Source organism: Calonectris borealis, chromosome 17, assembly GCF_964195595.1.
Source record: "Calonectris borealis chromosome 17, bCalBor7.hap1.2, whole genome shotgun sequence".
NCBI classification, from domain to species: Eukaryota; Metazoa; Chordata; class Aves; order Procellariiformes; family Procellariidae; genus Calonectris; species Calonectris borealis.
In genome coordinates this window covers 7718743-7788615 of record NC_134328.1, presented here as the reverse complement: position 1 = coordinate 7788615, position 69873 = coordinate 7718743, and the positions used below count along the sequence as shown (strand labels likewise).

Below are 69873 nucleotides of genomic sequence, written 5' to 3'. Positions count from 1 at the left end.
TGATGCACAATGCAACTGCATCTGTGACTCCAAAACAGGGGTGGGCGAGCTGCCGGTGTGGTGGCACTGTGCATGGGAGCGGAGAAGGCACAAACCCTGCGTAGATGTTCTGAGGGGGAACTTGGGGTTCATCTGCTTCCTCAAACCCATTCCAGGAATTGGCTTTGTGGGATCAGGAAATAAAAATTTAAAAAATCTCACAGAGACCGGAGAAAGTTTTTGGTTTGGTTCAAACCTGGAACATTGTGTAGGATCGTTGCAGATAATTATTTCCCTCGACGCTTTGCTTTGTGGCACTGACAATTCAGCAGTTATTAGCACAGCGATAACAGCGGCATTAAATCACCCGGCTGAAGCAGCTCCTCCTGCCCAGGTCCCTGAGCTAATCTGTGTATCCATCGCAAGGCTGGGGCTGAGAGGGGCTGGCTATGCCCAACGCACGCCATAGGTGAGATCTCCTACACATCGTCAAAATCGTCAGGTTTGCTGTGAAGACTGATTAACATTTCCCATTATAGACTCCTTCAATAGCTATAACGTTCAGGACGTGACTGAGGCGTGTATTTAAGATGAGGCCAACCAGCTGAGAGTATAAACATTTCTCAAGCTAATTTTTTTGGCACTTATATAAAATATTTTCTGAAATCCAAATATTCTGGTCTCCAAAGACATTGATTCTTTTAACTAACATTTCATGTTAGGTTCTTTTAACATACTTCTGTGTTTCCTTCTACACTAGCATTGCCTTGTGAATACCTGCCATCACCCACTGCCTGAAGCGTCAGGAAGGAGAGGTCTTAATTTTTCTGGGAGTTCCCAAACGGGAATGGCCGTGTCCTCGGGCGCTGGCTGCCGTGGGGCTGTTTCTGGGAAGGGGTGGCTGTGTGGCTGGGTTAGCAGCGCTGCGCCTGGGCTGGGTGCTCGGGAAGTTCAGCACCAGCTTCAGTATCTCCCCACGCTCCTCCTGCAGCTCATCCCTCTCACTCAGCCTGGCTGGGCAGCTCATTTAGTCCTATGAACAGAAAAGACCTCTGAGGCTCAGCATGTTTAATAAACAACGCTGGGAGAAAGTGATCCTCTTACCCAAATCTGTGATAAACACCTCTCTGTTCTCTGGTGCTTCATAACCTACAAATATTAAACCCATAAAACTTCTGTTGTTAAAGGCTGCATCCGCACGGTGCCGTGAACATGGAGAAGCTGAATCACAGAAGCCACAAGTGGTTTTGGGGGGCTGGGTTACAGGATTTGGGGCCCTGGGGAACTGCCAAATTTTGAATTGTGAGCGATCGTGGGGAAGTGATTCCCACCTCTGCACCCTGCAGCTCGGCAGGGAGCGGGCAGGAAGGTGCTCAGCGGCTCAGCAGAGCAGCCTGAGGGCTGACAAGTGCTATTAGAGATGGGGTATGAGTCAGTCTGTTAAAAGCAGCATTATTGCTCGCTCAGAAAGACAGAGGAGGGAGAAGTTCTGTCAAAATTGCCTTCACCTGTTCCAGAGTTACAGCCTAGAAGCAAATCCCTTTGGGGTTTTATGGGTTAATGCCCTCAGAGATCAAACCCAAGCAAAAAGGCAACTGTCAAGGAATTGAAAAGATGTAAAATCAACCTGGGTGTGTGCTACATGCACATAAAAATGAACTAGCTGGTGGTTTTCTAATGATTCTTGCGAGCAGGGAACCATCGCTGGAGGGATGCAGCTCCTGGAGAGCCCCACAGGGACCAGCTCGTGGACCTGGGCTGCATCACATCTGCGTGGAAGGGAACAGCATATGGTCACTATGGAAAACTTTACGGAGGGAGAGAAGGCTGCGGAAATTAAAAGTGATGAAGAGAAAGGTGGTGATGCAGATTTCTGTGGGTGAAAACCAATTCAGGCTTGAAGACAAGGAAGAATACCTTGAGGTTCTTAGATCCAGGAATGGGGCAGGCAGCATCTCCCACGGGGGCAGTGGGTGCCTGATGGATGGATGGGAAAACCTGCCTGCTGGTGCCAGGCTTAAGGAGCTCTTTCCATTTATCATAGCACCAAGCTTCAGGCAACGCTGTCATGGGGAAATGACGTTTCCCCAGCCACAAATGAGGACAGGGATGGTTTGTTATTTCCCGGCTCAGTCAGCACAGGCAGCTCTGGGGTCATCTCAGGATCCTCTCTTCCCTGCCTGGCCAGCACAGAGTTGCCTCCTGGCTTTTGGGTGGTTTTCTTTCTGGTTTATATAATCTCTTCTAAAGATACGTTGTTAAATCTACAATGTACCAGGTCTTGGAAATGCCTTTGGGGCACAGAGGAACTTCGTGATTTTTCTTCAGCTAATAAATATAATTTGAGCTTTTAAAGAAAGCCAAGTGAGGCCACTTTCACAAACTGGGGAAAAAAAAAATCCCTTATCCCCTCCCCTGCTTCCCTGCTGTGTTCAGAGCCTGAATCCTCAAGGAAAAAGCAGCTCACTGCACAGAGATTAGCAAACAGATGAAAAAAGATATCGCAAGCTCTGGTGTAAAAACCTGAATTTTTGAAGCAGGGAGCTGCTGTCACGGTAACTTGTCCCACTGGTGGCACAGGCGATGGGGAGCAGGCTTCAGGAGGTGTCCTTCTGCCAACAGCACTAGGCTTTACCCCGCTGAAGAAAAAAAAGGCAAGAATTTTTAAGACAGTAATAGGTAATATTTGCTGATCTTTCCCCAGAAATATATCACCACATAGTCATTGCAAAACCAGATTCATCCCCTGGTGAAGGAGGGAGGTAGCCTGCTACCCCTCAGAGCAGCGACAGCATCGCCTTCTCTCGGCCAGCATTGTGCAGCTGGCTTTTAATCAAAATATTGCACAGATGGACCAATGCAGCAGTTGTTTGCTGATGCAGGAGAGCATGAGGAGGTCAGCTTTAGGTTGCAGGGGTAAATTTTGAATAACAAAGGAGGAATTAGGCTGCTCTTCTTTGGAGCTGTAAGTGTGATGGACGTTGCCTCTCTGTGCCGCAGGCTCAGTCTCCCACGTTCATCAGCTGCCTCGTATAGCCAGGAGTATCCCAAATTAAGTCATCGCTTCTGAGTAGACCTTATCTGTGAACTGTCCCTATTAACACTTTAATAGGTACATCCTTCAGACTCTCTTCCAAGTAGCTCCTGGAAGGGCTGAGCTCTTCGATATGCAGCCTGAATAGTAAAAAAAAAAAAAAATCACTCTGTGGTAATACGCACTGGACTGGTTTGCTAAGAGCAATGAACCAACTGCTGGGGCTTTATGCAGCTCTGCAGAGAATAACGTCCTGGGAAGGGAGGCTTTGTGCAGCCCTCGGGGCACCACTTTCCCCTCACTCTTAAACTCCCATTGCTGCAGGCGTTTGGCTTGAGCGAAGCCAAGCGAGCATGGCACAGCGTGTCTTTACAAAGCCTGTGAAAACAAACGTTGCCGTCCTGCGTGCCAAGGGCTTCCCTGCCCTGCCCCGCGTCACCAGCAGCGCGGGCTCCGGGCTGGCTGCGGGCGCCTGGAGGCGATTCAGCCGTGGGAGAAGGAGCCCAAAGTGCCCCTTCCCCTCCCGCCGAGCCCAGCACCCATGGCATCACCTGCACACCCTGTGGCCCCTCCAGGGCTTGAGGCATCGCCCACAGCGTCGAGACAGGGTTCACAACTCTTCCTGCTACCAGTAAGCTCTGCTGCCCGCTCCAGTGTGCCCAATCCACCAGGAATTCTGCCTGGAAGAGCAAAAAGCCAGGGGAACAGGCGGAGATGTTGGCTTTCAGGGTAGCACAACGAAGGGGAAGCCCCGAGAGTTCTGTTTTTTCCTGGATCTCCCACTCAGTGTGGAAACCGATGGCTGTAAGAGGAAACGGTGGTTTGGGTAACCAAAGCTGAGCTTTTGCTCACGGCTTGAAGCCGTGCTGAGCGTGAAAAATGGTATATCTTTTGGGCACTGGCTGTGTCACATCCAACCTGGATCATCCACCCCAGTGCTCATCCCGAGGACAACTCGTGGGGTGGGATACACCTGGGACAGGGACAGAAATAGGCAGTTCCCAGAAACCAGAATCAGGGGGGGTGAGGTGCTGGAGGGGTATTCTCGGGGGATAATAGCAGCAATAACACTGAGGGGAGACAAAAGCACTGCATGCAATATTATGAAAGAAGAAAACCCTGGCAGAATAATTAGGCTGTAATTACAGGTTATTTCATATTCTGTGACATCTAAATGCCAACCCCCTAACACTGTAACAACAAGCACTTGGTGCAGCACCCCGCTGCATGCCTGATGAGCGCAGCCCTGGGAGAGGCACAGCAGCCTTTATCTCCTCTCCTGCTCCGCTTCCACCCGCCGTGCAGAGCCATGACGTCCATCAGGAGACACGAGGCCGCCCTCGCTTGGCGTCCAGGTCCGGGGGCTCACACCGAGCAATGTGCCCTTCACCTTTCCCAGCAGAAATGCCTGGGCAATGACAGTACATCCACCTTGGGGGCTGCAAAATGCTCCAAGTCCTTAGTCAGCACCGATGCAAATATCCAGGAACCCACCTGAACTGGTGTTCATAAAGTTCTCCATCACTGAACTCCATCGCTGTTCTCCACCACTGAACTCCATCACTGCGCCCTGCCTAACTCTCTAGGGCACGGAAATGCAGAAAAATATCTGGCTGAAGGTCACCTCTCTGGTCCTGCTGCCGCAGATGCTCACCCCAAACAAGTGTCTCTAATCCACCCGCCTTCACGCCTCGGTGCTGCACAGGTCATGCCTTACCCACTAATTCTGCCAGTATGGTTAGTTCCAAAGCACAGCGGGTGAAATTACAGGAGCTCTTGCTGCTAGGCAGCCTCTTCCACCCAATTAGTGGTTTCAAAGAGTTTCAGCTGACTGTAGGGTTTGATAATTTTTCAATTTTTCCTGTGGGCACTGCTCATCGCAGTGTCCAGCCAAAGGAAAAGGCTCTCCCCACTCTGAGATGAATTTGTTTTAATGCCAGAGAAAGCTCCTTCTTCCCGTCAGCCCTGTCGGGAGCACCGTGCTCACTTCCCACGGAGCCCAGGACCTCATGTGCAACATCAGCTGCTCCTGAGAGAGCAAATCCCACGCTGGTTTTAGGCACCATTTGTTTTAGGATAGGGCTAGATGGGACCAAAGTTCTCCCCACCCTGCACACCCACCTAACTGGGGTTGTAAACTTGGCATTGCCGATGCCCTGGTAGCGCAGAGCACGAAGCGTCGGGCACATGAAGCAATTTTTTCTCTCCCTTGGTAAAAGGAAAAAGTGACTCAGTTCAGCCCAGCCGAGCCCTCGACTACGACCTACTCCTTCCTGTAACTCGCAGAGTTCCCGATTTATTGTCTGACCAGCTACGGCATATTTCCAACTAATGCAAGAGGAAACTTTCAGCCTTTGAACTTGGTCATTTCGGTTTCTCAACCTACTTCAAAGGAAAATTTCCTATCCAAGCCACGGATCGCCCCTGACTGGTCATATTGCTGTGATTTTTTTAAATCTCTTGGGAAATAAATTCACAGAATTGGCTTCTCTCCCTTCTCAGATATGAAAGCATCTCCCCAGCTATTTCCAGGTAGGATGAGGAATTACAGGTTTGACTGGAACAGCATATAAATAAGAAATGTGTGGAAACATGGTACTTTTTTCCACCTTATATTTGCATGTTGAAAACATCTCTTCCGGTGATTTCATTTCCTCAATTGCTCATCTGCAAAAAAACTCAGACCTCCTTCTGCCCCGGTCCTCGGGAAGTGATGGAGGCAAACCTCTGGCTAACTCGATTTCCTCAGCATCGCCTCAACGTGCCACGACATCTCATGTCCCCTGCGAACCACTGGAGTTGCTGGCTGAAATCACACTTCTCAGGGCTTCTCGGAGTGCCTGGAGTGAGCTGGTGGTCAAATCTCCTGTCACCTTTGGAAATCAGTGATGTGCACAGAGTCCTGGAAATCAGGGGGCTGAGAAAGGTGCCCGGAGGCTGGGCTTCTGGATCGACGTCCCGGGTTTTAGCAGTCTTCTGGGATAGCCAGTATTGCTTCTTCCTCATTTCCACTCCTTTTCTTGCAGGCTGAAGGCCTGCTACAACTGTTTTGGAAGTTTTCTGTTGCAAAATGTGAGGCATTAAGTTCAGAGTGAAACCCTGACACAATCTGGATTCGAAAGAGAAACTCTCCCTATGAATTGCAAATCTCCCCCCTTCTCTCTGCAGCTGTCTCACGTCTCCAACTCATTTTGACACATTTTGGTTCCTCCTTGGAAAAAATATTGGTCTCTAAGAGAATTTGCTCAAAAGAACAAGAACCTGGTTCGCATCACATCTCCTGGCAGTTGCTTCAAGATAATTATCTGGTATCATGTTCAGAGTGATGGAATGCCAGGTCATCAGCTACTGGTCCTGATAGTCCTGGATCGCATCTGCCAGCCCCATGCAGATGCCAGCCACCGCAGGCGTGCAGTGGTCCTGGTGGGTTTATGAATTTGTACTTTCGGCCCCAAGTCAGGAAACAGTCACTTTTCACCGGTACTGGGCATCGGTTCAGGATAATGCGGTGCTGGCATCTCTTTGCTGCCTCAAATCAGCCTCTGGCAACCTTTGCACTTAGATAGCAGTTTGTTTATCACCTCTTACCTCTGAAGATAATCTTGTCTCTTTTTCCTACCTCTTGTTTTGGCACCAGCATCTCACAGCCCAGCCAAGGCCCTGGAGTAGGCTGTCCTTGCAGGAAAGGCAGGGGAAAACCCCCATCCAAAAGAGGTTTTCCCTCTCACCAACTGTCTTTAAGGCTTCGAGGAATTTCCTCATCTCTCCCACCCTTGTCTAAAAGGTAAATGCCTTGAGCCAGAGCTGCCTTTGCTGGGTGGCCATGCAGTGCTCGGCGTGGTGGACCTGCCTTCAGATGGGGCTTCTCATGCACAAAGCGCTCCCTTAAATAAATGTTAACTCAGTTGTTCCCTGCCTGTGCAGGGCATAGCCTGATGAAATCTTGAGCTTCCCCATCTCAGAGATGCAGACTCGCGGAGAGCATCGTTACTGAACCACTGCCAGGAGGTTTTGCATATTTCTATGGAAGTTGCAGATGGGGTGAACCATTTGGGATCGTTTCCCACTGGGCACCAGTGCTGCTGGCAGCACCCTGCGGGTGCACAGTGCCAGCTGGCCCTGTGCCACCAGCCTTACTGCGATGAGCAGCTCTGGTGACACAGAGAGCAATTTTCTGTGGCCAGCCACAGCATCAGCTTCTGCAGAGCAAGAGATTTCAGCGGTCAAATCAAAGAGAAGATCTTACCTTCTAGAAGTCTTTGCATCAGCAATTTTTTTGCTTTCCTTCGCTGAAGTCGTGCTTCATTTGACACTTTTGACCATGGTACAGATCACCAGCACCTCACACCCTGGGAGGAGGCTTCCCAGAGAGAGAGGGGCTCCATGTGTTCGCTGATGCCTTCTCGGGTATGGTGCATGGCACCGTGAGCAAGGGCACGTGTCCAGGGCAGAGCTTGCACAATGCTATGAAATAGCTTTGATTTGCTTTTATTTATGTTCATTAATATTTCCTTTTCTAAAGTTTGGTGCATTGCAATTACAGTGCAAACGCTACAGATAAATGCAGTAAAAATGGAATTTGCTTAAAAATCAGGAAATACTTCTGGAAAGAGGTTTGTGTTTGCTTGGTTGTGTGCTCCGGTAGATGCAGATTTGTGACTATGGATGAGATCTTTCCTAGAGCACTGTCTTAGCTGAACAGTTTACACTTGCTCCTCAGTATATTAAGGCCATTCATTCTTGCCTGCCAGCCAGCCATAAGCAGGAACTTAGCATATATTTTATCTATGAAAAATCCACAAAAATACACCACAAAACCCCGGGGGAATCAGGGGCTCCAGCGTAGAATGTGTCCCATGTGTGAGGGTCTTTCTGTCCCCTGGGCTTATTGCACTGGTGGAGGAAAGAGTGATCCATGGGCCTTTCTCTCTTGTAATTAACACTTTTCTCTAGATAATCAAGAAATCTCAAGCCTCAACAAGGACAAGGAGGAAAACAGGCAAACAGCCCTGCCTGATCCACTGCTGTGTGCGCCCAGCAACGAGCCCCACTCCGACGGGAGCCCCAGGGAGAACTGCCAGTTGCAGTTGCAAGTCCCCTCTCTTGCCCAGCCCTCCAGAAACCCCTCTGGTTCCCGTGTCCTCGATGGGTTACTGCAGCATCCAGCTCTGTAACAGCAAGCAGCAGGGAAGGGCAACTGTGGATACAGCGGGCTGCTCTGGCTCCCCCAAAATCAATGGCAACATTTCCACTGGTGGCAGCTGAAGAAGATTTGAGTTACAATGACAAGCCATGGACAGCAGGGTCAAGGCTGGCATCAGCAAAGATGTGGGCTGGCATTGGCACTGATGAGCAACAGCAAGGAAGTTTGGTACCCATCACCAGATGCTCCCCAGCCCCCCCAGAGCACCCCAGCCCTGCCTGTGCCTCATTGCACACAAACGTCTGATCCTGAACTTTCAACTTCATGAATATCCAAACCTAGAAGCCAGATGTGATGAAATCCTTCCCTGCAGAAAGCAATTAGAGACAGTAAATAAGCAACTGTGCTAGTGTAGGAGCAGCATTGCCCAGTAGGGATTTCCCCCGTGGAGGAGGTGGACATGCAGGATCTGCTCCGTGGGCTCCAGCGCCGGGGGCTCGTGGGTGGAAGAAACACAGGGCAAAGCCTCGCTCCCCGCTCCCTTCTGCCTGTGAGACGGGAGGGTGGTGCTGAGCGAAAACCAAGGCAACGAGAGCCACGATGAGCAGAAGTGAGGGTGGGAGTATGGAGGGGCTCTGAGGGATGAAAATCCCTTAGCAAATAATGAGGCTTGTAAATTAGTCCTACTTAATAAAAATATGTGACTAAATTAACTTTGCCTGCTGGTTAAATCTGTTCAGTATTTCTCTGTTGCATCATTAAGCAAACTCTGGCAAGGCAGCTTACCTCTCAAGCATGTAATATGGCACTATCTATAATGGGTAACGTTTTCTATTTTGTCATGCCTTTATCTTGCTGAGGAACAACACTTCACAGGAGAGCAAAGCAATTTCCAGCAGCTCTGCCTCCTGCCAGCCCCCCCGGCCCCGGAAGAGCATCGCAGCCCAATTTGGCACCAGGGATGATGAGCCTGATGTGCTGCACAAGCTGTTCCTGCCGAAGCAGGGGCTGTCGGAGCATCCTCTGCTCCTCTCAGGGCCTCCCTTCCCATTTCTGTTCCTGGGGTCCTGCTGACACCCCCAGGGAGGTAAAAAACCAAGTTACTGCAGGGACTAAGCTCCTTCCAGCCATGCTGGCAGGTCCCCTCTGCTCACCCTGCGCAGGCTGCCCCGGGGTCTCGCCTCTGCCACACACTTCTTTAGGTTTAACTCCATACCTGTGGTCTCCCCGTGACTCTCCTTGCTGGTCCTGCAGGCTGGAAACCACCCAGAGCTCTTCTTCCCCGCGACTCCCACACAGGTGTCATGTTTGCCACGGTTTCCTGGGTTTAGTTTCTCAGGTGAAAATCTGGGCTTTATGTTAAGTGGCACAAGAGCCAGCTTTCAACATCCCTTTTCTCCTCAAAACAGATTCATCACTTAACTACGAATGATACATATCTATATTTGATGACATCAGCTCAAGCAATGGTACTCTTGTGTTAACACCTTTTCATGGGCATTGATTTCTCAGTGATATTCCAATCTATCAGCCTTCAGCATACACACGTTTTAACATCAGTACAACTTCACCTCTAAAATAACCGTAACGGGTATCAAAGTGACTTTGTCCTTCCCATATTTAAAAAAACCCTTCCGACACTAATGGGATGACACTTCACAGCACAGTGTGAACATTTATTTGTTCACAACATTTATTACCCTCCTTTCTAAGTAACAAACCTCAGCACCAGTATGATAAAAGCCAGTTTTTCAGCTACCGCCCAACCCTCACCTCCTCACTAGCGCTTCGCAAGGTGTTCTCCTTCCCAACACAAATTCTTCCCTTTCTGATTTCTACATGGCTATTAAAGCAAAAAAACATGTGCGAGGGTCACGAGGCTGAGGAGACGGATGGCACGTGGGGCACAATCCGTTGCCTCCTAGGGCAGATGTCCAAACGAGGGCAGGGGAGTTGACCCCTAGATGCAGGCAGGCAACAGGGGCTCTGCTGCCCGTGGTTCCTGGTCACTGAAACCGCTGCAACTGGTGTGATACCCACCAAAGAACTTTATAAAAATCTCATCCTTAGTCTCGTCTGCAAAATGGAAATGGGAGCACATCTCTGCTTTGTAAAGGGTTTATGAAGGCTGCGACTCTGGAGGCAGAGCGGCAGTACCTCACAGTGATTATTATCCTTTCAAGCAGATGTAATTACACTAATCAAGGATGTCTGATGCTGAATTTTACAATCTAGAAGTGCAAAGTTCCCTGAATTAGTCTTTAGTGGTTAAGATTTAGTGGGAGTTGAAGGAGGCTCTAGAGAAGACCAGAAGAACTGGTCTGGGGTCAGTTTTTCCTAATACATATGATTTTTGAGGCTGAAAAGGGGAGTTTCAGGAACTGCTTCACATGCTGCTCAGCTGCCCTGGCTGGGAGCTGGGCAGCGCCTGTCTGAAGGATGCAGTGGGACACTCAGGGTGGTACTTCATCCTCTTCGTCCATCTCTGTGGTCTCATCTGCTCAGAACCCCCATCTGAACCGGGGGGCCCATTTCTAAAGCAAAGCCAGTCCCATGCTGGTCCCCAGCCCTTCATCATTTCAGCCTCCTCTCCCCGTGCCCCAATCTCCTCTGAAGACCCCCCTCGGAAGACAAGGAGAGGAACTGGACATTGCTCGGGGGGGTTCATCCAATGCTGCTGGCCATAAAAAAAATTATTTCTTAAAGATTAATGCGCATCTGTTGCCAAAAAGATGAGTCTTCCCAAGGAAAAACTTTTTTTAAAGATCTGCTTGTTGGAAGGCAACATGCTGCTGGGATGGTTTGCTGGCTGAAGGGGCTCCTCTGTTCTCTTCCCAGCTATTTTAACCTCTGGCTCCAGATAATTTTGGCTACTTAATGGGCAAATTAATGGGTGAAAATCTTTTAGCTTTCCCCAACAGAACAACACAGAGCATTTTCTACGGAAACCTCATGACAAAGCCCCCTAGATGCTGTAGAGGCAGAAAGGTTCTTGGGTTAATCATCAGAACAGCAGGGAATTAAGAAATCTGGGGAGACGAATACACCAGGGTTTTGTTAGATAGATGCTTAAAAAGAAAATAATCCAGACGTACTTTGTTTCAAGTACCTCAGAAGCTGAGAGAATTCGGTGCATCTGGCTGCAGCTGCTACTTCACTTCTGTAATTTAATGTCATTGAGGTGCATTATGTCAAATAATTACCTTAATGAAGACTCTAATGGGAGAAAGGAGGAAAATAATAGAGATACTTTGAAGAAACGAAGCTGTGAAGTTGCTTTGGTTTTAAGCTGGCGCTGATTTATCTCCCTTCCTCTGGCTCTTGCCCTTACAGAGGTGTCCGAACTGCCTCTCTTTCAAAAATAATATGTTTCAGATGCTGCCCCAGTGATGGATTTTTGCATCTTGGATACAATACCATAGTTTCTAAGTTTGAAACAACCCAACACATAAAACCAGCTCTCAGTTCAGGCAAGTCCAGCCCCTCCAAGTTCTGCTACTTCCCTGCTCCCTGCAGAGCGCTGACTCAAATGTCAAGTTTCTGTCTACCACTTTTGAAGTCCTCCAGGATGTTGGCCTAAATTAGAATCATGGAATCATTTAGGTTGGAAAAGACCTTTAAGACCATCGAGTCCAACTGTAAAGCTAACACTGCCAAGTCCACCACTACACCATGTCCCTAAGCATCTCATCTACATGTCTTTTAAATGTAGGGGATGGGGACTCAGCCACTTCCCTGGGCAGCCTGTTCCAATGCTTGACAACCCTTTCGGTGAAGAAATTTTTCCTAATGTCCAACCTAAACCTCCCCTGGCACAACTTGAGGCCATTTCCTATCACTTGTTACTTGGGAAAAGAGACCAACTCTCAAATTGACCTTTATTGGCTGGTCTCAAACTCTTCTGAGGTCCTTCAGCTATTTTATTTATATTTTATTTTGAAAAAAGCCTTTGTGAAGTGATTTCATAAAGTCCTCATGTGTTGATTTCCACCATCACCCATGCCCAGGATGTGCATCTCATGGTCATATTGGTCCTGAATTTATTTCATTGGGCTGAAATGACACTTTCGTACATGAATAAACTATCTTCTAACGGCTAATATTTATCCAGGCTACCCAGGTTTCTGCGCATGAAACCTGAAAGAAAAAATCCCTGAAAATTAAATTAATCCATTCAAATAAGTTTCCTTTCTTGCTGCCTAAAGGGATAACTTGAGAAAGAAAGGAAGCGTGTACTTCTTCTAGCATGGACGTGGTGGCGGAGGTAAGTGAGCTCTTCCCCCACCCTGACTCCCACATATTTCCCGGTTAGCCTTGCCTAATGCTGTGGATAACCCCCAGTCATATGAGCTATCTCCCATCATTCCTGGAACAGCTGACTCCAGACCTTCTAGATTTAAAAAAAAAAAAAAGGAAGTAAATTTAGCCCATTTTTCTCAAATTAATGCAAAATGTGACATTTCATCTTTTTTTTTTTTTGGCAAATATTTTTCCTCAGACTCCAAACACTTCTCTGACTCTGGAAAATTAAATGTGTGATCCTATTGCAGAAGCCTGTGCCCAGCCGCTGCCACAGGTCTCTGGCATTCCCTGTATTTCCAAAAGTACCCTTAGCTTCTCACGTGGTTTTGCTCCTCCTTGTGCTTCCTGGACAGCTTCTTGTAGAGGTAAAGTGCTCGCTTCTCCTCCCAGCTCTCGAAGAAGGACCCTGCGATTTTTCTGCACAAGCGATGTGCATAGGTTTCCAGGAATACGGTGACGTAGAGGATGCAGAAGAGCAGCCCCACAACGAGCAGCACAGAGGGGTTGGGAGGCATCGGGGGGCTGATCCTGCAGTGGGCAGAGCTGAAGGTCAGATAATGGTGGTAGCTTCTTTCAAAGTCCTGAAGCGGTAATCCTTCATAAGGAAGCTGTAAAAGTTTCAACAGAAAGGGCAGGATCCTTATTTTAGCCTGAAATAAAGAGAGTTAAAAGTTAAACGGGGTGTGAACAAACCAAAATCAACTGGTTACTACAAAACCATCAACCTGGAGGTGTGTAATCACCGTTACAGCTTGTTCGGGTGCGTTGAGAGAAGCACGCTGAAGCGCACATACGCTTCAGGCTGAGCGAGAATAACAGCATGATGTGTAGGCGCCGAGTCCTTGGCACGGTGGGACCCTGTCCTATCTGTCATCTTTATCTGCTGCTACAGAGATCATAACAGGTATTCATGTGTGAGATTTACAATGCAAGACAATACAGGCGGCAGTATTAGTGGCTGCATATTTGAATATTAGAGGTTTTTTCTAAGCCCTGATTATTTTGCTGTAAATTCATCATAAGCAGGTATCTGCGCCAAGGAACCCCGGGGCTGGGGAGGGAGGCAGGCTGCATGGTGGAAGAGGAAAGCTAAAAAACTAAACCAGAACTAGTCCAGATAAAGGATATTAAAATAGATAGGAATTGGGGAGGCTTGTGAAAAAGATTGCACAGGGTGACAACAATGCCAGTGAGCAGGGCTTTGTCCTTAAAGAATGGCCAGCGCAATAAGATGGGAGACGTCCCCACAGCCGAGATGTGTATTCACCTGCTTCCCCCATCCTTTTGTTCTTGCACCCACTCTGCAGCGGGGGGACGGTGCCGCAGGGACGCCCATTCCTCCACCCTGCCTAGGGAAGAGACCTGGAGATACAGGGACGTCTGACTGCCACGTGCTAGCAGTGCCTTTGCAGCATGAGGCACTATTTATCCTCTCCTTGCTCCCAAGGGGCTGTAATTTGGAGCAGGTATATGCTGCCATTTGATGCACCAGAAGGAGCAACTGAGGTTGTGCCTCCACCTCCTCCCCCCAAGCCTGTTGTGTTGCTTGTCCAGCTGGCTGCTGGGGAGGGAAGTAAGGATCGCGTAAATAAGGCTGCGAAGTCTGCAGTCCCCACCGCCACCTCCTGTGATGTGGTACACAGCGGGGTCCCTGTGCCGGGAAGGAGAGGGGACACCACTTACGTTGTATTTGATGTTGAGAGTGACGGGGACCACGGAGAACTGAGCCGCCTTTCTCACCGCGGTGTCTGCCACGCTGAACGCGAAATGGTCCATCGCCACGACCACCAGCATCAGCATCAGGGCCACGGTGAGGAGCATGGCTTGCACGAGGCACAGCATCACTTCTTCCCTGGACAACTTCAAGCCTGTTGGTCGAATGAGGTTTTTGGATGAGCCCACCAGCAGATGAGCTGCTTTTCTGTCCACAGCTAAACGCTCCAGCTTCTTAGTGACGTAAAGATTGTCAAAGCGGAGGTTGGTGAGATAATTTTTCAAATACCAGGTGGACTCAAAACAGAGATAGAGCATGGAGAAGCCAGCAACCAGCTTGTTGGCTACTCGTACAGAGTCTTTGACCAGTACCTCAACAGCCAAAAAGTCCCTCCCAATTTTCTCACCAGCAAGGTGCATTTGCTGGTAAATCAAGGAGCTGTTCTTAAGCAGTGAAAACTGAAAATGTCCATTCATAGGTCTATAAATATTAATGGAATGAACATTTTCTTGGATCGCATCCCCAAACTCCCAGGAAGCTGTCTCTAGCAGAGCAGTTGAGTTCAGAAGACTCTCAGAGGAGTTCTTGCAGATGCACTTGATAACCTGCAGTATGGTTTTAATGTTGCTTATGATGTTGGGTGTTACGTTAACCACTACAATCATGATGCAGGTCGACAAGAGAAGCTTCCGGCCTTGTTTGGTACCTAACGTAGGCATGATCATACTGAAGACGCAACGGGCAGGATGCACCAAGAAAAGGGTGAGGAGAAGGAGCAGACTGAAGGAGACGGCCATTGCAATGGAGAGATGCCAGGAGTACTCCAGGGAAGCAACCAACCAGTTGTAAAAGAGGCCTCCTATCACCGCTGTAACGCAGGAACACTGCAGAAACAAGGTCCACAGCTCTCTGCCGTTCGCTGGGATAGGCTTGGAGTAAACTGACCATAGGTCTGCCGTGGTCCTGCACACCTTTGGGAACAGAAAGTCTTCACAGTAGACACGGGCTCTCATCCTGTACAAAGAACAAATACCCAGGTGTTAGCAGTACGGAAACGCACTAATTAGGGGGCTTTCTCGAGGTGATTGCTCATGGGTCTTTATAACGTCCTTTGCTGAGTGCCTCTGCTCTTCTCTACCTCTCTGCTAACCTGAGTAGCTGGGACTGAGATCTTCCCTGGAAGCATGCAGGACAGGGAAGTTCAAGGCATTTCTTGAAAGATCAAATACCAAATACAATGTGACTGCTCCTCCGATAACGCAAGCACAGGAAAACATTGTATTATTCTATAAAAATCATAAGAAAGTCATTCAGAGCGGTCAACCCCTTAGCAGTGGCTAAGAGTGGCTTTAGTGGTTATTTAGAGGATGCTGGAGGGAGAAAGAGGAGGCTCCTGGCTGCTGTGGAAATCGTTAGATCAGCTCCGTAATTACAAGGTGTTCAATGGATAAGAGGCAGCTGAGTGGGAGTTTCTGCCTCTTAAGAGGAGACCAAACAAAAATCTGCAGGTTTAAGACCGACAAATACAGAACTGATCAGAGAAAACCAGTTTCACACTGAAGCTCCAGTGTCAGAGGAAATCTCCAAGGATAAGAATTTGGCCACTGCAGACGAAATGAAATGTCCCATAAAGCTATTTAAATGTCTAATGAAAACAAACGTTTGGGAAGGAATATCATTTCTCAGGCCTGACATGTGGAGTGACCCTCCAGAGACCAGAAAACCTGGTGGGGAGAAGGACCCTTTTCCCAGGATTAAACCCAGCCAGGCGATCCCCCTCTGCCCCCACCCGACAGCAGCCTCAGTTACCCTTGGACGGAGAATTTTGACTAGCAAAGGAGGTTTTTTAGTGGAAAAAGGCCATTCAACAGCTATCAAGACAGAGGGAAGGAGAGGGATTAAAGCAGACACTACATACCCAGCGGCAGAGAGGTGCCCCAGTCTTGCTTGAAAACTCTCCATGCTCCAGTGCCTTATTGCTCTCAGAGAGGATCCTGGATGCAGCTGCTGGGAGACGCAGGATAGGAGACCAAGGCAGCTGGCACCAGAGAGCCAGGACTCAAAAAAACCCAAGACGTTTTAAGGCAATTCAGATCAGTAATGCTAGCAATTCCTGAAGTGAGTGGGCAAACCTGGTGTGTGAAGCCCGGGGAATAACCCCGCTCCAGGACAGAGCCCAGATGCTTGGGCTTTACACTTCTGATCTTACTGCTGTTGCAGAGAAGGCTTATTTTCATGACACATAGCTGAAAAAAATGAGTCAATGACATATGGACTGACGAAGATGGAACAAGCATCACATGGAACATGGGGTGTCACCATCCCTTGTGGGGAAATCAGCTGTCTCATCCCAGCTGACTTCTCCTCCCACTGCCCACAAGCCAGCAGCAAGGTTGAGATTTCTCTCACAGAGAAGGGGAACTTTTCCTCTTTCAGACATCAGTCATGGCACAAAGGGCATGGTAGGATCCAGCAAACCATAATTGTTCATCTTTTCTGGCAGGCTGCTGCTCCCTGCTGAAACCGTGAGCTCATGTGCGGGGTACACAAACTGCTTAAAGGTCCATTTCATAGTCCTAGCAGAGGAAGATGAAACTTCAAACTTGAACCCTGCCCAATTCCCCGTACCCCGCAAATCCGCTGCAAAGAAAGCCCTGCCACAGGCAGGATTCCCAAAGCACCGAGAAGCTCCCAGATGTGCAAGCCAGGACCTGTGGTCCCCACAGGGCTGGCTCGCCTGACCCCTGGGATGTGCAGGGCACAGAGCTCCAGCCACCAAACCCACTCGCCGGGAGACGAGGACCAGCCCGTGGTGTTTGCTCCCCAGTTATATTTCCAAAGAAGAGGATTCCCCCTCTTCTGATCAGCTGGCACACAAGAAACGCGTACCACCGCTGCCGACCCCCTTGCACTGAGCTCCTGGGTTACGGGAGCCTTCCCTGGCTCCCACCAAACGTGCCCCTTTGCCAGACGCTTTCACACTAAGCCACCGCTTGTGGGCAAAGGCGACACAGCTCACCCAGCCGCCGCTGAGCCCTCTCCTTTCAGGGACCTGCTGTCCCATGCCGAGCCGAGCCGAGCCCTTCCTGCTGGGTGGGAACCGCCGGGCCCCTGGGATGTTCTCATGCTCCCCTGGGCGGGAGAGGGCAAAGGGCTGGAGGTCAGCCCTGTCCCAGCCGCCCCAGGGACGGAGCACGTGGGGCTCTGCTCTCCGGCGAGCAGTGGGAGAGCAGCACCCTCCCCGGGGGACATGGCCGGACCCCACGGCAGCGGCAGTCATCGGAGGACGAGCAATTGCGAGCACAAGCGGGCAGAGGAAACCTCTGCCTGCTCCCTCAGCCCTTCCTGCCGGTACCAGGCAAGGTCCTTTCCGCCCTTGCTGCTCCACTCAACAACTCTGCTTTACTGCTAGAGTTTTTCCTTTTCCCACATGGCTGGTAGAGCAAAGATTTCCTCCTGGTGCCCTGGAGCACAGACACTGAATGAGAAACTCTGACTGGCTCCAGCCGGGAAGAGGCACCAGCCAGGCGGGCGTGAAAGAAAGTGCCATTTGTTTGGAGCATCCATAGCAATTGCTTGCACAGGCCATGAATTAGGTCTTGAATTCAATCGGCAGACTATAAAGGACCACCCCAGAAGGCCCATAGCTGTATTCTGCAAAACTCATCAGGTTCTCCTTAGTCTCACTGTATTTCTGAGCTAACTGATTTCATCAGCCCCTGGGACCTCATCCAGGCTAAGCAGGTAGCTTTCTGGGCTGCAAAATAAATGTTAGCAATAAAGAACAAAAACCCTCAAGTCTCCGCCACGTAGCGATGAGGGTTGTCTGAGCCTGCTGCATCGTCTGGCAAAGGGGAGCTGAAGTCTGTGGGGCAGCCCTGCTTGACCAGTAACTCCAGGCAGCACCAAGAAGTGTTTGTATACAAAGTCAAACTTAGATTTTCCTCTGGCTCAACTCAAAATTGATCTCTGCAGCCTGGACTATCCTAAACCTAGGATACCTTCTATTTTATACCCCAAACTGACAATCTCTAAATAAGCTAGAACCCTCAATGCCTAACTTTCCCCAGGACACAATGAACAAGCTTGCTTTGCCAAAAAAAAGAAGAATTAAAAGTGCGTGTTTGTTCATACAGACACACGAACCGTGGGCGAAGGCTGGGGAGCAGGACACGGGCAGGACCGCGCATCTCAGCGAAGCAACTGTGACATCTTGCGGTCGGATTCCGCTAAAGTACCTCAAGGTCTGTGTTCATTTCAGCTCAGAAACTAAAGTCTGTGAGTGGGAGAGTTTTGAGGAAAACTGAGGAAGTGAAGGAGAAATGGGAGGCTGGTGATGGGGGTGCGTACGCTGAGTCCCCTCGGGATGCTCCGAGGTGCCTTTTCCCACCCTGTGTCACTGGGGATCTTGTGGCCCAGCTCCCAGGGGGTATAAAGGGGCTTTGCTGTCTTGACAAGCTCCCATCTCTATAGAGCTCAAGCTCTAAAAGTTTCTTTCTCTAACATACCCGATCTAGACTTTTTAACACTACAGTAGGAGACAAAGAAGAAACCCACATCCCTGGAACTAGCTTGCTGCAACTATAGGAAGACAACAGAGGGTTTCATTTGTACCACAGCCAGAAAGCATCGCCTGGCTTTGCTCTGATTAGGGATGGTGACTGAGCTTGTACCCACCAGGATGGGGATTTTAAATCCTTTCCGGCTTTGCCGATTGCAGTGGTCACAGAGTGGGTCTCAGGGCAGCCCGAACAAGAGCCTCTTGCCAAGACACCTGCAAGTTCAGCCTGTAGTGACAGGGTAACCCCGCGGTGGTGACGCCGATGGGAGGGGGTGCAACGTAAAGGAGCGGCTGTATCACAGGTAGAGCGTGGGGTACATGAACTATACAGCTTAAGAAAATGACTGGGTAAAGAAGATGAACGGAGGGCTAAAAATAGGATGATTTAAGGCTGAAGATATTTCTCCATGGCAATATCATCAGCACCTGCTGATCACATTATTCTGCCAATTCAAGAAATTGAGGGTGTGGGAAAGATTAGCCCATTAGTGGTGATTCTTTGCTTGTTAAAATCACATGCAAATGAACAACTTACAGTGATAAAGAGCCAGGTCATGTCGTCTTAGGTTTTTACTATAGAAATATAGAAAAATCCCAGCAATATTCTTTCAGTGACCGACGAGGGATAAATGTGGTAAGGGAACCAAGGCTATCTAACCTGCAATAGCTGAATTTCCCCTATCATGCCGGGCTTTCTTTTGTTTCAGGAATCTTTCCCGTTCTCTCCTGAACTTCCAGCATCGCTGCCGGGTGCAAACAGGCTGTGCACAGCCCCGGAATCACTCACCGCTGTACAGACCCGTATAGCAGCTCCGCCGTGTGAACAGTTTGTAAAGCAACTTGAACGCTTCTGGGATAAAAGATACTACAAAATGCTTTCCTACTGTAAATAAACCAGAACGATTTTCCTCCAAGTGTCTCAGGAGAACATGTGGATATTGGTCCGGGATTGGATGGGGAACATCAAAGGAGTAAAGCAGAGATATTCTGGATGTTGAATTTCAATGCGTGAGTGGCATTTCCTGGTAATTAAAATTCACAAGCAGGCTGCTAATGTGAATGGCTTTTGTGATGGTTGTTGGAGTTTTACATTCCTAGAGAAACAGTGCATAGGCGGGCAAAGTTCCTTTAAAATAACACAGTCAAAGTTAGAGAAGGTTAGTACAGCACTCGAAATGCCCTTCCCTGGGAATTTTCATATCTCTGCTCACATCACAAACTCTTCAAGAATAACGGGGTTGACTTACCGTTAAAAGCTGCTTTTGGCAAATTTTAGTACTAGCAGCAGCAAATGGAATTAGAAATTATTCACGCAGGCCAGTTCACCCTTGAACCCCTACTAAATCTTAAAATCTCTGTTTAAAAAAAAAAAATTTAAAATCAAGCATGCCAGACTAGTCCTGCTCTCACAGATGCCTGGATATGAAAAAACAGAATTAGGTAATGCTGTCGTCCACACGCCTTCAACCAGATCCTCTGGGGAGCCCTGGGAAACGCAGAGGCTGCTGATAGAGCTGGCAGAAGCCAGGTCTTTGACTAAAGTAGAGGTTTAGGATCCAGGTGCTCCTCACACCTTTTCCAGGTCTGCCAAGGCCCCGTTGTGTGACCTTGGGTAAGTCACTGGTCCCCTCTCTGCCTCAGTTTCCCATGTCCACACAGAGATAATAAACCTTCCCTGGCTGCGTTGAGATGCCAGGACACTGGGAGTGATTTTTGGAAACTTCTACACAAACTTCATTGTCTTAGTTCTACTTTCCTGCCCAAGTAAAACCGTCCTCCTGGATTCAACTAGGATGCACCAAGCCAGAGCTGAGACCGTAAGTAAACCTGCGACCACTACATCTGCAACGGAGCTGGACTGGATGTTACCCTTTGAGCCTTGAAATTAGACAATCCAAAGGCCCCCGCTGTCCTCCAGGCTGCAGGGACAGGGGCAGCTCTGTGCCAGTGACCAGCTCTGCTCCCCTGCAGCAGCAGCTCTGGCCGCGGCAGGGCAGCGGGACAGCAGGGCTCCTTCCTTCCCTTCCACGCAGGGCGCACCCGTTCCCTGGCCCCAGGAAGCCATGCTGCACCGTTCACGGGAGAGCCGGCTGGGAAAGGGAACCGCAGGGAGCAATGTTCCCTTCGCCATTCAGCCATTCTGCGCGAAGGCATGAGGAGGAGCATCCATGCAGAATGACCCAAACCCAGCGGGCAGCCGGCGTGGAGCTGCCCCGGGGAAGCAGGGCAGTGATACGGGGTATCCCCAGCAAAGGCGGCTGCCGGGGCTGCACCTCTTTAGCACAGCAGCCCTGAGACGCTGGGCTAGGAGCCTTCCCAGTCTCGTTGCTCCTCTGCTTAACAGAGCTCTGTTTTGGCTTGGACTGGGAGGGAGACCTCGCTGCTCCTCCTGGGGAACCACGGCCCAAATCAGGGGGTGAAGCTGGGGAGGGGGAGGCTCGGGCTTTGCTTTTCTCCTCTCAATCTACAGAGCAAACAGGACGATGTGACGTGCTAACAAATGCGTTTTATTGTACGTTTTCCACAATCATTAAGGATTTTGTTAAACTTAAGGATTTTGTTCATATTAAGGACTTTTTTGAACTTGACTGATCAAAGTTCCACATTCAACTGGTTTTGGCGGTTCAACCCCCCCGAGTCCCCACCTACCATGCGACCCTAGGGTAATCCCCCGCAGCAGCAGCTGTGGCTGGTGAGCATTGCCCTGCCAGCCCTCCCACCGGCCCCCGGCTTTATCAGCAGCACAGGAGCAGGAGGAACGCGCTGGATCCCTACCCCGGGCCAGTCTGCCTTGCCAGCTCCACCACATACTCAGGGAAATCTGTCCCAGCACAGGGATCCAGCCACTCACCTTCCCTCAACCAAGAACCTTCATCTTTCAACCCATCTATTTCAATGACTGATCTTTTAAATTAAATATTTCAGATTCTTACAGAAAATTAAAAAAAAAAAAATCAGATAAAATGGTGATTAAAATCACAGTCAATTTGCAATGCTTTCATTGAAAGTACCCAAGCAATCTGATTTTAAAAGATGTTAAGAATCAAAGCCTATTTTTCAGAAATGCCAATAATATTCCAATGCAACTTGTCCACTGTGACTCAGCAGGCTGCTCATGAGTGAGTCAATCTCACAAACCTAAGACTGGCCACAGTCACTAATGGTGAAACACCACCGATGTCCAAAGTTACGTCAGAAATTAATTTGGTCCCAAACCCCCATCTGTGTACTCAGTGCAAAGAACCAGGCAGCAATTACTGTCCCAGGTTTTCAAAACAGTGAACATGTTTGGAAACAAACTGTTGCCTTCCTGTTTCCAAAGCTTGGAATAAAGCACCGAGTCCTACCGACACATCTCCTGAATCATCCCTTCACACACAAACCTAAGAAATAGTCTTCATCCTCCATGAGAGAATTACTCATGAGATGGTAATGAGACCCCATCCTTCCCATCCTGCTAGAAGCACCCGGCCACGCCGCCTTCCCCCCGGTCAGATTCTGATACGCTCACTCACATTGGGTTGCACATAAATAATCCAGTTGCCTCCACCCTGTTCCCAGGGCTACTCTCCAAAACGAGGTAGGGTATCAGAAGCTAGAGCAGCAAAGCTCGCTAGCTTTCATGGGGGAGAGGCATCTACCCAAAGATGCTCGACACTTACAGGGTTGTCCAGTTAACAACCACCTATGACAGATGGACTCTGGGAGCGTCTGATTGGTACCTGTGCAAGGTGGGGAAAGATCTTCAGAGAAAATAACAAATGGATGTTGTGACACTGACCGGTATTTCTAAAAATAAAATTAAACCAGAGGGTCCCATACAGTGTGAGCAGCCACGTGGATTTCCTCCTGTGCATACTCTGACGATTCCAGTGCCCAAGTCCTAAGTGAGTGAGTCCTTCCCCAGGGGTGGCTTTGTTCATATTTTATTTAATGCACTTAAAGTGACATTTTCTACAGCTGTCAGGAGTGAGGTGGCATTTTCTGCATGGATGTTGGCCCATGCAGGGAAAGTCCCCAGCTGGAAGATGCTCTTGGCCCATGTGTTCATAGCCAAGCTAAGAAGCAGAACTCCCATAAGATTCATGAGCAACCCAGTTCTTGCCTACAAAAGAAATACAAAGACAACTGTTGAGTTTAGACTGGACAGCTACAGCATGTGAAGCATGAAGCTATTTGAAGATAAACATTATAAAAATGGGAGGCTTAGTTGCCGTTAATATTAGCAACATCTTAAGTGGGCTTTCTTAAGCCACAAAGGCCATTCTGCAGATGCTTACCAAGCTTTGATCCATCAAAAACATTAACATCTGTTTAGCCTCAGGAATGTGAGCAGGAACTGGGACTGAGCCTAATTTTACTCATAAGCTTTATTTCTCTGCACTGGGGAACTTTTCCTGCACCCAGAATCCTATGAAAGTTGAGCTGCTGACACTGGCAGGAACAGGAGCACGGTCTGGGAGATGCTGAGCACGTTCAAGACCAGCTTTGTCACCATTTGGAGCCACAGTGGCTCTGAATTTCACAGGGCCAGACTTTATACAGGCTCCTTCTGTATACCTGTGCCTTCAAACACTGCTGAGAACAGTATTAGACTTCTGTCGTTTCACTTTAGTACATGTCAAACCAGTTACACTCCTGAAAATTCCTTTTTTAAACACTCCACTCAGACGGATTGCTTTCAGCATTTTATGTATCTAAAAGAACTTACCATATCCTTGACCATCAAGTGGCCAGAAGAAAACGCAATTGAGTTAGGAGGTGTTGAGACTGGCAGCATGAACGCGTAGGAGCATCCTATAGTTCCTGGTATCATTAAATAGAGGGGATTTACTTTCAGACGAATTGCCTTGAAAAACAGAAAGGAATAGAAATTTCACCTTGGGGATTTGGAGTCATAGGCAGATATATCACAGAATGCAAACAGCTAGTGCACTGTGCAGAGCCTATCCCACGCCCTGTGATAAACGATCACATATCTCACCAACAACATCTGAAGGATTATTATCCTTCCGTGTCCACATTACCCTACAGGCACTTGCTTTGTTGCTCCCAAGGATTTCACGGTGCCTGAAGCCCAGGAGCAGGAGAACCATACGGTGCCTGTCCCAGCACAGACACAACACAAACCTGCCCAACCAAGAGCAGGGGAGCAGAGGAGCAGCTGGTCCTGCCATGGGACTACCTTACCAGCTCTGCCAAGACAGGCAGAAAGATGATAATAGTGGCTGTGTTGCTGGCAAACTCCGTGAATAAGGCAATGACGATCGTGATGAGGATGACAGCCACGGGCGGTGGTACACCCTCCAAGGGATGCAGACGGCCTCCTATCCAGACAGACAAACCAGACTCCTGCAGAAGGGGAGAGCAAACAAGCTGGAGAGCAGAGCTCCTACATCCCTGCACGTGAACTGATCCTTTCCTAGAACAACCTTCACGGACCCACACAAGCACCTATGCGCAGTGTCCTCAGGGTATTTAACAGCAAGCAGTTTGAAAGGAGTTGCAAGATCTCTTGACCTCCTTAGTTATCTGCTGCGCATTGCTGTCTCTAGGAGTTGAGGAACATGTCCTGCAAGTATTGTGACCCGCAGATGCAAATTTACCGGAGACAAATGAGAACCCCAAGTGACACCCTGGTAAAATCCAACTCCGTTGGGCAGGATGACTGCAATGTGGCATCTGCGGCGGGCCTCACCTCACAGCCCTTCGCCATGGCAAAGCCTCCTCCAAGCAGCAAGATGATGTTCCAGGGCACCGTCTCTTGGGCCTTCCTCCAAGTCAGCAAGGGCTGTGTCTCAGTATTTGGTGCTAGATGAAGAGAAAACCCCCATGTCAAACACCTACCCAAAGAGGAGCACGTCAGTCATCATCTGACAGGATGATATCATGAGCCTGACATCAGTGCTGAAGCTCATTAACCATGAGTTGCTGATGGTTAAAATATACATATGGAATCTCTTAAGCTAGACTTAATTAAAAGATCATTTAACTTAACATCAAATCTTAAAAAAAAGGAAAAGAAATGAAATTCCAGCACTTCAAGTTTTCTTTGAGGCTTTCTTGAGGGAACATTTAATATCAGGTTAATTTTCTCTCTGTAACAGACATAAACATTGTCCTCAACAGATAGGAGTCCGTGGAAGGAGGAAATTTTCTACCATTTGAATTATGAAGATTATTAATTTTCCACTTGCCGTTCAACAGCCAGTGAGTTTTATAGCAAAGATCTCATCTCCCCTAAAGGCCATCTCTTAATACATGATGAAGTGAGCTCTGTCATATGGAAGGATGCACTAATGGAACTATAATTTTCTATTGAACAAGGGCATACATATTTTACCCAGAGGAGGCCTGATTAACATCTTCCTGCATATGGACAACACAACAAATGTGCATGACTCAGAGCAGCCAGTATTTTGTTCCCATAGAGCCGATGCGGTGCTGCACCATCCACGAAGGGCCTTCATCAGCCTTAAAATTTGTATCTCATTGCTACTCAAGAGGACAGACCCAAGATCTCAAAAGACTCCTGGTAGCAAAACCTGCTGGAGAGTTTGGGCTTTAGGAGTTTAAATTCTGAATCATTCTGGGAACTGAGGAAGAACCCTTATTTTTGAGTACGGACAACTCGCCCAGCTCTGCCCTCTCAGAGTTCATGCTCCTCCCTGAGGGACAGGAGCTGTTTGGGAGTCAGAAACCAAACCTCTGTTTCACAATCAGGTCTGCTACGGTAAATCAACACCAATTTCAGTTCACTTCAGCCCACCACGGCATCACCTCTGACAGCTACATGAGCAATGGAGTCATTCCTGCAATCAGCAGCAGGGCAGTGACTGCTAAACCTCTTCTGGCACTTCAGAAAAAGAGTCTCTGTATGATCAAATTGCACCTTCAAACCACGCTGCTCCAGGCTGCCAGCACAGCTGCTGTGGGCTGGTGCAGGTCCAAGGTGGGATAATCTTGGCTCTTGCTCCGTGCCTGCCCTGCCAGGCACAGGCAAGGGCAGAGTCCCCGCCCGGAGGGGTCTCCTGCTCACCTTTCAGGTCAAACCACCACTTGAAGGAAGGTTTTTGCGAGGGGAAGAAGAACAGTATAATCACAATGGTGATTCCTGTAACCGCATCTGAGATAAACCTGTCCAAAAGCAGCAGAAACACTAGTAAGAAGAAAAAGCTTGTAGAATTACAAAGTTTATGAGAACAAGGATTTACCAAAGAAGATTACAAGTTTCCATCAGGTTTGAACAATGTTAGTTGTTCAGAGTTCTTTTTAATTCCCTGTTGAGCTATATTGCTAAGATGGTCTTTGAATCCCCTAGAAAAACTGGCCTGCAAATGTAAAAACCAAGATCTAATCCCCACCACACTGACGCTCTGGCTGTTCTGATTGCGGAGTCGTGGTCAGTCCATGAGGGGTTGTGAGGACAAGTTTCCCCAGCTTGTTGCAGGGAGGAAGAGAGGCAGAGCCCAGACCACCTTATTTTTATGGGCTCTTTGCAAAATGCTCAGGTTCTAAGATAAAAGGCAGGGTCCATCCAATAAAGAGCTTAAGCACGTTTTTGATTGTAAGGAGCTATTAACTGATGAGGGAAAAGTCCATAACTACTTTGTTGTATTAAGGAATCATTTATTAAGCTAGGGCTTTATTAAAAAAAAACTATGAAGGTCTCTTCTGTTAAGAAATAAAAACATCCTCTCTGAGCTTTAGCATTCCCCAACTGCTATATCCGTTCGTCTTCCCAAGGTATGGATGTCACAGGGGAGACTAATTTGCCAAACAGACAGGATAGCACAAGGGGTCAGTTCCTGCCATCTCTCTTCAGTCTCCAGACCTCCAGTGAAATCAGTGGATGGCATAAAGAATTCAGTATTTCACTGTAAATGTACCTATAAACACCATTCCCAACATTAAAACCCTAGGGATGGACTCAGATAGACACATGCCAACTTCCCACCAGCTTTATGTACCTCCTCCGGGAGAGAAAAACAATAAAGCTGGCTCTGCTACTTGAGGCTCAGTTTAATTTATTCCAGGAAACCTGAGTAATAGTGTTAAGCAATGCAATCAGAAACCCAGGAATCTCAACGACTTGGAAATGCTATTGAAAAATGTGACAGTGGAATGAAAATAAAATCTTACCCTGGTGCAAACAAGCTTGCCCAACCTGGAATGAATTTGGGATCCCTGGAGAAAAGCATGATCGCAAACATGCAGAAGAAGAAGAAAATTGCCTGTTCTGCAAACCTAAAATGAAGACAAATGCAGTTAAAATGCTGATGTGCTAATGGGGCGGATCCAAGCTAGGACAAGTATTGAGCTCAGCTGCAGCATCTTGGGTGAGAAATTAGGCTGGTTTTCTTAAAACAACTACAGTGAAACATTGGAATAGATTGTAAAATCCATTTGCAAATATTGACACTTGCCAGCAATTATCTCATATTGGAAGACATTAAGGAGAGGCAAGACGGGCATCAGGAATGCCCAGACCAGATGTCACGACACGCGTACGCAAGCTTGACCCTCTGGGTATGGCGGAGAGGAAGGGCCAAGCAGCTTCTCACGGTCATTCCTCTTACCGCTGCCCTCTGGGATGTCCCTAAGGCACGGGCAGCTAGGGATGGTTTCACTCCAGTTCAAGCAATGTAAAAGGATGGCTGAGATTCAAATCATATATGAGACAGCAGGAACAAACTTCAAGGTCAAAACCTAAACGGTATCCCTTAGACATATGACAAACTAGCAGGGGAAATGGCAATATCTAATTGCCATTTATATTATAGATTGCAATATCTAATAGCAAATCAATTTGCTAAGTATCAGGCTTGACTCCAGTGGAGTCAAGATTTAACCAAGACAATGCCTCAAAACACTGTTTAAAATCTCTCCGAGCACAAGGAAGGGCATTTAAACCATTGGGAAGAGGCCACTTGCATTGATTTTAAGTTATGGGGTTGCTAATCAAATTGGTAGAGCATGGCTTAATGGACTTTCTCACTCCTAGACCTCAAAGTGGGACTTTGATTCTTTCAGAGACATTTTGCAGGCTGCTCGATAATGTACTGAATGGAACAAATAAACCAATTTCTTTCATTTACAGCACAGGCACAGACAATTGTCTTTGAAGAACCACTCCATTTTCCACACAACAGCAATAATTACAATGTCGATAGCATGACACAAACATCGCTGAATCTTCACAGCATCGTTGTGAGTATGAAAATACTATTTTACAGATGGAGAAACACAGAGCATTTAAGGTTAAGACCTACAGTTTCAGAAACCTTCGCTAGCCCTGGTTGCCCAGAATATCAGTGGCTGCTTGGATATACCTAGGGTTTGATTCCTGGAGACACTCAACTTTTCCTGCTTCCTTCTTTTTTTGGCATTTCTTATAGGTCTAAAACTCATGTTGCTTTCTGCTAGTTCCTTTCTCCAGCATATGATCCCCATCATTGCAATTTGCACTAAGCTTTTTCCAGAAGACAAAACCTTTGAGAAACTACAATAAGATAGTAGTTGTTCTTTCTCCACCTGACTAATACAGTTCAGAAAAAATAATGTATACCATGACACAGATCTGACTTCTTTCCATATACTTTCTTTGAGCAGCTATTAAGCTTTCTTAAAGTATATCCACAATCCATATGATTTGTATCTACCATATGATTCATCAGCCTTCTCAGCAAACGCTTCCTGCTTCACGCAACAGGTATGCACAACCCTTCAAAACTCAGCCTGTGTTGGTTAGTACATAACACACACAGGATTGTTTTTGTCCCTGGAGCAGAAAAATCACAAACAGTAATTAAACAACCCAGCATGAATTCGCTCTATAAAACTTTGTTCTTGAGAAGATTTGAGTACAAGCTGCTATTTGCAATTATTCCTGTTAGTGAAGGTGGGGAGCCTGGAGTGTGCAAAAAGCAAACTTCAGCAGGTTACAAACACTCTGAGTGGAAACATCTATTTCATTTTCTTCTAAAAAACTCCACTTCTCCCAGTTTTCCACTCTTAAGACAGAACATTTCCAACCCACTTGATTTCTTTTTCATTTCAGTCCCGACTTTGTGACTCACTTCGTTGGACCCAGTTTCTGATAGTCCTCCTTTATCACTTCTCTGGCTCGGGCTTCTGCATCCACTCTTATATGTGATTTTTTTGATCTCCAGCCCCTGCCAAGAAACACAGTTATATCTTTACATGCCTCTAACATAACTGACACAACAGTAAATGCTGCATTTTCTAATGCAGCATATGCATAGCTCGGTGTACTTGTGCAGTAAGTTTCAAAGAGCTGCACATCTCTGGTGGCTCCGTTTGCATTGTCTTCAAACCATGAAGACTGACGAAGGTCTCCGGTACAGATACAGGCAATAAGGCCCTATTTTATATATCCTTTCTCTCTGCATTCATACAAAGGAGACCCTGCAGATGTTAGGAAGTTTCCTCTCGTTCATATTCTGAACTGTTTCGTCCAGCATGGGCCGTGATTGCAAAAAGAAAGTCCCAACATTACAGGATTTCCCCATCTCTAGCAGATACCTACTTGAGCAGAACAACAAGGAAGAGGGTGACACGGAAAACCAATCTGTCCCTTCATCTCTCAAGTCACTTGCAATTTCCTGGGTGATGCCAGGATGCTGCTGGGGATCAACAAAAATGCGAGGAATTTCTAACTGGCCGGGAATGTTAATGTGCTCCTGGCTAAGCCTCTTAGCCCGGCCACGCTGACCGCACACACAGTTTGCTCCTTTGTAGTAAGTGCATACAAATTCATATCTCGCACTTCATCTCCCATCACATCATGCCGCTGAACATGGTTTCTAACCCTGACTGCGACCTCGATTAAACCTACAAACCCCAACTTTCTGTATCAGATGCATCCATCCAGCCCCGCGGTGCCTGCGCTTCCTTAACTCGTTCACTGTTTCAAAGGGATATCGTGCCTGGATCTTTTATGTGGATGAATGGTTGATCATTCAGAAGTTCCTGAACCTCAAACAGATATATCTGGCCCTTCAATTTCTTATTTTTTGGGGGGTGTTATTAATGGCAGCTGCATCTCAGCTCAGCCAGCCTATACCTAAGCCTTTTAATGTCTTTCGGATTCAAGCAAAGCTGACCTGCTATTGCAGCGATGTCCATCCGCCCGTACTGTGCTGCACACACCCAGGACTTGCACACATAGAAAGTCCAGCCACTATTCCCGAGTTGTTACAGTCAAAGCAGCCCAACAAACTCCTGCCTACACTCGGCTGTACTTGTCCAGCTTTGCAATGTCTCTTCCGAGGCACCTCGCCACTGGGGAATACTGGTATCTGCGCTGGCCCAGCTATCCCAATAAAGCCGGGCTTTGTGCTGACAGAGGTGAGCCAAACAAAACAAAAAGCATCACGTTCTCCGAGCACAAGAGCAATTCTGCATTTCGCATGGCGCTTTGGCCAGCACAGCTACCTCTTCCCTCACCTGATCGCCCGGGGCCGTGCCGGCAGGACGCCGGGGCCGTGCCCCAACCCTCACCGGAGGATGCGGGGATTCAGGCTCCGCATCACGCAAGCCCCGGGAACACGATGCAGAGCGGCGCAGGTCTAAGCGGCTGCGAGCCGGCCGAGCATCCCACAGCAACACGCAGAGCCTCCCGTGAAGCCCCACCAAGCAATTTAAGGACCGGCGTTCGGCATTTTCTGGATTTAAACTTTCCCATTGATTTTTTCCTGTCTCTGAGACAATGTAAATATTTGGACACCTGTTCTCTTCCCCTCTCCCCCCCTCCTATTTGCATTTTTAACTCAAAATAACAATTAAAGACTTCTCTAAATATTAGAAATTCTGTATGGTCCCTGGAGGAAGCAGGACTGCAAGTTTATTACTATCACATGTGAGAGCGTGCAGGGGGAAAAAGGGCTCCAAAGGAACGAGCATGGCAATGCTGCAACCATTTTAAGTAGTGTACACTAGGGGTTGCATGTATCCAGCAAAGATTTACTGGAAAAACATGGTATTCTCAGTTACAGATTAACGCGTTGTTGTAAAATTAAGCCCTGTTGTGAAGTAACCTGTTCCAAACCCAAGTTTCTGCCCCAGGAACAAATCCTGGCTCTTTTATGTTGTAGGAGATTTTTGCAATTAATTCCAAGGGAACCAAGATTTCATGCTGGTCTTCAAAGTTTGATCCTGCTTTCCCTTCTGTCAATGAAAATCTGCCACCGACCTCCACAGGCCCAGGTCAGGCAGTAAAACAACCTTTAAAAATTGTGTGTTTAACTGAATGAATATATAATACATACTCTGTACGCATACGTATTTCAGTTAGATAAAGTATATGTAACTATGAGATATGTTTTAAACCTTCCTGTTGCATATCAGCTTCTTAAAATAGATGACTTGTTATAGCATGAGCATCCTGAAGTTAGTTATGAAACCCCCACCATCCAGGAGATGATCCTGGGTGATATCATAGATTTAGTATGAGAATCGTGATGGACATTTGTTTCACAATGCTGGTATAACCAGACTACGCATACGTATAGTGAATATAAACATACCTCACGTTAATTCCTCCATACAGGATGGAGATCCATAGCCATCCCAGGAGAAGAAAAATCAGCATTAAAGGAAATGCAAACATAAACCAAGAACCAAAGTTCACCACATCACATTCTGGAAAATAACTAAGCAAATGGGAAAAATCAAGTTAATGCAAGAAGGGAAAACAACCCTTCAATTTAAGGGTGAACCCCCCAGGCCACCCTGCCACCCACAGCTCACCCAGCCTGTGCACGCCTGCAAGGGAAGATCTGAAAATCTCTCTCCAGATGGGCTGATACTTTCATACAATGAGACTCCTGAACACGCAGGATTAAACCCTGCTACAATAACTGGGGAGTCTGAACATGAACCTCGCAGGGATGCTGTACATGCCTAGGAGAGACTGAACATACTGCTTGTATGGCCAGGAACGTTCAGAAATACCTGCGGGCACTTAGGATGGCACAAATCTCTGTTCCTATGCACATAGGAGGCATTTTTATGACTAAGAAAACGGGCCAGAAGTAGTGGGTTCCTTATTTTTCTTTCTACCACACAGCAGCAGGTATAATTGCTCACAAAACACCACACGGCCTGTTTCATCAAAACAGTTACCAGGTTAATTGTAAGCGTGTAGTCAAGTCCCATTAAATTCAATGGGATTAAGAGCACCAGTAAGGTGAAGCACATATGCCCCGGTTTGGCTGACAGCCTGGCTGGGTACGCTGGAAACCAGCTAAGGCTGACGCAACCACTCTCTGCTTTCATCTGCTCACGAAGTTTCCCAAAATGTTCTGGAAGGGCATAAATTTTTCAAACTAGTTCTCGGCACAGAAGGGAATTTCCTACAGGGATGGAGAACATGTCTCTCTTTTCCAGGATTTACAGGGCTCTCCAGGATGGCCTCTCATACCTCTTCAGCTGTCCCAGAAGGATGAGGTTTGGTGCAGTTCCCGTCAGCGTTGCTGTACCTCCGATGCTGGCCGCGTATGGGATTGAGATGAGGAAACCTTTCCATATATTTGTTTTGTATTCCTCCTCCTTCTTTAAGTCTGAGAGAGCATCGCTGGCAACCTCCTTCTCCTCCGTCAGATCTTTGCTTTAAAATAGTCCAAAAGAGAATCCGGTGAAAGCCCTGGTTTAAATACAGTGCAACCACTTCAGAGCCTTGACAGAAGGAAAATTCCCAGTTTTTAGAAATCCAGGCTAACACTGTCCTCAGGGACACCTAAGCAGCTCAGTGCAGCAGAGGGGTCTGCTCGGTGAACTGCCACGCGGGACCAGCAGCCTTGCAGAGGGCAGAGCACCCTCAGCACCCGTCTGTAGGAGCTGAGGGTGCACGTGCCTTGCCCAGCCCCTCAGCGACTTCTAACACTTTAGCATAAAGTCCACAGGACTGCTAAAAGGGAAAAAAAAAAAAAATTGACAGCGCCAAGAGGAAAGAAACATCTGTCCTGAAAAGATGCTTCCTTCCCATCGTTGTTATCAAAGCAGGATCATCACCAGTGTGTAAATCCTGGTGGGTTTTACATCACCAGCTTCACATGTTTGATGTTCCTGAGAAAACCAAGGCACAATTCCCCAGCAGGAGACACCTCTGGCTACCATTTCAGAGCGGCTGGAAAATCTCTGCAATGATTTGGACATGCAGAAGGATGCTGGACACACAGAGGAGGGTTGCTATCATCAGGCTAGTGGTTGGGACATTTGGTATAATCAAAACATTTCAATGATTGAATTTCAAATTCCTAAAACTTGGTCTAGCTCAGGGGATAATTCTCTCTCTCAACTCTCTAATACAAACTTTATAGTTAACTTACTCCTCAGTACTTGCCAGAAACTGCATCTCAGTTGGTACAGTGTAAAGTTTATTCTGCTGTAAAGATGCTGAAAAAGAAAGATTAGGACTTTAAAACAGTTCAAAGCATCTAGAAAATTCTCCTTGAACCAAACAGAGGAACGGAGGAAACAACTGCCATTTACAGAGGAGGGGCTGTGCAAACGAAGGGTGAGCTCACGCCACGGGGACGGGGTCGGAAGCGCCGGGCACGGACCAACAAGCCCATCTCCTCCTGCCATCACTCCGGTCCCACCGCAGCACCCAGCTTCTCCTCCAATACCCAGAGCGCTTGGTCCTTTTACTGCGGCCACTGGTTGGGCTTTGGGATCCTCTAACATGACCAGGAGTTTCAGGTTGTCCCTTATCAAGTCATGGGTTTGGGGTGGGGTTTTTTGGGGGTAACCACAGTTCATTCTTATGAAGAAAAACTGTTGGGCCTGATGTATCTGTAAGGCACGTTCCCCAAGGTACAGCAGGAGCACTCCCTGCCACGGAGCTCCATTCCCAAGGGATGAGAATTTTACCCCCTGAAGACACCTAACGCAACGTCACCGTAAAGCTGTAATTCGCTCCTTAAAGACAAGAGTGGGGCACATTTGGGGATTAGGCTTCGTACCAGGTCCTCTGAAATCCACCCCAATAGCAAGGACCATTCCCAAGCCCATCATCCCCTCCATAAATGACAGACCCTGCAGGCTGAGAGACTGGTCCCCAACACAAGTTTAGGGCCACCCTGAGGGGGGGACTCTTGCATACCCAATTCCCAGGGACCCTCCTGCATATTTCACACGGGCTCTGCCTCACCGTCCTCCTCATCACCACACAGGGAACACAAGCAGGACTCAGGAGCACTTGGGGAAAGGGTGTATTTTGACCAGAACGACCAGTGTTGACTTTGGCAGTAAACTGGGAGGTGCACACCACTCTACCACACACATACATATGGGAGAATTCAGAAATCAAAAGACAGAAATGCAATACAATCACTCTTTTTTATCAGATCTCACACTAAGGCTTGTGGCATTTGTAGTTCTGGCTCATGGCTCGACCTCCTGAGGTTGGGAGTAGAGGTGTGCCATTAAACCCCCTTTTCCATAGTCCTCCTCAGGACTGGAGCACTTGTGAGTTTTATCCGCCTCCAGCCCGTCACCGCTGGCTCTGCTGCCTTTCCTAGAGCTCTTTGTACGTTTTTGGGTCCAGAAACCTGTGTCCCTGCACCTCCCCAGGCTCTGCAGACCACTGCGTGCAGAGCCCATTTCCTGCCACTGCCACCCCATCAGCCCCCAAATTTCCTCGCACCCCTCCTCAGTCCGAACCATGATCCTCTTCTACCCGCATATGCACTGGAGACCAAAAGCAGCGCGTGGAGAGGGGCCAGTGGTCAAAGTCTCTGGACTCACTCACGTGTGCGCTGAAGACACGGAGCTCGTTCCAGCTCAGTGAACCAAGGAGTTTTGCAAAGTCATGCTCTACACATCGCTAATTTACCGAATTGGAGTTAATTGACTTGGACACACACATGCTGAGCTTTCATCCCAATGATGACGCGATGGAGGGATGTAATTAGAAGGACGAACATTAACCCATGGCTGACCGTTGATCCCCAACACATTTAGCCCAAGGCCTCTTACCACTGCCGTCCCACTCAAGCCTATGCTGGCTCTGCAAAGAGACATATTTCATTCCACCTCTTAACATTTTTCAAATTTTTTCCCTGCTATGCCCAAACTCCCATCCCATCTTGCCAGGACCATCTATGAGTTACCTCTCAAGGAAGGTCTGCAAAAGGCAACTGTGCAAAGGAAAGCCAGAGTTGCTGCAAAGCAAACTTTTCCTATGAAACTTGTAAAAAGGAGTTGAAAATTGTTACAGGTCCGTAAGTCAGAAGAGGCCAAAGACCACTGAGGTAGGACCTGGCTGTACACACCTCTCACGAAGCGGTATGAGAAGGATTCAGTGGCCATTTCACCCAAATACCTCGTATACCTTAGAGGCAGAAAGGCTTGTCCTAGAAAAGTTTGGCTTTAATGACGTTTTTATTGTTTCTAAAAAGTTGAAAAGGCCGGAGAAGGAATATTTCCACCCACCGAGGGGTGCAGGCAGCTGACCATACCCTGCCAGCACGGTGTCCAAAAATGCACATTTCCCACCTGTCCCTTTAGAGACATCATTTCCAGGTCTGCAACCCAACGAAATACCTCAAGCACTGGCTGCAGTTTATCTTGAATTTGCGGAAGATATTCCCTATGCAGGAAAAAAAGGATGGAAATATTTTCTTGTGATTTTTACCTGGAGATACTGAAGCTGCTCAGAGAAATGAAATATCGTCAATGATGGGTTAGTGGGCAGAGAGCAGGAGAGATGGTCAGGCTCACTAGCACAGTGGTTTCCAGCTTGTCACACACCTATCGCTGGAGATGTCAGACAGAATTGTAGGGAATCTGTAACCCACTTCCAAAAGGAAAATTCTGGAAGTTGAAAAAAGTCTGTTGGCGTTTGGTTTATAAGCCTGCTTCGATCAGCCAGAACCAGCTGGGACTTCAGCTGCCAAAGCTCATCTAACTGCATTCTTGCATCAGCAGCCAATAGCATCAAAATGAACAAAACACTACACCAAATTTTAGCTATCAACGACACAAGCATGCAAATACTTTCTGAGCTATAACATGCTGCCCATATGGTTGAGCATGGACATAAATGATTGTAACCTTGAGGTTCTCTCATCAGCAAAAAAGTGTGACCAACTGATCAGGGACGTGACTAATTCTGGCACTGTCTGTGTAAGCAAAGCCCTTCACAAAGCTGTTTCACACACCTGTTGAGATTTCTTCAGAAAATCAAATGCTTTTACATGCTACATAGTCTTTAATATATTTTTATTTTTATTTTTTAGCCATCCAAGTATTTTTAGCCTCCTGGACACTACTACAATGTTATTAAAGCATATCCAAAGAGATCTGCAAACTGACCTTATCATATGCCATTGTAAAAGTTTGCTTCCACATACAGTCCCCTTCGTAAATAAATCTGCCTGTCTTTTTTGGAACACAGATCACAATTCAGTTAGATTACAAAAGTTAAGTAAACTATGAAATTAGTATACCTTTTTCTCAAATGCACATTCCCTGCATTCAGTCAGGTTTCATCGGGTTTGTGAAAAAACTAACTGCAGCAACCCCATTGGAGATGTGCGACCGGCCCCATCTGACTGCAGATGACACCCGACAGACAGGAACCCGCTGCAGAAAGCTCACCTTCACGTCTCCGCTCCTAGGTGTAACATCAGATTCGTCGCTTTTGAATGACTTCAGGGTTAGGGCTTCCTTCAAGGAACTCGGCTTTTCTCATCCATTCAGAAAGATTACAGAAAAGGATGAGTCTACTCTGGGACACTAAAGTTCAAATAAAAAGTCTACAAGAAAACCTGCATTTTGGTGTTGTACATTTTACAGATGACTCCTCCTTCACTTGTATTTATTACTTTTATAAGTCTCTATCTCAATAGAAAAATACATCATCACGCCATCACATGATATTTGCAAAGCATCACTTTATTCACTCTTCTACTTGCATGCCTCTCTCTTTATTCATTCTTCTACTTGCATGCCTCTCGCTTTGCCTTTTCTGGCTTCTCTCACCACTGTAAGCGTTGAGAGCCAAGGACGTTAATTCTGTGCTCGCCAACGTCTAGGGGGTCTTGATTTTGTGTGTTCCCAAACCCTACTGTATTTACAGTCACAACTACACAGTCAAATCATTTCAGAGGATGGGGTCAAGAAGGTTAAAAGCAGACTGACAAAACACAATGCTTCTACAGAATAAGAAATTATAGCAAAGAGGTCAGTGGGGTTGATTTTAATAGATGTGAACGGTCAAAGATTCTTAAAGCAAATGTGATAAAGCAACCTGGAGTGCAAATATCTCATGATTGCTAGACATTAATGATGAATGATTAATTATATCTTTATTAGAGAATGCACATGTTTGAGTCTTCTTCTGGGGACTCATTTTTCTGCCTTAGGACTCACTGGGATCCAAAAAGCCATTGCTTTTAAATCACAGGGGCAGAAGAATTACTAATCAGTGCAAGAAAGAGAAGCCGTGACTACTGCTTCAACTGTCAATAATAGCTGCAAAGGGGACTTCATTTCTGTTTTGCTGTTGCTCATCACTGTCTGCCAGAAGCCCAAACTCCTGGTAAATGACTTGTGAAGAGAGGGCTGGAGGAAGACCTTATCTGACTGCATACCCCTGACCCAGCCTGTCCACGACCTGCTCAGGAACAACACCAAGCAGTAGCATCAAGCTGGGAAATCACAAAGCACTTTATAAATAGGTATTTAACCTGCCAGCCTTCCCTTTTGTCCTCCCTTTCTCCTCCAGCTCAGGCTCCAGTTTTATGGGGGAACAAATAGGAAAACGAGAGGAGAACCCACGCGTCCAGGAGCACGCGGCAGCCCTGTGTGCTGCCATGGAGGGGCCGTTGTCCTCACCCTTGCCCTGCTCCCGCTGCCTGGCCAGTCCCTTGCCTGTCCCTGCAGCAACACACCATTACGTAGCACTCATCTGCCCGGGTTTACTATCTACAGCCCTCCCTGGCTCTGGCTATCCCTGCAGCGAGGCATCCTTACGAATCCCATCACCACCGTGCCCACAGGGCTGGACTTCAACTTGTGCCAGCAGCAGGTTTATGGAGCGGGTTGGCTGGGCATCACCGCTTCTCGGTTTTTCCAGACAACTCATAAGCATTGCCTCCTGCATGACATGAGGAAGGGGCAGGATAAGAGGGAGTTTTATGCCAATACTCTTCCATCGCGGTAATAAAGTGTGTAGTAAAATGGGACCAGCACTGAGATCAAGCTGCAGCTAAGAAACCTGGTTCTTGTGCCAGTGAAGTCAATAAAATGGGGCATATTTGACAGCAGCAGGACAGACCTCAGCTGGCTTATACTACTGCCCTGTCTCAATTACCTTGGTTTTCTTCATTTCCCCTGTTCATATCCTTAGATGTGTCTTTATCCCCAAAGAGGCTTTTTAAAATTGCATTTGCGATTGGAAGCATCATAGCAGTGGAGGCAGTATTACTTAACCACATGGACAGGAAAGACGTTGTCAACATCATCCCTAAAATTAGTCTGGAAGAGAGAAAAAAGGAAAAGCTGAATTTCTTCAGTTTGGCAAGTTCTCTGATATCTTACAGCTATAGGAAGAAAAGCTCACGTGCAGGGATAACAAAATTAATAGCAAAAAGGACTGCTGTGACTATCCTGTAACTGGATGGAGCACAAATACGGGGCTGAACCAAACGATTCTTGTGCTCCGCTGGCCTCTGAGCAAAGGCAAACAGCTGAATAAAATCAATAAGCTGGAGAAAAGGGGGTGCGTCCCCTGCTATGGGGACACTCGCATCACGGCCCACCACAGCAGAGCCGCTTCCCGAGTGCCTGTAGCTCACGTCCCCCAAGAAGATCCCCCTGCTCTCGTAGTCACCTGGCTGGCTGGACTCCCACCAACATGAGGACCCGGAGCGCGATCCTTCGGTGTAAATTCCACTCCTCAATGGCCGCGGCCATGATTAAACCACTGAGGAAGAGGAAATTGGTGTCTAAAAAATATTGTGGGCAAACTTTGTTAGATGGGAGGATCCCCAGGAAGGGAAAGAGGACGATGGGCAGCAGAGCCGTCACGGCCAAGGGCAGCGCCTCCGTGCACCAATACAGGGCCATCAGCAGGATCACATAGAGACATCTTCCTTCCTGCAAGAGGAGGAGAGAGGAGAAGTAAGACATGTGGCATTAGAGAGACATCTTTTCACTTGGAGACACTTAGACAAGCAAAATGCACCAATTACTCCTTCGAGGATACAGTATTTCTTCCAAATCATTTCCATCAAGTACAACATCTTCCCCCCTACATTGTGTAGGGATTCAGGACTTACACTGATCCTCTGAGACCACAGCAAAACCCAAATCCTCCTCGATTGCCTGAGCTTCCTACGTGCTGCAGGGTGGCAGTGCACTGGGGCATCAACCAAGGAAGCTCTGGAGAGCAGGAACTGTCCCAACATGTTGAATTAGGGTGCTAATCCTCAGCAGGTACTGCTGCTAACACCCTTAGGGGTCCCAATATCTGACCCTGCTACACTTAATGTTTGTGCTTTCTCTCCAACTTCCACAGACCGTGCTTTGCATGGCTTTGGTAGAACAGCTTTGAGAGACGGATGTATCGAGTCCCCACATTTGCAATAGGAGGCACATAGAAAGGTTTCTTTTCTTGGATCAGAGTCTCCCAAGAGAGCTGTGAGAAACCATTCCATGGCAACCCATCCCAGTCCCTACGGAAATCAGTAAATCAAGCGCCCTGGTGTCACGCTGCTTCCTGAGGGCAGGGAGCTCGCCCATGCCCGGCATCACCCCCGCCTGGGCCAAGGCTGGCAGAAACCCAGCGCCCCCGCGTCAATTCATTCATCCGCCCAGGAGGCACAAACTAGACCAAGGCCATTTGTCATGACAGCCACGGCCGAAATAACGAGCGACGGAAAGAAGTCAGGAGAACGGCTCCAGGCCCAGGAGGAGAGAGCCCCGGGGGGGGCCCAGCACGGAGCTGGGCTTGGTCACGGCAGGGCTGAACGGGGATATTGTCAGCGGCCACAGGGCAGAGTGCCCGCAGCGCTATAAATAACAGCCGAGAGTCATTTGGAAGCCACAGAGCTATTTATTTCACCACTCTTTTCCAGCTTGCTGAACAGGTTGAATTGTTACTCAAAGGCACCTCTGTCCCTCCCCTTGGACCTTCCTCCCCTGCACCCGGGGCGAGGATGACGACGGCTCTGCTCCCTGCTGTGGCTGGGTCGGGAACAGCGTGGGCTGGGAACTGTGTGGAGCTGCGTTTTGGGGATAACGTGGTCTCAGCTGCAGCGTTTATGGGTGCAGCAAGGCACCAGAGCAGGTACGGCGGAGCCACAACTTGCCTGGCCACCTGCAAAAAATTCGCCTTAGCTGCATGTGGTCATCCCCCAGCTCCTGGAGCAGGCTCCAGCCCAGTAACACACCCACAAACTGAGGATAAAAAAATAACCATGGCTATCGAGAAAGCCAAAGAGCAGAACCCACCCTGACACCCTGCTGGGTGCATAAAGCCGAGTGAATTGAAACCAATACGGATTTATCGTTCAATACATCTGCAGTGAGTGTTTGAAAAGTGGCAAGAATGACAGAATTTCTGATTTGCTTTTAGCACTCAAGCTTTGCATTTCACAAGGGGTTCTGGTAGTAAAGCTCCAGCGCACGTGGAAACGTGAATATTGCAGAACTGAGAGTAATATGCTTCGATTTTTTAAGACATTAATCACAGAGGAGCCACAGACACCTCTGTGTCATGTGAGGTCCCCAAGATCTGGATTTAAAGACCATGGTGCAGTCCTAATTTTAGATCCCAGTGAAATGACACACAAGACACTGTGCAGTAAACCCTTCACGTTCCCAGGGCTCGGCCCTGGCACCTGGCAGCTCCCATGGGCTCCCCATGGCTTCACTTCCTCCAAACCAGCAGGACCAGAGCAACAAACCTGGCAGTGCTAGATTTTGCAAAAATAAAGAATCATGTTTTAAACCTTCGCGCACTAGATTAGTGATTTCCTTCCCGTGGCAACTGATAATTTCTCTTTACTCTGGCTCTTTTTATACAGCAAAGAAATAGCTTTCCTCTCATTAAGCCCTTTCCCAATTGATCTCTAAAGGCTGTATAAGTCATTTTTTTTCTCCCACTGGCAAAATATTCTTCAGTTTTCTGCAAGGAAGGTTGCACCAAAATCAACTTCAAAATAAAGACACTTTGCCTCTTACGGGGGTAGAGCAACTGAAAATATTTAACAATGCCTTGGTATAAGAGCATATCAATGAAGGCTTTAATTGACTTGAAATAGATGAAGTACGATTTAGAAAACTAATTATAAGTAAGGGATATTTATTCTCTGGTGTATGGAAAATGTTCTAGAAAACATTGCAATGAAACACAGCATGAATCTAATAACTAATCTTCATTGCAAAATCAAAAGCCAAGAGATAAAACTGAAACAGGGCAGAGGACTACTGTATGGAGGGTTTTCCCAAAATTTTGAAACTTATATGGATCAACAGCAAACCACTTTAAAAAGAAAGCTACAGTATTCTTTATCCAACTTACTCTACCCCAAAAGAGGACAAATAGCACCTATATTAAACAAGTTTTTCACTTAAGATAGGATAATCATTGAACAAAAAAGGAACAAGACCACTTCAGAATAACTTAGATTTGGAGCAAGCACCCCCCAGAATAAAAAAAATTAAAACCATTAATAAAATTGAACTCAACTCTAAACAAAATTGAAAACTGAAAGGTTTTTGGTTTCAAGATATCTTGCAAATGTTAATTAATTAATGCTCCCAGTGCCCAGCAAGTTTGGTTAGTATGCAAACAATAAATGCTAACAAATGTCAGAAGAATGGACTTTTAGGGAGACGGCCATGGCTGCCCACGCCGTTGCGTGCAGCACTGTCACCCTGCCATGATCTTCATCCTTCGATCCCTCTGCTGTGTCACTGCAGGCTCCTTCTACTTCTCTCACCTTCCTGCTGCTTTGTTTTTATTTTTTTCAAAATAAGTCTATCAAAGTTCAGGGGGAAAAACGGTAGCACATTCAAACTTTAAAATGGGTCTTGTGATTGGGTTAATTTTATAACCATTTAATGATTTCCAGGGAAGTGCTCGGTGGCTCTGGACGACAGCAACTCTCCTTCCTGTTGCTCAAGAGCCTTGGGAACGACCTCTGCCCCTCCAGACACAGATCCTGTCTTCACTGCACTGAAAGCACCGGGGATTTTCCATGCTGGGGGACCTGCTGAGCTACGGCAGAGGAAGCCAAGCCACAGGGTAGTCTCCCGCGGGCAGGAGAGCTGGAGAGAGCAGGAGGTCTCCTGGAAGGGCAGATGAGATCCCCCAGAGAAAGGAGAGGCTGGCAGGCAATGTGGGTCAGATAAGGCAAACGGGCTCGCCCAGGCGTAGCACCGAGGCACAGGCATGCACGAGCCACCAGTCCCCACCACCAACCTGACAGGGGACATCAGGAGCTTCAGCTGGACCTTGTACTCCACCAGCCCCAGGCGGCTCCTGGGCAGCCCAGTGCCGCCTGCCCACAGCCTCCCCACCAGACAGACCCAGCGCTCGAAGAAGCCCTACCTTGGCACTGCCAAGCTTTGGTTTTTCTCCATCAACCTTTGCATGTTACACGGCCGTCACAGCCTCACCACCCCCACACAGGTTCTCCCCATCACCCTTCCGCCCTATGACCAGGCAAACGAGTGGCAGACAGGTGACAGGGACCCTCCAGGACCTCTATGCCAATACCAAGAGATATTTTGGCTGGAACTGGAGCTTTTCAAGCCCTTTTATCCCACTACCATCACAAAGGAACATCCCAACTGTGATACTCAGAACTACTCAGTACAAAAAAAGTACCGGTGGCTTTTAGCATCTCGCTCGCAAACTGCTCTCACTTTGCAGCTGTGACTCTGCTACTGGCCATCTCGGTCCCACTGCCTGTTCTCCAACGCGATGGATATGTGAATCTGATTTCTACTAACTCAGCTCCTGAAAACATTATGTAATCTGGACAGAAACCAAGCCCTGTTTACAGAGTTGTTTTGCTCCCACCGGGTATTTGCAGAGTGGCTAGAAAGAGGCCAGTAACACAGGGGCACAAGCTGTAAGAGCTGCAGGGAAGATATTTTGCTCTGGAGTTATGCTAAAAAGACATAAAGCTTATTAAACACTTTTATTTAAACTTCTTGAAGTATTTTGTAGTTGGCAGAAAAACAAAATCATTTTCTCTATTTTACAAACAGGACAGCTAAAGCTCAGAGAAAGTGGGCAAATTGACCAAGATCACTTAGGAAATTAATGACAAAAATGAAATGGGCATCTTAGAGAAAATCTTCCCTGGCTCAGAGGTCTGAGGCTCACATCCTCTCTTGGAGGCAGCAATAGATCCTACATCTTCAAACATTCATGGACTGTGAAGCTAAAACAGCACAGTGTGATGATTTGACACCCTGGGAGAGGTTAACAGGGCTCCCCTTTTGAATCTCCATTTCAGCATCAGGGTTTGGTTTTGTTTTTAAGATAGATCCACCACGTTTGATTAGAAAAAAAGAAACATTTTCAGTGATGGTGAACCCACAAGTTTAGTAAGCCACTCCTATGATTAATTAACCTCACTTAAAATTATGTTGTGATAATCTGAATCTGCCAGCTTCAATCCTCTGCATCTTCTTATATGCTCCTCCTTTATGCCTTAGCCTGGGCCACCCTTCTGCTCGTGATGGATGCGCCTTCAAGGTAGTGATGAAGTTACTCCTTGCCTTTTTATTCTTTGAAAGAAATGGGTTGAGCTCCCACAGCCTTTCATCACATGGGCTGTTTTCCAGTCCTTTACTCGTTCTGAGACTTCTCCAATTTGCCAAAGCCATTTCTGAGCTGTGGAAGCCAGACTGGAAGGGTGTTCTGGTGAAAGCCACAACCTCAGCAATTAGCAGCCTGGTAGATCCTCACTGCTCTTGCTGAATTTTCACATGTCCATATACACAAATATCACATTAACCCTCTTGGCTGTGGGTAGCCAGTCTGGTAGCCATGTTCAACTAACTACATATTGCCATCTCAAGCCCTTTTTTGGAATCTGCTGCCCGAGAGGGATTCCAGATCAGCCTGACCTGCAGCCAGCAGTCCCAGTGATCTCCATCTACTCTGGGGCTTGTAGAAATGCACCTGGTTTATTGCTTCACAAAACTCCTCAGGCAGCTTTTATGAAGTTCTTGTATGGAAGTTGCCTAAACCTGTAGTTTTTAAAGTAGCCAGGGTTGGATGCAAGTATTTTAATTTCCCTTTAGTTACTGTCACAATAAAAATATTTCATTATCAGACAACTTTTTATGATATAGGACTGTTCTACGAGCGCTTTCCCAAGTACAGAACAAAAATGCTTCACTGAGTGTGGCTTTTTCTGTGTTGTCCATCTGGCACCAGAACACCACGCGTCAGATTCCTTTTGTGCCACACACTCGAAACACTGCTCATCACCCTCAATAGGGGACTTCTTCTCAATTCTTTCACATCCCTTTTCATGTTTTCTATGGTTCTTAGCTTTGAATTAATATTGACTCTTGTCAACTTCCCATTTCCCCCAAGTATTGCTGCTTTCGCTTCCTCTCTGTGCCAGCTCGCTTCACCAGGCTTGCCCTCTCTCCAGACCGAAGCTCACAGTGCACGTGAAAAATGTCGTCACCCTACTTCCAGTTATCACCCCTCTTTCCTCATTGAAGTTCTTCCTCTCATCTCTTTTAAACGATCATTGCTTCCAGTTTTGCGAAATTGGCCATTCTAAATCACCAAGCACGTACATAACAGAGATGGACTTCACGCATGAAACGTATCATCAGGCTACAATCACTTACTTCACCTGCCAGGCTGCTCTCCTGACTGCCACCTCTTTGCCTGCCCCTGCTCCTGCCGTGCTCTCCAGCCCAGGATCTAGCTCCCCTCCACTGCCCAGGACACTCCGCTCCCAGCCCACCACCCCACGCGCCTACATTTGCATCACCCCCTTTCCCCACAATGCCTTCATTTGGAGACGGTTCATGTTCTTTGCTTTCAAGTGCAAGCAATGTCATTTTTCTTCTGGAAGTTCTTAAAGTCTCCTTGTTCTAATCAGGAGGACTCATTACGTCCGAGTTAATTTTAAATTGCTCTATGGCCACTGAGGAAGTCAAGTCTGTTTTCTGAAGGCATTGGGCCCTATTTGCCTGCTCAGAGCTCCTTTTAGCAGATTTGGCTGCCTCAGCTGTTACCAAGCCAAGAGGCTGTAGACATTGAGTTCATTAGAAGCTGTTGGAACAAGCTCTTTGCACAGCTCATTAAAAGTGCCCCCCATGCCCCTTCCAGCAGAACAGTTCCTCCAGCCCCTCCTGCCCTGCCCGAGCTCTTTGCAATCATTCACAGCCCTCCGAGCAGGGGGGTTGCAGGCACTTCCACTCACGGAACAAATATTCAGCCATTTCAGCAGCAACCGGAGCAGGAGGTGACACACAGACCCTTGTGCAGAGAACTGGTTCCTGGGAAGCGGCTCCACACAGAGCATTTCCTTCTGCTGTTTTACGTGATGGACACAAGTCACCGTTCCAGCCACAGTTTGGGGAGCACACCCTGAGGTCTCAGCAAACCCGCCCAGAAAGCAGAAATTTCATTTCTCTATTTAAAGGGGATTGCAGACAAAACCACTTATGCAGACAAAACCACTTACCACAACCACTTATTGCAGACAAAACCACTTATGCAAGTTATCTCTCACGACTGCAACCTACAAAGGGCATCAAATAAAAACAAGGGCTATCAATGTAATGCCAGCACCAATGCCAGCCCTGAGATTGTCCCTCTGTGAAGGGACTCACACAGAGATCTGGAGAAGAACCATCACAGGGTGACAGCTGACGAGAGCTTTAATAGCACCTTGCAGATATGGATGCTGGAGTTCATCAGCAACAAGCAAGGCCAGACTTGATGGATGATTTTTCTCAAAGGATTTTGTCTTTAGGGAGATGTCACCTAGGTGCAGGTTTCATTGCATTCAGACCACAGGGTATCACTCAGAAGTACACGCTAATCCAAGAAGCCACCATGTATTTGTGGTTCTCTGTTATATCAACTTTAGGTCATGATTTCTTGGTCTCCAGATCCAAGTGAAACGCTGCCCTTGAAGCCAAAGCTCAAAGCTCCTTACGGCTCCAAACCCTTGGGAGATTAAAATTGCTGAGGATCCCAGTGGGGAGAAGGTAAAGGCTGACATGATGTGGGAACAGATTTTGGCATCCCCACTGCAGAAGACACCTTCTCACAAGGGAAATCTCATCTTGAGACTAGCAAGGGCTGAGCCTCACTGCTTCTCATCTCCTACCAGTTTCTATAACACCCTGCAGGGTAGCACATCGACCATCCCAGCGGGAACACAGGGCTCTCCAGCCCATCACTCCAGATGTGCAAGTACTCAGTAGCATCAAGGTTGCTACAATGACGGCACCACACCCAGGAGCTCCTCCTGCCCCAGCCTGCTTTCCGTGGGTGCCCTGCCTGGTACAGCCTCCCAGTAACACCAGCAGCAGCCCAGTCAGTTGAATTCCTTCTAAGATGGAGCTTGATGAAAACCTGTAGCAGCTCTTGCAACGTGGCTGCCCAGGAGAGTGCAAGGCTGGACTCGAGTCCCGAGTTAGGACAAACCGTCCGACCCGAGCGGTGCAGCTGAGGGCACACATTTTCCATCACGCGCCAGGATAACTTCCAGACTCCACCACCCCAGACCCCCCGCCTGCTGAGCCTTCGCCTATTCCCCTGCTGGTGTTTTTATACCACGGTTAAAAGCGTAACCTGTTCCCTTCCCCTCCTGCAGCCCCCCGCGGCTCAGGCTGCAGAGGGCAGTTCAAGCAAGCTCCGGACGTCAGAACTTAATCCCCTGTTGATGCAACAGCAAGTTTCCTTTCTTGCTGAACAAGTGAGAGACAATTTCGTGTTGAAACTGTAGATGAATCACTGACCCCTGAACATGAAAAGATACAGTTTTGTATGGTAGCTCACAGCTACAGGTTCACCCCTATGCCAAACTCAGGGAGAACTTGGTGAAGCTGCAGTCAGGCTTGCTTGAAACATTGCACTGGTTAACAGCCACGCAAGCATCAGAGTTTTGGCAGCGACCAGCGCAGGTACCGGCCAGTCTCACTGCTACTGACTGTAATGCATTTAGCACCCATGGAAAATGAAGAAGAGATCGCTAAGGTGAGCGGGCAGGCCAGTCAGCTCTGCCAGGGCCTCTCCTTCCCTGCCCACAGCTGCCCCGCTGCTGCTTCTCTCAGCTGCAAACACTTCCACTTTCCCATCACCAGTTTTTCTTTAATAAAACAGCATTGATCAGACTGGACTGTGCATGAGGTCCTCCATGGGTCGCACCCAGGAGCGTGCTACATGTGGAGAAATCCCTTTCCTGAACACTCAAATCTCTGCACAGCCTGTGTAACACTACACACTTCTACCAGTACACAGAGCATCTATACCGAGGGCCTTCCCGCAGCGCAGCGCCAGGTTCATCTGTGATTTATTCTCACAATTAACCACTGTGCGGTTCAGGCACAAGCTTGCGCTGAGCGTACAGTGTGTCTCCTCAGCCTCTAACCATATCTCATGATTTTACAAGTGCCAAAGTCAAACAAGATACTATTAAATATAATTGAAGTCACTTGTTCAGCTACCGTAAATGAATGTACAAATATAATTATCTACTTATGAATCCGCAAAGGAATTAAGTACCTGTTGTGCAATGTGCTTTCTGCTCTTTGAGGCAGACATTTAGTATATTCCTATTAAGAACTCACCCAATAATGCAAAAGTGAAAAAAGGGAGATTAAATCCAAAGAATTTTCTCTTTTAACATATTGTGTCATTAAATAAAGCAATGGTCATTCTATTTGTTTTTTTAATTTGTGAGAATTATTTGCTATCTTTAATGTAAAGGTTTCACCTGACAAGCACTATACAGGCAGAAGTAAATGCCACCTTCATGTCCTTACAGGATCTGAATCATTCTATAATCACTAAATACAAACATCACTTGTTTTCTGATGTAAACAAAGTCATTCTCAAATGGATCTGACTCAGAATGTGAGAGTGAAATCTTGCCCATACTGAAGTCAATGGCACAAAATTTCCCAGTGACTTCACTGCCCTGTGGAATTCCACCCAAGGCTCGGACCTCCTGGTGCACGAGAGCTGCGTACATGGGACAGCTGCAACAACACAAATATCTTACCCGCAAAGCCTTTTCGGATGCAGCGCCAAGGTCCCCCGAGAATTGCCCGCAGCGGTGCAGCTGGCACTCACGGCTCCCCTGCATTTCCCAGCCCTGCAGCACGAACCCCTCTGCACGGCCACCTCCAGCCTTGCAGCATCCCCCTCTCCCTGCCTGCAACGCTACCCGGTGCAATTCCCACAGCAAAGGGGGTGGAACAGCAACGCCGGGCAGCCTCAGAGCCCTGGGAACTTTCCTTCCACCGCAGCTCTGCAAACATCTCACCGGTGATGCTGGCCGTGGACCTGCTTTGCCTCAGTTTCCCCAGCTCTCCTTTGAGAGCTACTGATAAAAACTACAATAAGGCAGCTAGGTAACAGCAAGAAGTACTAGTTAGTGCCACTTAGTTCGAGCTGATTCTGAACCGCGGATTCCTGACACCTCCCAATATCTATATAAGCAACATAAATACACTATCTATCCCTTCTTCCCCCTAAAAAGTCAAGATAACCCCAGGATGCTCCCTCCGTTCGCACTCTAAGGTGGCTGCAGAAGGGTGAGGAGCTGTGGCAGACTGCAGGCTTTAGTGGTCCCTCCCTGCGTGGGGAAACCCTGGCAGGTAGCAGGGTGACCCTCGTGAGGGCCAAAGACTGCTGGGGCTGAGGCAAGAGATGAGGAGCAAGGTGGGACAGGACACCAAGGCTTTGCCCCCGGTCCATGTTCCCAGGGCTGTGCCCCACAGTTCATGTCCACAGCCTGTAACACTGATCCATACACTCGGTCCATGCCCTGAGTCAGTGTCCCCAGTTTGCGCTCATGGTCTATGAGCCTCCTGGTCGATGGCCCCAGTTGGTGTCCCCCAGTTAATGTGCCCTAGTTGGTGCCCCCCCAGTCTCCGTCCCTGGTTGCAGCCACCCCATCCGTGTCCCTGGTCAGTGCACCCCAGTCGCCGTCCCCCCCCCAGCGGGTGTCCCCAATCTGCAACCCTGGGTGGCAGCCCCGGCTGGTGCGCTGTCCCTGCTCCAGGGTCGGTGGTCTCCATCCACGCCTCCGCTCCGTGCCCTCCCCCCCGGCCCCGCCGGTGCCCGGGCGCGGGTACCTTGGGGGGCAGGCTGAGCAGCACGGGCACCAGCGCCAGCGGCGCGCACAGCAGCACCACGAACCGCCGGACGCTCCACGCCTTCTTCACCAGCGCCCCCAGCGCCGCCATCCCGCGCCCGCCGCCGCGCCCGCCGCCGCTCCCCGCCTTTATCCCGCGGGAGCGGAGCGCGCCCGCCCCGCCCCGCCCCGCCCGCCGGGAGGGGCCCCGCTATACCGCCCCGCCCCGCCATACCGCCCTTCGACCCCCTATACCGCCCGCCGACCCCTATACCGGCCCCCTATACCGTGTCGGCCCCCACCCCCCCGCCCGTTTCCCGCGGCTTCGGCCGCGCACCTTTCGCAGTCGGAGGGGTTCGCGGCAGCAGAGGCGTTTCGAAACTGGTTCAAAAACTCTGGCAGCACAAGAGCTCGTTCGGTTTGAGCATCTGGGTATTGCAGGCCATAAAATAGCATCTGGTTGTGCTAATAACGCAGGCTCAATATATCTAAATAGAAAGAAATAGTACAAGTGATTGCTAGGAAAAAACACCCAAATGCAGCAGTCTAAATACCTGGTTTAGTTCTCAAACATTTCCCCTCCATGGACAGAACCAGTACACATGCACATCATTAAAAACTCAAAAGCATGAGAAAAACAAGGAGCTGTGATTGCTTTTGGCAATTCAATTTAGCCAGTGACACAGAGGTTTGACAAGTTGTTTGCAATGCCATGTGAAACGCTTTTTTTTTTTCGTTAAAAATAAGTGAACGAAACCAAACAAAAAGCCAATGGTGCGGAGCGGGGTAGAGCCATGGGAAATAGCAGAAAAGCAGGAGGCAAAGTCTTGGCTCACACAAGTGTGAGCTCCAGCAAGCAAGCGAGTAGCATATGACTATACCCTGGCTGGCCTTAACACAATCAGGCCAGACCCATGCAGTTAAGGATGCTTCACTCATGAGTCAAAAAGAAAACACAAAAGCTGCCCAGTTCTAACTCCGAGGACAGATTTTCCTGCCAGCTCTGCCTGGCATCAGGGTCATCAGAAAGAAAATGGGAGAGTGTGTGGGGCTGGACAGGTTCCCCTCCCCTGGACCAAGGTAAACCTCAGCGTGCGCTGCAGAGGTTGCCCGTCTCCGTCTGACTGTGGGGAGCCCAAGCGAGAGGCACACATCACAGGAGACCGAGCTGATGCACTATCAAGTTGCGCAAGAGATCAAAGTCAAGGGAGCTGGATTTTCTCTCTGCTTTTTGCATCGCCTGGATTCTCGCAATTGGAGGCTAAATGAAGCTGAGTAGCAAGAAGAAAAAAGGGAAAGCAAAAGAAACCCCTTAGAACTTCACCAGCATCATCTGAGTGCTTTAAAACAATCTGAAAAACCTGGGTGAGTTGACCCTATATATATGAAAGATGTATAAAAATCATGTTCAGTGGAGAAACTTTTCCCTTTTCACAATTAATCAGCTCTCTGGAGAATTACTACCTCCAGGCAGGTCGCTCCTGGAGCATCAAAGAAGTTGGAGTCAAATGCATCGGGTAAAAAAGCAGACCTCACTGAGGAAAGCTCTCTCCAGCTTATAAAATCCATGAATCACTGGCGCAGAGGAACAAGAAATTAGAGAGGAAGAGTGTGGTGATACAATCAGCATTAGAGACAGAACAGCATCCCCATCTGAACCAACTCTGCTCCAGGTGCTGATCCACCGCCTCTGTTCCCCTCCCTCTCCTTAACAGCATATATATAATTTTGCACAAATAGTAACAAATCAGTTAATCCCCACAGCCATCCCGGGCAGGGGCTAAAGGGTGATGGCATCACCACCGCGGCCCTTTTCAAATAGCGGAATGGACACAAAAGCTTTTGCTGGGCACTGCCGGGGGCCGCTGGCAAAGCGAGGATCCGGCATCCGCCTGGCGCCCGGCCCCGCGGCTGCCCAGCCCCGCTGGCAAATGCACCTTCTCTTGGGGCCCAAAAGAAAGCAGAGAGCTGACTGAGAGAAAGCTCTGCGGATTTTTATCTTGTCTTTCTTTAAATGCTCAACAGCATGAATAGGAAGTTATCATGATAGAAAAATGAGTAGGAAATTCCTGTGCAACCTTAATGCCGCCACGGTGGGCTATAGTAGCATAAGCTGCTTTATCACTCGGGTAGTGGTGCATGATGGAGAGGATGGGCAGATGGACGGCTGAAGACCTGAAAGCAAAATTCAGGCCATGAAAACAACGCAACTGCTTAAAACAGGTTCAGCTTGCCCAATATACCCGTCCGCCAGAGACTGGTGCACGTGTATGAGTGTGTGCCACGTGCTTTACAAAGGAGCTTTACAAAGCTTTTTCTTTCAAAATCAACCTTGTAAGTTAAAAAAAGCTTCAAAAGAATAATAAGCCGTCAATGCCACAGTCTGTTCTTTCTCTTACAAAGATACAGACTTCTGCCAGTGTGGAGGGCGAGGGGAATAGGAGCACATTCCCCCTCCGAGACGTGAGTCACGTCCCTGCTCGGACAGCCCCTTCTCCGATCCCACCCGGCCCCTCTCGGCTCGGATGCTGGGCTCAGCCTTCAGCGCTTCCCAGCTGAGCACATTGTGTGGGGGTAACATGCTCATTCACTCGGCCTTCCAGGACTTCAGCTGGGAATTAACATTTAATTAATTTGTTTTCTTGTAAACTGCGTCTCTACCACCCCCATTTCCAGTGCCAGCAGCAGCCGCAGCTGCCCTCGCTGTGCCCTCCCTCTGCTCCATGGCCATCACTGGGGTCAGACCTCACCCTACTCCTGGGCCATTACTCTCCGTTACTTACAGAGTAAGTTTAGTTTATTGCAAAAGAAAGAGGTGCTGCGTAGTGCCCAAAGGGACCGCTGCGGGACACAGCTTGTGCTTGGGCCAGGGAGAGGCTTTATTTATCTGTAGTGACCCTCACACAGTGAACTCTGGGTTACAAATGAGCTTTTATGCTTTTATTGCACTAACTTGGTTTCCTATCAGCACTGATGGGAGAGCAGGGTTGCAAAGGGTTATCAGTGTTTTGCATCTTGCAAAACTGGAAAATATCAATTTCCTGCAGACATCAAGGCCTAGACTAAAAAAAGTTCACTCAAAAAAACTACACCGTATAGCTTGTATGCACAGTTTTTACATATACACACAGCAACTGCCGGCACAGAGCAGCCACTGTCCAAAAGTCATGGTAACAGCATACCCAGATTATGCAACCGTATTTTCATTCCTGTTTCTTGCCATACTTGTATGTGTTTTCTTCCACGTCTGTTTTTCCTGTAAGTGCTCCTATAGGTCTACAACTCACTTCTATCTCCAAAAATCCCCTTATTTCAGTTCTGCACTTACAGCATCAGTGGGTAAACCAGAACTTGTCGTTATTACTGCAAACTAAAGTCAGGCTGGTAACCCCGAGCTCTGACTGGCTCCCCACTCCCACGAGAGGAATCACCGATGATGGTCAGACACCAAAATAAACAAAAAAGGCAACTCCATCGATAACCAGCCATTCCCTCGGAAATCCTAACGCTGCACATTCTGCTGATGAAACGCCTCTATTTCCACTTCATTTGTCTTTCCCTCTTTCCTTTTATTCCTCTTTTCACAGCTTATTTGCACACTCCTTCTGTTCATGGCACTTTGGATGATGCCCAGGTGTGGAGCAAGATCAGGCAGGTGCCAGGAAGCCCCTGGAAATGAAGCTGTTCCTGGCAGGCCTGGAATTGGTCCCCTGAGACAACAATTCATTCGTAACAGCAGGAAGATTCAAGCAGTAGAAAGACCCAGAGTGATCAACTGTCCATCCAGCACACAGTTATAAATATTTTCTGTCGAAAGAACATTTTTCCCAAATATAAAGATTTTTCCGGTCCTAGCGGTGGTGGCAGAGAGACCTCCAGTGGCTGGGTGCCACAGAAGCGATCACCCTTCACATCCCCACCGCCGCTCGGCAGGCAGGCAGGCGGGTTTTGGGGGGGATGAAGGCCAACACTGCCTTTGGGGCTGGTGAGAACAGCCCCTCCGGGTAAGCCGGGGCAGGACACCACCACGTCTCCTGGTGTCACACGGAGCTGTGACCGTGCTCAGTGTCTGGACCCGTACTCTGAAGAGGATGGGACTGACCGCTGGGCTGCTTTGGCCAGCAGTGGAAATACAAAACAAGACAGACAGTCCCTCTGAGTTAAAAAGAAGTGTGGATATCTAGCCTAAAAGATCATTTACCTCTTTCCAAAGATTACTGTTTCGATTTCACTTTTAAAAGTATTTATTTTATTGGTTTTCCTTTTAAACTCAAACAAGCTAAGCTGGATTGCAAGGACTTTTTACAAAGTCAGACCAAACTCTGAAAGAATGTTGGTGGCTTGAAACTGTATTTGCAGCAGATAAACTATTCATGTAAAAAAAAAAAAAACAGGAGTCCTATTTTCCTTATGAGAATGCATGCACACTGGACATAAAGCCTGAGTATTAATAATGCAATGGCAAATTATATCAATAATAATACTAATCCAGTGTTGCTTATGACCATGCAGATGCACTGAAAGCTAACACAGCAGCAAGCCAAGCAATCCTCAGTCAAACCAAGACTAGAAACTCCACATGCCTTGCGAACCAGCCAGGGAATCAGTGGTTTTCATCCAAGGAAGCACAACCAGTGATACAGTTGAGGCTGCAAGAAGACATGGGGTGGATACTTTGCAGGTCCAGAGTGTCCTCTTTGCTGGATGTGCACCTGCTGTGATTTTTCCACCCTCCAACATCAATAGCACAGCATTCACTACAGCAATCCATATATACACGAGGCTGATCAAGAAGAAATATCAACAAGCCGCAACACAGATGTGCAAAAAGTAACACTTACATAACGAGGAGGAGTTTTATCATGCAGTGAAAAAGCAAAACATTTTGCTTTTCATTACCAGTAATGTTCTGTTTTGTTTTGAAGCTCCATCACAGAGCAGATTTCAGCAGAGGCCAATTCAGGAGTTCCTGCTAGAAGGCCAGTCCCACGTACCAGCACCCCGAGAGGGCTGGCCTCGCCGCAGGCTGCTGGCCCCAGCTCCACTGCAGGGCTTCATCTCAGAGCGCCGTGCCGGCCATAAAAACTTGCAGTTGATCAGCTTTGTTTCTACTCCGCGGTCCCGCAGGGAGAGCTGCATGTTAATAAACATAATGAGAGTTAGAAACAGACTTCTTCAAAGGGCTTTACAAACATAACTCAATCCTGGCATCACCAGGAGACAGTGAAAGCGGTGTTTGTACAGATGGGGGATGGCAGGCAGGGAGGTTAGGCATGCTGCCTCCCCTCAGTGGGTCCAGGATTCAGGGCTCAGATCAGGCCTCGTTAGGGGACTCGTTAGCTCACATCCACCTGCTCCCACCATGCCACGAGGCCCCGCTCCAGCACCCTGCAGGCCACCCCAGACCACCCGGGGAGCACCGTTTTAAGTGACCGTGTGCTGCTTGGGCAGTTGCATTCACTCCCCAAGCAGGTAGGAGAGTGTGCAGCAGCAGCAGCAGCTCCTAAAGCCCCACTGCTCCCTGCATGGAAATATGTCTCCTTCTAGCCCCCAGCCCGGGTGGAGGCATGCTCCATGCAGGGCGAGCACGGCTGGGGCACCCAAGCAATAGAAACAAAGTACACCCCAGGGGCCCGCGGTGCTGCTTCGGCAGAGAGCAGGGGGTCCTCGGGCCCCGCAGCCAAAGCTGTGGCTGGGCGGTGGAACCCGGGGCCCCACACCGGGGCCGGGCACTCGCCCAGGCGGCTCCTCTGGCAAGAGGTGAATGCGCGCCGGGCACGGGCAGCCCGCAGCGCTAGGACACTTGCGCGGCCGCGAACCGGCTACCTCAGTGATCGAGGGCAGCGGCGCTGCGGCGGCGCCACCAGACGGAGTGAGCTACGCGTCGCGGCAGCGCCTTGTGGTTCGCGGCGCCGCCTCTCCGCCCCCACAGCCCCCCCCGCTCCCAAAGGCGGCCCCGGACCGGTGCCCCGCTCCCCTTCCCTCCGGAGCGCCCAGCGGGCCCCGGTGCCCAGCGAGAGGGCTCCCGCTTGCCCCGTCCGCTCCTAGCGTGTCCCCAGGCAGGGGTTTGCTCAAGCTGCTTTGCTGTAAGCGGGGAGGAAGAAGCCCCCCACCCCCTTCTCCCCTCCAGGCAGTTATGCCCGCCATAACCCCCTTGTCGCAGCTGCTTTTTCCCCTCCGGAGGGAAGGGACACGTCCGCGGCTGCGGAGAGGTGAGGAACGCTGCCCCGCGGAAGCGGGGTCCTGCCGGGTTTGCTCCCTCCTTTGCACGGGCATTTTCAGGCAGAGCACCGGGAAGGGAGCAGAGCCCTCCCCGACGGACAGAGGCTGCCCCACGCAGCAAACGGCCCAGGGAGGAGTTCACCGTTTCTTTTAAATCCTTATCCGAAGCAAATGACAAAGCTCACGCGCTCACCCAGCACACAGCTCGCATCCCGTTCTGCTTGTAACGCAGAGGAGTGATCATCTTCTACCCCACCCACTGTGGGGTTCGTAAACTTCTCCTCTGGGCCGCCTTACACTGACACTATTAGACACGGTATCTAGAAAATCAAGTAATATAGGGAAAGCGTTACCAAAAAAAACAGTATTACTGCCTACCTCTGCCAATGCCTACCTCGGCAGGCAATCACAATACAAGCAGTCCCTCTTACAAAGCTCCAAAAAATGGAAATTTACAGCAGACTTCTTGCTTAAAGTGGAATTTTCTCAGCAGAAAACTGTTCTTAAGAATTTTTATATTTGCTTAAGGAAATACTATTGACTGAAAGTTAAAAAAGCCAAAATTATTGCTGAAAGAAAATTAACCTCTCTTATGTTTAGCGCTCTACTTCAGCATTGCCCGTGTCCTGGAATTCAGTCCTGCTAAATATTTTCAGAGCCATTTATAATGGATTTAAACGCTTTGTTGTAAAGTCTTCTGAGAAAAAGAACACGTTTGTTTTTCTTAATTACCTTTTGTAGATGTGCTCTGGTATCCCCAGGTCCCTCTTACCTCCCACAAATCCATGGTCCACAGGCTGAGAAAGATTACTCAGTATGATTCTAACCGCATGAAGAAGAGGGCGAGTGGAATGACACTGCAAACTACTTTTTAGGAGAAATGTTTAACATTTAGGAAAGAAGTGACCTTTAGTTGTTTCTCTCTTGTCTGTGCTGCCATCTTACAATTACTTTTGCTACTTTATGACACTTAAACTCATTCAAATTTATTTATTTGAAGACACAGTTATCAAAATAGTTATCTGTGAAATAAAACCAACTGGAGTATAAATAACCATATTTGCAGAACCTAAGTAGTAATATTTCTCCAGCCCTAAGCCCACTCTCTTCTACCCAATCATGGATCTCTTCCTTCCCCTTAGTCGTACTTCATCCAGCCTTTTGATCACAGGACCGGATTTTTTAGATGTAGCTGCATAGGTCTTTAGCAGAGCTTTAAACACAGTTTCAGTATCCGGATGAGTACTAAGGAAGGCTTTTTCCAGAACATACAAATCAACTCCTTTATCCTCTGGAAGACCTGAAATAAAACTGAGCCCAAAGTCTATCAGCACCAAGTCCAGCTTCTCTGTGGGTGGTCGCAGAAGTATATTGGAAGTTGTAAGATCCCCGTGTATAAGATCTTCATCGTGCATTCTTGCTAACAGCTCACCCATCTTCTCTGCTAAGATAAGGAGGTTACTGGTATCATTCCCACTCTGTTGTACAGAATTAATATGATCTTGAACAGTAATCGAGTCTACAATATCTTCAAGATATATGGAGTTGGTGGCATAATCCACGAAGTAGACCACTGGAGCTGGAATCCCTGTTTAAAAAAGAATAAATGAAATGCTAGCTGTTAATTTACAGGATTTTCCAACTTAACAACAAAACACAACCAATACAAGCCTTAACCAGAAACGCCAGTTGAGACCACCCCCAGCCACTGATAACCCACATCTAGGAATTCCCCCCGCCAACCCGTTTTCCAACTCACGCTGCACTAGCCTCCAGCCTTAAATCTAGTTGGCAGCTCCAGCTTGGTACCAGGATCAGCCCCTCCTGGGGCAAGACGCCCCAGAAAAAAGACGCATAGGGGCTTTCTGGCCGAGGACAGCCTGCGTTTTAGGAGGGCACCCTGAAAAAGTAGAGCGGGTCGCTCCAGGATGAGAAGAAACCACCTGCATCCTTCAGGATGAAGCAGGAAGGCCGCCAAGTGCCTATTATTTGCTCTGAGGGACGTAGAGAGCCGGGGTGAGCCCGCAGACACCCGGCCCTCAGGGGCGTCTGTCCTGTCACAGCAGCCTCGCCTCACACCGCCCCGGCCTGGCCCCGGCGTCCCCGGTCCCACCTGCCCGCCGGCACCGCAGCAGCGACCGCGCCTCCTGCGCCGTGCGCCGCCGACTCAGCCGCTCCTCCAGCGCTGGGTGGCGATACCGCTTCGGGACGCGGAGCTTGGCCACCGCCGGCCGCCCGAGGAAAAGCCCGCGGTAAACGCGCGCCTCGGCGCCCTGCTGCACCAGCTGCAGCCCCGGCAGCGGCGGCGGCGGCGCCTCCGCCTCGGCCTCGGCCACCACAGGGCCCGCGGCGCCCGCCTCGGCCACCACAAGGCCCGCGCCGCCCGCCTCGGCCTCGGCCACCACAGGGCCCGCGCCGCCCGCCTCGGCCTCGGCCACCACAGGGCCCGCGCCGCCCGCCTCGGCCTCAGGGTCGTCCATCGCAAGGTCCGCGGCCCCGGCCCCGGCCCCGGCCATGCCAGAGCGCACGCCGTCCGCCTCAGCCTCGGTGGCCGCCATCACAGAACCCCGTCGGTGCAGAGCGCATGCGCGTCGCGCCTCCACTTCGGCAATCTTCGGTAGCCCTTGACGGAAACCGACGAACTCCCCAAGCTCCACCTCCCAGCCTTCTGTACCGCTCCCCGGCGCCCTCGCTATAGCGCGCCTGTGCCCCGCCTCCTCGTTCTCGTTGTTCCCGGTGCTGCCTCTCCCAAAAACCCTCTTAGTGCTTCCCCCCTAAGTCCTGCTGCCCTGTGCTGGGGGATACTGAGTAGCTGCAGGATGGTAGGACTTGTGCCCGAGCCTTCCCCAGCCCCAGCCGGGGCGTTTCCCTGTGTTTCTGCCAGTGCAAGAGCGAGACCCGCGGTGTCCCAGGGCCTGCAAGCAAGGCGGCAAGTGGGGTCTTGTGGGTGCTCCCAGCACCACCTCGGAGCCGCCTGCCAGGGCATCACCCCTGGGCCACCACCACCGGGGCATTGCCACCAGGATGCTCCAACGCTGGGGCAAAACCATGGGGACTCCACCACCGAGGCATCACCACCAGGACATCACCACCAAGGCTCCACCGCTGCCTCTTGGTGTGCTTCGTGGGCCAAAAGCCTTTGCTGGAGCCCATACAGATCCACTGCAGCTGCCCAGTTTGTGGTTGGGGAGGAGAAGGGGCTACAGGGGATCGCCAGGCTGCAACAGGGCGTGCTGTGACCTCGGGTCCCCGCGCTGGGCAGCACCAAAGCTTCTGCCCCAGGTGCTGGCACAGGCCACTCATGCGGTGAGTTGAGTGACGACTCCTTCCCCCGGCAGCCAAACCCCACATCTCGGCGTTAGTAGAAGATGGACAAACCTCATTATCCTGGGAGCAGTACTTGGGTTTTTGTGGCACACTGAAAACCCACCTCTCTACTGGGTGATCTGCACATGCTGCAATTCATGTTCCCCAGAAGATAGAAGGGGATTAGCCCAATCCATGTAAATATGTTTTCAATTGTTGCCTTTGGAGGTGCCACAAGTCCATTTTGTCCTTGTTTTCTCATCCACAACATTTGTTTCCTTTTCAGAACATTTATATTTTATTAACACATTCCATACAGCTTACTTGTCATTGCATGGTGGGATCATGCTTGGCAAATATTTATCTTGCTTCAACAACAACTTTTAAACAACCTTCTCAAGTTGTCAATGATACGGGTAATCTATCCCGCAACTCTGCCTGCTCGTGGCATCCTCCTTCGGCTGCCCTCGCCATGGCAGGGCTGCAGGAGCCCGACAGCTTGGCCAGGGAAACAGATGCATTCCTGGGCTCCATGGCTGGAATTTGCAAATGCCACAATCACATAAACAAAGAGGTTTTCCCCGTGCTGTGGGCAAATTTTATCTAAGCATCTGTGCACAGCCCCCACAGACATACATACATAACCTATGAGCAAGTGCACACAGATGCCCTCCATTCATTATTCTGGTAAATACAATAGTCTTCTCTCATGCTGGCCAAAAACATCCTCCAGAGTTCAAAATACAAAAGAAAATATTTTTGCTTTATTTTCCCCATTATTTTATTTATTTAAATTTTATCTTCCCTGTGATTTCACTTATTCTTTTCTCTTTGAATGCAATAAACAGTTGACATAGCCCTTGGACACCATCTAGAGCCATTTACAATATTTATGGTATCACCCAGTATTTTTATTGGAATATTGAATCACCCAGAGAATTGTACTGAAGCCACAGACTCTCTGGTAAATTGTTTAATTACGTAACTTTGTTCTCCTGGTGACAAGCATTTATAAACTCTCCTTTTACAAACAATGTAATTAAAAATTGCAGTGCAGCAAACCAAGCTAATGGAAACCAAAGCAGATCCCATGGGCTCCTCCCTGCTGTCCTGCTGATCCCTTGGCATCGGGCAGGCTGCAGCGTTGCGGGCAGCTCTCCCCTCACCCCCCGGCTTATTTAAGGATGGAGGCTACGATCCTCGGAGCTGGGCAGACTGGAAAAGGACTGAATTCGGGCTGTGTCAGGGCTCAGGTGGCTCCTCATGCCCAGCTAAGGCACTTGTTGGCTCTCAGGTTGTGTCCTCAACCTGCAAAGCGCGGGCACAGGCATAAACCCTCCTGTGTGTGAATTCACAGCACTGACTCCCATCACAGCTCAAAATGATGGATCTTGGCCAATTCCTCCAGCAAGAGGATGCTACGGGCAGGGCGGGCAGTGGGAGGAGGGCTGTGGGGACCAGCCACCCAACAGAGGGTCACAGGGGTGCAGGGGAGCGCCCTGGGTCACCGCAGGCTGTCATGCTGGAGGCACCCCTAAAACATGCAGGAAACAGGACCCCTGGGGTGACCACCAATAATGATCGGCATTTCCAGCGACCCCCCCAGGATTAGGACAACATAAAAGAAAACGCATGCAGTCTGGCGTCGTAAGGAGAAAACTCTCTGGGGTGTAAATGAGCACGCAATAAATGCAGGTGCCTGGCGAGCTGGCTCCATCCCAGCCAGCTGTAACACTGGTGCCTGCTCTTGGATTATAATTCTCATCAATAATTGAATTGAGCTTGGTCAGTTTGGTTCCCTGAATCCTTTCCTAGCGGTCAACTGTAATTAGAGAAAATATGCTCAAGTATGTGATGAGCACTGCTGAACACCATGTCTTCCTTTTTCCAGGATGAACTTCTCTCTCCTCTTGTATTTTTATTTTCATTTGTGATTTTTAAAGCCTCTTTTAGCTGCTCCAGCCCTGAGGTAGAGTAACATTTTCAGTAATCACAGCCAGGTTGCCTTACCAAGCACAGGCTGCCGTTTCAAACGCCGAGCTCTTCAGGAAGCACGTTCCTGCGGCTCAGCCCTGGAGATACATTGTTCGGCTGCGAAGCAGGAACGCGCCCTCGTGTCCCACAAGTCCAGCAGCCAAGAGCGAGATAAGGATCAGATGGGGAAATGGCACTGCCAAGACACACAGCCTCGAGAGGAGGAGGAAAGCATCGCAGGAGGGAGCAAGGCTAGAAACATGCAGGCAGACACGAAGCATGAGCCAGTCCTGGTGCATCCAACCCCTCCAGACCTTCTCATGTGGAGCTTCGGGACAACGCTACTGCCTTCAACAGGCCCAGAATACCCATTAACTACAAATGGTATGATAAGAAAAATGTACTTCAAAAATCACAAAGGAAGATTTTTTTCCCAAATTATCCCTGCTGTACATCATAGCAGGTTTTCACCCTTTTTTTCAGAGGACCATAACCCCCAGCCACGCGCAGCGTCGACGCAGCGGCTGCATTTCTGTACATACTGATGTCATCTTTTTGGCCGCCTTTTGTAAACATACCATAAAGCTCTGCCTATACTCCCTAGGACCTCGCCTCCTTGCTGTCTGTGCTAATAATGTTTATTGCTCTGCCAGAGAACAGGAAGCCTCCAGAAAATGTCAGGGTGGCAGATAAACGACTGCTGGCTGACCATGGAGAAAAACATCAGTTCGTTCTTCTCACACTGAAATCATTTGAGAAGGAAGGAACTGCTCAGGCAAATTGCAGATCATGAAGCCAAGAGTGGGTTTTCCCAGCAGCTGCCGAGGACTGAGCTCCCCCCCTGGCTGTCCGGCTGGTGTGATGGGGAACCACGCGTGGGTGACATCACCCCCAGTTCATAACACAATGCACCCAAAACGCAAAGGCCTGAGCTCCGGGGAGAAGCTGCAGGGGCCAGAGATCACAAGCAAGATTACACTTGCATCCCCCTGTTTTCCCAAAACTTGGAATATGAGCCCAGACACAGAGCTGTAGTGCCTGCTGCCCACCGCGAACTGGCCTCATATGCAGAGTCTGGGGAAAGAGAGAAAATTGCAGTCATTTTTCCCTCTGAGAGCTGGTCGGGATTTCAGAGCTGTTTAAACTACCTCAACATGAATTACAAATCCTATGGAAAAGCTCCTTCCGTGAGCACCATTGGTTTCTGTTGGCTGGTGTTCATGTTTGAAGCCATTCTCTGCCGAGTGTGTGATCCCTGTGCAGCTGTCTGTTTCTATCAGATACAAGGTTTTAGAAGAGGTATTTTCAAATACTCTATTTCCATTGAAATTAGAGTATATGAATAGGAAGCATTTATTTAACCTATAAACCAGGTAGATGATTTGAAACAGTTTTAATATTCACTATGACTTTGAGAAGAAAAAAAAACAAAACCTTTGATCAACTGCTGCCCATATTGCGGGCCAGATATCGAACAGGCTAAAGCTGAAAGGACATGCATGATCCGGTATTGCCCATCTCAAGTGTCTCAAAACTATAAGTTGGAGCAAAAAAAAAAGTTGGCACCACTGGTCTCCAGAGCAGAGACATGTCATGTACATAGAAGAATAACACGTACATAGAAGAATAACGATTCTTTAAATATTTCTCTTAAATGTCCCATTAAGTTAACATGTGGAATGACTGAAAAAGCTCTTCCAAAAAAAATGACGTGTTCCTCATTCTTCACCCAACCTGTTTACTTTTGCCTGCGTTAGAGGGGTGTGCCCGCACCACAGGCACGATGGTCACTGATGCAGACCTTCCCCAACCTGATCCTCTACTGCAGCAAAAAGCTTTACCAGCGCGGGCTCCACAGAGCGCTGGGCTGGAGCTCGTGTTGTTATAACCGTGTGATTAAATGAAATATTACCTGCAGTCACATACCAGCTGGCAATGTGGGTTTATGGTCATTTGCACTTTTCCTTCAGTGGCAGTGCCTGTTGCATGGCTCTGGAAGGCTGTGCAAGCCCACCCCCAAGCCTGTGACAGCACATCTTCCCTGCGCTGGTCCCCACACCAGCTGGGTTACAGCAAACTTCTGAACATCGCGTGTACTTCACCACAGAGCAACCCGCCCAGCAACTGCAGTTGGCATGAACAGCACCAAGGGAGAATGTTTGCATTGTGTTAAAGAGTTTTGAAAGCACTTCTAGGCATATCAAGTTTTGTAAAATCTTTGTCTTGCAAACTGGACTTTGAGATACATGAATTTAGCCTCAGACTCAGAAAAAAATCTTGCACCCAAGTGCAAGTTCCAGTGTCTTTTATGCTGTAGCCAGCAGGAAAGTTTCTGGTCCACTGAGCAGAAAAAGAATGTTACTTGCAAGGAAAGTTGAATACTGGAATGCTTTGCCTAATGGAGCACTGTGCAGGGGGAAGGAGATAAGCTCGAGAGACTGATCCTTTCTTTCCAACAGAAGAGAAAGGTTAAGAGTGCAAACTCAGTCATGCTGCTCTTTTTTTTTTTAGCTTTGAAATGGTCACTCCTTTCCTAGCAGGCTTTCTTTGGCTTTGCAACCCAGCTACCTAAAAACTATAATAAACTGTCAATCTCTTGTCGGCCTTCTAGAGGCTTTCTACTCTAGAGGAGGGAAGCTCTGCATCAGAGAGGGTTTGCAGTCAGCGAGGAGAGGAGATTGCTATTCCCGCCTCGAGTGAGAGCGAGAGACTGGGGGCAGAGCCGTCATCGCAGCAACCAAAGCCGTACCCTGCCTCATCCTCGTTTCTAGACCAATTAGCAATATACCCCCGGTAAAATGTCCCCAGCCACCCTGCGCGGGCAAACCTCAGCTGCACGGAGCGGTCACACGCCCAGCCCCGGGTTACGGAGCGGCGGAGCGGGACCCCGCCAGACTCATTCATCACACCGGAGTTACGCTCCTTCTCCCGGGCCCTCCGCATCAGCGCCCCGGGGCGGTGCCCGCCCGGAGGCGGCCGGGCAGTCGGCGCCCCGAGCAGCACATCCCAGCCAGGGCGGCCCGCCCGGGACCCCGCGGCTCCCCGAGGGGCGGGCAGGGCGACTACAAGCCCCAGGCTGCCCGGCCGGGAGGCAGGGCGGGAGCGACGTGGCGCTGCGCGGCCCCGCTCCGGCCGCCGGACCCCGATCCGCTCCGCCCCGATCCGCGCCCTCCGCCGCGGAGCGCTGGGGGCTCTGCCCCGCCGCGCCATGGGTGAGTGCCGGCCGGGCGGGGGGCGCGGCGGGGCGGGGGGGGGGGGCGCCCCGAGGGTGCGGGGGGCGGCCCGGGGGTGCGGGGGAGTGGCGGCCCCCGCGCCGGCGGAAGGGAGGCGGCGAGCCCCTCTCGGGGAGGGGCAGCCGGGCTGGGAACGGGCGCGTCCTGCCCCAGGAAAAAGTTTAAAAAAAAAATAAAAAAAAGTTTTCAACTTTTCCTAAAGCCTGAGACGGCATCTCCCCCCTCCCCCTCCCCCCCCCGCAACCCCTTTCTTTCTATTTTTTTAGCACTCCCACCAGCAGACGTAGCAAACATAAAGAGACAAGTAATTTCTGTGGCACAGCCCCCGGGGCCATCCCAGGAGCACACCCGGGGAGGAGGGGGCTGCCTGCGGCAGCGGAGCGGCAGCGAGCCTGGAGGGAGGGAGCTGCTAAAGGCGGCGGCGCCTGTTGGCGTTGGTGTGTGCGAAGAGGGACTTCAGCCGTCCAAAAGTCAGCCCAGTCTCAGCCAGGTCAGCAGCACTGGTTACTGCCCAGTCCTGCAGCACGGGCCTCCGGCCAGATTTTGCTGTAGGTGGGGAGTCGCCTGGCACAGTTCCTTGCGAGACCCACCAAACTTTCTGTCCTCATGTGAAGATCTGAAGAGTCCTCAAGTTCCCTCACTACATCAGAATAGACTATATAGAAAGCTGGATTTCAACCAAAGTTCATAAACTATTACTGCTCATTAAGTTAACAAGAAATACAGCAAAATCTGATGGAATCAGCTGTGGTATTTACAGTGGGGCTGTCTATATCTAATTGAGTTTGTGGCTTGAAATTAATGGCATGCCCACTTTATGCAAAGCCTTTTGTTCTCAGTGAGCAAATATTTTTTCTAATTATCTGCACAACGTGTACAAGGAGTGATAAAAGCGGTGCAGGTGGTCACACAGAGCATGTTGGGAGGGACTGACGTGTAGCTGGGATGGCATGAATAACACAAGTGAAACACAGAGGGTTACAAATAAATACAATTATAAATATAGCCACTGAGAAATAGCCTTTATTGGTAGCTGTAATTAAAGGCTAAACAGAGACACTTCCTATTAAATACAGCTTGTGAGGGGAGCCCTTAGGCGGGATGAGGAAAGTTTTCCATGGTCTGGTGGTTGTGTTCACATTCTTTCCACATACAGTCTCCTCAAACTGTGAGTATTTCTAATTAAACAAAGCCAATCTGAAAATACAGATAGTATGTACAGGAAACCAGCACAAACTTCTAAGCTAGTGCACTTTACCTGTGCCTTCAAAATGGTAGCTGGAGGGGGGAGGTCACTGTCACTGCTGTTCCCCGGAGGTCCCTACATCAGCACTGGCTTTCATGCCATGTGCAGTCCCCCCTGCCATAACATGTCCAATGGTTCACACGTGGTCACCCTTTTATGCTCTCCCCAGAGCAAGAAGCGTGTGCAGCAAGCACCTTGGTTTTGTAGGGTTGTTTGAGGCAGGTTGGTTTGGATTTGGTTTGCTTTTGCTGTTGTTTTTTCTTATTTTAGCTAAACTTACATACTTACTAAACTTGCATGCTCAGCTATATGGGAAGGGCAAGGTTAAAGAATCGCTTCTTGTATTTGGGGCAGGCAACAGTGAGCTTTTCAGCTCATGATGAAGTTTGTCCTGTACTCCTGGACAAGCCTGAGAAGGTTGTGCCTGGCTCGGGGATCCTGGGCACTGTGTGCTGTAGAAGGCGAGATGAAGAAATCAGGGTCACCCCCACAAAGTCATGCAGAGAGTGCAAGATTAACCAGGAGAAATAAACTTCTGCGAGCGGTGTTTTTAACGACAAGGTAGGGAGTGAGAATGCAGAGCCTGCAGTAAGAGCTGATAGTGCCATGTACACCGAAACATGAAAATGATAATGCAGAACAATTCAGAACCAGAAAGCAGAAGCTGCATTTCCTGCCTAGAACAGGTTTTGTAATTAGAATCAAAGGAGACCACGGAGGATTCCCCTGTACAACTCCAGGCAGTACAAATCACTGTCCTCCACTTAAATACAGGTCTTAACTTTCTGAACAAAGCCCTGATTTCACAGTTCTGCACCCCAAATGATGGAAGCGGGTACAGAGCTGGTAGGTTGTGTGACTATCTGCAAGTGCCTCTCTACACGTGACCTAGTGACCTAAGGGGAAATTCAGTATCGTGGCTTTGTAGATGGAAAACTTTGGGTGTCCTGGGAGAGCTTTTTCCAGCTTGCGCGTGCTGATAGCTTGTCTGCCAGCGCCAGAAAACTGAACCTAGCATTGCTTGCTTGTTTTCCAGGTCGTGCACTGCTGATCCTCCTCTTGTCTGCAACGGTCTCTCTCCTGGGCGGGCTGATATTTGGTTACGAGCTGGGGATTATCTCCGGTGCACTGCTGCAGTTGCAGATAGACTTTCACCTCAGCTGCTTCAAGCAGGAAGTTCTCGTGAGCGCCCTCCTTATCGGGGCTCTCCTCGCCTCTCTGGTTGGGGGGATCCTCATTGACCACCATGGACGGAGGAGAGCAATCCTGGTCAGCAACTTGGTCCTGTTGGTTGGCAGCCTTATTCTCACGCTGGCGAGGTCATTTATTGGGCTGGTCATTGGGCGCATGACCGTGGGCTTTGCTATCTCTGTCTCATCCATGGCCTGCTGCATCTATGTCTCAGAAATGGTGGCTGCTCACCAGCGAGGGCTGCTGGTGTCTCTCTATGAAGCGGGCATCACCGTAGGCATCCTACTGTCCTATGCGCTGAATTACATCTTTGCGGGTGTGGATGAGGGATGGAGGTACATGTTTGGACTGGCCATTGCCCCAACGGCCATGCAGTTCCTCAGCATCCTCTTCCTCCCAGTGAACCCTGTTAAATTAAGCTCATGGGACTCAGACTGCCAGAAGGGCCTCATTCAATTGCAGGACAGTGAGGACAGAGCAGCAGCAAAGCGGGAGCCCTATAAGGAGAAGCATTATTCATTTCTTGACCTTTTCAGGACCAGAGACAACATGAGAAGGCGGACTCTGGTGGGCCTGGGACTGGTGCTCTTCCAGCAGTTCACTGGGCAGCCCAATGTGCTGGGCTATGCCTCCAAAATCTTCCACTCGGTGGGGTTCCAGAGCAACTCCTCGGCGATCCTGGCCTCTGTCGGGCTGGGGGCGATAAAGGTGGTGGCCACGCTCGTCGCGATGGCCTTTGCTGACAAGGCTGGCAGGAGAGTGCTACTCATGGCTGGCTGTGTGGTGATGGCCATCTCTGTCACCATCATTGGCCTCACCAGCCGCATTGCTCCGCTGGCCATGGCCAGGGACTGCAAAGCAGCCGCAGACCCCAATGCATCCCACAGCCTCACCCAGCACCCCCTGACGCCCGTATCCGCCCAGCCTGCTGTGTCACCCATCCCGCCAGCATTAGGTGCTGGCAAAAGTCAGGCAGGCCCTGGGTTTGCTGCCACAAGGAGCCTTGCAAAAGCTTTTGCCAGTACTCAAAGCAGAGAGGTTGTTCTTGATCTTTCCCTCACTCAGAAAAGGGGCATGGTAGGTCAGGCCAAAGAAGAGACAGTGGGAAGCACTGGCTTTGCTTCTGGTGGTCCTCCCCAAGCAGAACATACGGTTTTAAATTGGATTACGTTGCTGAGCATGATGGCTTTTGTCAGCGCCTTCTCAATTGGATTTGGACCAAGTAAGTACGGTGTTCATATATCCTTGCACTAACCCAGAGAATAAAACTCGGGCTGATCTTTATAGTCTGCTTGAAATGTTCATTATGTATCTGCTTTACCAAGCAGCTCAGTGTCTGGGAACTGGAAATTTATCCCCTTCAGCCCGCTGAATAATCCTCTGGCATTGCAGCTCTGTCAGCTATAGGGCTGGTACAGCGCTAGAATAACTTTCTCTTCTGTGCTATCACTACCCTTGTAATGTTTTTTTTCTGTCAAGCTCATTGCAAAATCAGAGCATCCCACAAGCACTACCTAACCTTCCTAGCACCCTGATGAGGAGGAAAATAAAGGGCTGAGGACAGAGGGACTGAGGGGCTTCTTCTGTGTGATGAAGAAAATCGGTGGCAGAACTGGAAGTGGAACCTCCTCGGAAGTTTCTCAATATCAGTTGGTCTTTTTCTGAAATCATTATGTATTCATCAGATGAGAATAGAGATTACTTTGTGCTTCTGTGTGAGCTCTAGTGTTTTCTGGCATTTATTGCTTTAAAGCTTTGATGGGAGAAAACAGCACCTAACTCAAGGAAAAACAGATGTGCACGGCAGTCTCATGGGTTTGACAGTGACCCTGTAAGTTATTTCAAGCAAAATAACCCTGGGATAGGAGAGACTACTTTAAGGTATATATTGCTTTAGCTCTGATTTTAGTCCAAACACAACATTGTCTCCCTAATCCTACCCCTTTCTCGTTTCTTTACAAAGAGCACGTCCTGACAGCAGGTATGCCAGATTTTTTCCACCTCCCCTGAATGGAATGACCAACTCCCTTGCTTTCTTCTTTGCTCCCTGGGCCTGCTCACTGGTATTTCATTCCTCTATGGAGTGCTGGACATGGGAGTTTTGAAGTGTTCTGCTGTGACCTGACTCTGAGATCGATGAATGTTTGACACTACCAGCAGCGGGTGCTGGGTGAAGCCAGAGTTTAAAACCCCTGCTGAAATCTTCCTTGCCCATTTCCCAAATAAATTGCTTACAAGTGTCTTTCTGATCTCTCTAATCCGTGCAGTGACCTGGCTGGTCCTCAGTGAGATCTACCCTGCTGGGATAAGAGGAAGAGCCTTTGCCTTCTGTAACAGCTTTAACTGGGCTGCCAATTTACTGATCAGCCTCTCCTTCCTGGACCTTATTGGTAAGTAGCTGTCCCCCACCCCTCCACCTCCCACAGCTGGTTAGGGAAGGTGGCCACCACAAGCCGTTTGGAGATTAAGTGGCATTTTGAACCCTGGGGACTTGATGCTGGAATAGGTGTGACCCTGATGCCTCTTAGAGCAGAAGAAACAGGCACCAGCAACACTGGTCTGAGCCCTCCGCCACCCGTTTCATAAAAATCATCCATCGCCCACTGGGCTGCACTGTAATACTGCAGTATCAGGAAACCATGGAGTTTGCAGCTTTCAAACCGATAGCTTTACAACGTTTCTTGCTAGCAGAGCTCTCGGCTGAGGCACTCGGCAGGCACCGCTGGCCCCTGGAGCTCAGCTGCCTTCTCCTTCTCTCTGTGGTGCTGCAGGCAAAGCCTGGTGTGGACCATTCTTCTCCCTTGCTGATTCCTGGTCCAGACCTTGCAGATAAGGAGCTTTCCCTGCCCTTTTGAGGGCTTCTTAAAATAAAATGCCCCTGTCAGGCACCAATGACCACCTCGCAGTAAGCAACCAGCTTCCTTCATATCCCACGATGTGACCCATCTCCAATGGACCCTTCACGCACTTCAATCTCTCTGCAGATGCCATTGGTTTCTCCTGGATGTTTCTTCTCTATGGACTGATGGGAGTGATAGCTGTGATATTCATTTATCTTTTTGTTCCGGAAACGAAAGGACAGTCCTTAGAGGAGATAGACCAGCAGTTCTCCAGGAAACGGTACGTGTGCTGTTGTATCAGCGCGAGTGCTGGCTTTGGGTGCTTCCCACCAGCAGTCCCTGAGGTCTATGGCACTGGGCAGCTCAGGGTTGTTGCAAAGTCTGGTCAGTGCCGCTGAGAATATCTCAGGTTTGTGCAGGCCTATGGGATGGGGTGTGAGAGCTGCAGCATGGTTCATCAGCAGGTCACTGCTCTGAGCCTCGCGGCCGTGCTGCTGGAGGGCACTAGTGACACTCGGGAGGAGAAGGGCTAAAAACCAGGGCTTGTGGGGGGGGGGAGGAGAGCAGGACCAGAGCATGGCACAGGCAGGTGCTTAGAATAATCCTGGACAGATCCTTCTCCTCTGGGGCAGAGACATCTGACGGTTGGACACGATGATCTTAGAGGTCTTTTCCAACCTGTATGATTCTATGATTCTATGATCTCCTGGTGTAACACACGCCATGGGCTCTCACCCGCTAATTTCCATGCAAAGCCTGTAGTTCTGGCTGGGCTGGGGAAGGTCGAGCGGTATTT

The 69873-nt window shown here is 49.0% G+C and overlaps 4 protein-coding genes and 1 long non-coding RNA gene across 5 annotated transcripts in view; 1 reads left to right on the top strand and 4 right to left on the bottom strand.

Moving 5' to 3' along the window:
• Positions 1 to 12635: 12635 nt before the first annotated feature.
• On the bottom strand, positions 12636 to 16134 carry OCSTAMP (osteoclast stimulatory transmembrane protein). The gene is made up of 3 exons (XM_075166084.1): positions 16091 to 16134; positions 14142 to 15186; positions 12636 to 13108 (listed from the first exon to the last, which is right to left on the bottom strand). The coding sequence occupies exons 1-3, from the start codon at positions 16132 to 16134 to the stop codon at positions 12767 to 12769; spliced, it is 1431 nt and encodes a 476-aa protein (XP_075022185.1). The 3' UTR covers positions 12636 to 12766.
• A 5090-nt stretch (positions 16135 to 21224) lies between these two features.
• On the bottom strand, positions 21225 to 49186 carry SLC13A3 (solute carrier family 13 member 3). The gene is made up of 13 exons (XM_075166430.1): positions 49067 to 49186; positions 38595 to 38860; positions 38076 to 38239; positions 33085 to 33151; positions 32178 to 32363; positions 31282 to 31407; positions 28813 to 28908; positions 26876 to 26980; positions 25773 to 25870; positions 24432 to 24544; positions 23924 to 24085; positions 23445 to 23582; positions 21225 to 22838 (listed from the first exon to the last, which is right to left on the bottom strand). Exons 1-13 carry the CDS (start codon positions 49175 to 49177, stop codon positions 22653 to 22655), a joined length of 1818 nt encoding a protein of 605 aa, XP_075022531.1. The 5' UTR covers positions 49178 to 49186; the 3' UTR covers positions 21225 to 22652.
• A 7077-nt stretch (positions 49187 to 56263) lies between these two features.
• TP53RK (TP53 regulating kinase) lies at positions 56264 to 57853 on the bottom strand. Its single transcript, XM_075166441.1, has 2 exons — positions 57401 to 57853; positions 56264 to 56875 (listed from the first exon to the last, which is right to left on the bottom strand). Exons 1-2 carry the CDS (start codon positions 57843 to 57845, stop codon positions 56397 to 56399), a joined length of 924 nt encoding a protein of 307 aa, XP_075022542.1. The 5' UTR covers positions 57846 to 57853; the 3' UTR covers positions 56264 to 56396.
• A 5813-nt stretch (positions 57854 to 63666) lies between these two features.
• The window catches only part of SLC2A10 (solute carrier family 2 member 10), a 6802-nt gene continuing 595 nt past the window's right edge, over positions 63667 to 69873 (top strand). Inside the window, exons 1-4 of the mRNA XM_075166418.1 lie at positions 63667 to 63779; positions 66083 to 67459; positions 68505 to 68627; positions 69222 to 69357. Of these exons, the coding sequence (XP_075022519.1) occupies positions 63776 to 63779; positions 66083 to 67459; positions 68505 to 68627; positions 69222 to 69357 (1640 nt within the window). The 5' untranslated portion in view covers positions 63667 to 63775. The remainder of the gene's footprint in view (positions 63780 to 66082; positions 67460 to 68504; positions 68628 to 69221; positions 69358 to 69873) is intronic.
• LOC142089668 (uncharacterized) overlaps positions 64817 to 69873 on the bottom strand; it is a 13196-nt gene continuing 8139 nt past the window's right edge. Inside the window, exon 5 of the long non-coding RNA XR_012676255.1 lies at positions 64817 to 65498. This is a non-coding gene — a long non-coding RNA (uncharacterized LOC142089668). The remainder of the gene's footprint in view (positions 65499 to 69873) is intronic.

Bases quoted from the DNA above. Each gene is read 5' to 3' on its own strand.
- SLC13A3 (XM_075166430.1), bottom strand. From the start codon at position 49,177: ATGGCGGCGCTGGGGGCGCTGGTGAAGAAGGCGTGGAGCGTCCGGCGG. The intron at 38,240-38,594 runs GTGACTACGAGA...TCTCTCTTCCAG, and splicing joins GTGGGAGTCCAGCCAGCCAG to ACTAATTTTAGGGATGATGT. The intron at 33,152-38,075 runs GTAATTGAGACA...TTTCTTTTTCAG, and splicing joins GGGAAATGAAGAAAACCAAG to CATCTTTACAGCAGAATAAA.
- TP53RK (XM_075166441.1), bottom strand. From the start codon at position 57,845: ATGGCGGCCACCGAGGCTGAGGCGGACGGCGTGCGCTCTGGCATGGCC. The intron at 56,876-57,400 runs GTGGGACCGGGG...TTTTTTAAACAG, and splicing joins GCTGCGGTGCCGGCGGGCAG to GGATTCCAGCTCCAGTGGTC.
- OCSTAMP (XM_075166084.1), bottom strand. From the start codon at position 16,134: ATGGAGAGTTTTCAAGCAAGACTGGGGCACCTCTCTGCCGCTGG. The intron at 15,187-16,090 runs GTATGTAGTGTC...TTCTTTGTACAG, and splicing joins GGGCACCTCTCTGCCGCTGG to GATGAGAGCCCGTGTCTACT. The intron at 13,109-14,141 runs GTAAGTGGTGTC...TCTTTATTTCAG, and splicing joins CTCTCAACATCAAATACAAC to GCTAAAATAAGGATCCTGCC.